At 34.7% G+C, this 61,954-nt stretch overlaps 3 protein-coding genes across 7 annotated transcripts; all 3 read left to right on the top strand.

Annotated features, from left to right (window-relative positions):
* Nucleotides 1–1,206: 1,206 nt before the first annotated feature.
* Nucleotides 1,207–12,307, top strand: LOC134247767 (uncharacterized). 2 transcript variants are annotated; one of them, XM_062730151.1, is made up of 4 exons: nt 1,207–1,327; nt 9,867–10,508; nt 11,640–11,702; nt 12,045–12,307. In XM_062730151.1, exons 1-4 carry the CDS (start codon nt 1,277–1,279, stop codon nt 12,138–12,140), a joined length of 852 nt encoding a protein of 283 aa, XP_062586135.1. In that variant the 5' UTR covers nt 1,207–1,276; the 3' UTR covers nt 12,141–12,307. The 2 variants fall into 2 exon arrangements, with proteins under 2 accessions (XP_062586135.1, XP_062586136.1); XM_062730152.1 differs by lacking the exon at nt 1,207–1,327 and adding an exon at nt 2,222–2,306.
* Nucleotides 12,308–14,134: 1,827 nt separating this feature from the next.
* On the top strand, nt 14,135–24,244 carry LOC134247768 (bridge-like lipid transfer protein family member 1). The gene is made up of 12 exons (XM_062730153.1): nt 14,135–14,707; nt 16,454–16,597; nt 16,895–17,051; nt 18,033–18,096; nt 18,451–18,641; nt 18,945–19,024; nt 22,095–22,236; nt 22,389–22,545; nt 22,752–22,922; nt 23,172–23,289; nt 23,945–24,100; nt 24,213–24,244. The coding sequence occupies exons 1-12, from the start codon at nt 14,470–14,472 to the stop codon at nt 24,242–24,244; spliced, it is 1,650 nt and encodes a 549-aa protein (XP_062586137.1). The 5' UTR covers nt 14,135–14,469.
* A 1,076-nt stretch (nt 24,245–25,320) lies between these two features.
* LOC134247770 (bridge-like lipid transfer protein family member 1) lies at nt 25,321–60,597 on the top strand. 4 transcript variants are annotated; one of them, XM_062730156.1, is made up of 53 exons: nt 25,321–25,594; nt 25,961–26,161; nt 26,412–26,549; nt 26,832–27,008; nt 27,301–27,546; nt 27,807–29,439; nt 29,538–29,652; nt 29,826–30,060; nt 30,537–31,477; nt 31,989–32,147; nt 32,413–32,593; nt 32,865–34,956; nt 35,289–35,438; nt 35,763–35,856; nt 36,586–36,798; nt 37,161–37,356; nt 37,615–37,704; nt 38,023–38,043; nt 39,061–39,300; nt 39,570–39,692; nt 39,919–40,036; nt 40,186–40,259; nt 40,471–40,554; nt 40,811–40,907; nt 41,050–41,123; nt 41,268–41,408; nt 43,321–43,450; nt 43,617–43,763; nt 43,972–44,177; nt 44,759–44,901; nt 45,177–45,303; nt 45,439–45,530; nt 45,693–45,821; nt 46,041–46,244; nt 46,567–46,773; nt 47,020–47,182; nt 47,342–47,728; nt 48,744–48,837; nt 49,135–49,377; nt 50,495–50,710; nt 50,979–51,137; nt 51,535–51,681; nt 52,457–52,672; nt 53,756–54,020; nt 54,316–54,473; nt 54,743–54,941; nt 55,859–56,076; nt 56,769–57,023; nt 57,367–57,540; nt 57,774–57,944; nt 58,167–58,295; nt 59,623–59,767; nt 60,065–60,597. In XM_062730156.1, exons 1-53 carry the CDS (start codon nt 25,385–25,387, stop codon nt 60,276–60,278), a joined length of 12,981 nt encoding a protein of 4,326 aa, XP_062586140.1. In that variant the 5' UTR covers nt 25,321–25,384; the 3' UTR covers nt 60,279–60,597. The 4 variants fall into 4 exon arrangements, with proteins under 4 accessions (XP_062586140.1, XP_062586139.1, XP_062586141.1 ...); XM_062730155.1 differs by having other exon boundaries at nt 43,972–44,180; XM_062730157.1 differs by lacking the exon at nt 38,023–38,043 and having other exon boundaries at nt 43,972–44,180.
* The last annotated feature ends 1,357 nt before the right edge of the window (nt 60,598–61,954 follow it).

Below are 61,954 nucleotides of genomic sequence, written 5' to 3'. Positions count from 1 at the left end.
TACTTCATTCCAATACACGGAGATTTTTCTAGGCTTTAATCTGTGAAAAGCTTCATGATCAGTTTACACTAACCAAGGAGGTACCCGGCCGGATGTTAATGTCATGAACAATTTTTCAATTTATCAACAGTTTGATAATTTTATTATTTGGAATTCAAGGACATGTTGGTTTTTTTTTTTTTTGCATTTCCCATTCATTTAATTATGTTACTTTTATTGTGTAATTTCATGTACATTATGATCTTTTTCACGTATTTTCCCCCTTTTTGTATTTTCTTTTCAGTCTTCACTCTTTTTATTTATAACATTTTCATCAAATTAGAAAACAAACAAATCTTGATTTCCGAATTTTTTACTGGAATTCTAGAAAATTGCCTTACAACATCACTGAAAGAACGCGTTTTAATTTTTAAAAAATCAGCTTAAATTGCTGTATATGCATGAAAATTTGTCCTATTAATTGTTTCTTCCGCAGAAGCTTCCTGGTGTTTCTTTAATCCTTGTCGACAGCCTTTGAACACTGTTCTTGTTTTGAATTCTACGAGGAAAATCATATGAACTTGATGAAGTTGTCATGTTTTCTTTTTTTCATTTTAAAACTTTCGTAAAATTCGAAATATAAAACATGATTGGTATTTAAAAGATCCTTCATTATATAGGCCCATTGTTTTCGACACTTGACATTGCAGGCCATTTCATTATCAATATATTCTCATGTTGACGTTTATAAAACAGATCGACGTTTATTTTAAAAATCCGCTAAAGGTCATACAGATTTTGGCGCGCTTTAAAAAAATAGCATTGTGACGTAAATGTGAATCTATTCGTAATAAGTAATTTACGTTAGGCCCCTATTTATTCGTTACATGTACATTTGGAATATATGATTCATAAGGAATTTTAATAAATCTGATCAGGTAAGTGAAATATTAATTATTTTTAATAAATCTTTGTAAAAAGGACTGCAGTGGTACGTCTGCAAGAAGTGAACTAGCCTAGTAAAACTACGAAGCTAATTCATTGTAAAGAAAAACACTGAGTGAAGTATTTCATTTTTGTTGTTTTCCTTAGATTTTATTAGAATTATTTTTTGTGTTCCGTCTTACTTTGGAAAAAATGTAAAATTTCTTTTTTTCTAAAAACTTTCAATGACGTTGCTAAGGGTGATGATGCAGGGTGGGTCGTTGTGTTGTGACAACGAGCTCATAGTAACGGCATCAGTCGTAGCGAACGGACGTGCAAAAAATTAAAGAGCGAAAAAAACTGAAAATTGACAATGAAACGACGACTTTCATCTGAGGATTTCTGTACCGAAGGGAACATAATGGTATAGATTACCTTTATGAATATTCTTTTTAGTTACATTATTTCCCAAATATGGAAATATTTAATGAAGTATAAATTGATGGATACTTCTTACTCTAGATCAAATTGGATAGAAATATATAGGGTTCAATTTCGTCAGAATTAAAAGGCAAGGGTTCCAAAATGACACCAATAAATAATGAATAAAAGTCAAAAATTTTCCACTTTTTATTTAATTTTTTTACGAGCGATCAAAGATCGATCATATATTTTCTGTAAAAGATACAAATGCATGTGTGCATTATTTAGTTACCTACGAAGCTAAAGTCCTGTGGAAAAAAAAAATGTTTTCTAAGATTATATTAAATCAATTTTTGAGTTCTATTTTTGTCTTAAAGACAGAAACAGCGAAAGCGGCGGTTACTTTTTTCTGTGTCTTTATGATGTAGTATTAATTTTAAATTTTACATTTTAAAGCTGCTAGACCTTCCCATCTCATTCCCCACCCACTTTTTTCCCATACGATCGAACTCGGTAAATTTCATCATTTAAAATTAATTTACCGAAAAGAAAGAGTTGGAGCCCCCGTCCCTCACCCACCCCCTTCCCCCAAGGGTTTTCGAGTTTGGACCTTTTCCTTTTTTAATTTCATTTATTTATTTTTATTTTTATTTATTTATTTTTTTTTTTATTTATTTTTATTTATTTTTTTTTTTTTTTGGCTTCTCGTATTTTTAGAAGGACAATGTTGCAATATTATGTCCTAATAAGGGTATTTAAAAAAATTTTTTCAAAAGATTTATTTTACGAAAATAATTATTGGCAATGACGTTGCTAAGGGTGATGATGCAGGGTGAGTCGTTGTGTTGTGACAACAGCTCATAGTAACGGCATCAGTCGTAGCGAACGGACGTGCAAAAACTTCAGAGCGAAAAAACTGAAAATTAACAATGAAACGACGACTTTCATCTGAGGATATCTGTACCGAAGGAAACATAATGGTATAAATTACCTTTATGAATATTCTTTTATCTAAAGTTGATTCTGAAAATGAAGATTTAAAGGCAATTCAAACTCGAAATATGTCCAGGGATCAAATTCGCCCGAAAAAAAAACACGACACCAACGGTTGCAAAATCAGAGACGTTGCATCGTTTTTGAAAGGGGGCAGCTGTACATTTTGTAGTCTCGCTCTGTTAATTGACATTTTGAAGATAAGGAACACTTCTAGTATACCGGTCCCTGTAAATTTATATGGTGTCACAATTCAATGGTATAATAATTAATATGAATAATTAATTAATTAGCAATGGCAACTGGTATCTGAAGAAATGTTCCAAAAGTTAGAGACACCCCCCCCCGAAATAGGATGAAATAGGATTTTTAGGTTAAGACAGTTTACTCAAATAAAAAAAGTAGGGTCAACTCCAATATAAGGGTATGTAGTCCCTATGCGGAAGCTTGTATTTATATAAAAGTAGTGATTCGGTTCTACTGTCAACCGGGAACAGTTGACATTTGAAATGAGTGATTAGGTTATCAATGATAATTATAAATTCTCTGACATTAATGAAATTGTCAATGCATTGACGCCATGACATTGACAGAATAAAATTGTCAATGCATTTACACGTTGACATTGACAAAATGGAATTGTCAATGCATTGAAACGTTGACATTGACAAAATGGAATTGTCAATGCATTGACACGTTGACATTGACAAAATGGAATTGTCAATGCATTGACACGTTCACATCGACAAAATACAATTGTCAATGCATTGACACGTTGACATTGACAAAATGAAATTGTCAATGCATTGACACGTTGACATTGACAAAATGCAATTCGACTGATTAGGGTTAGTCTTGCACCCTCCTGAGAGGTTAGGGTTAGTACTTGCACTAGTATTCGACTGATTAGGGTTAGTCTCGCATCCATCCGAGAGATTAGGGTTAGTCCTCGCACATTATTCGATTAGGGTTAGTTTAGCATCTGCCCGTGAGATTTTATCTGAACGTCTTAGTCCTTGCATACCATCGATGAATTAGGGTTAGTAACTCGTTGTTTTACATAAATTAAGAAAATCAGTTGTTTCTGTAATTTTTCCGACATCATATAATTCAACTTTAAAGACATTTCGTTTGTTTACATGGAAGAATGGCTAAGTTCGAAAGAAATGACACAATATTTATCAATTTAGGTCTAAAAACGAAGTTTTAAACTAAACTTTTAACCGTAGAAATCGATTATATCTGTTTAAGATTAATGCTTCGAAATTAAGAAATGTTTTGATTATAATATTATAGGTATACAAAAAATATTGTAGCATAGTTTTGATTGTTATATTAAGCAACACAATTTGACCCCCCCCCCCCTCCCATAAAAACACAAACACAGTGTTCAATACATGTATTTAAAATTCAGATACGATTGAAACAAATTTTATAATCAGTTATAATCCTTTTCTAATGGCCTTTCAAGCAATACACATTCTCTTCTTTTTTCCTTTAATTTCAGAAAAGTAGGCTTCCCCTAATCGATCTGATGCAAATTCTATTATGCTTTTGGCATCGATTTGCAAGTATACCAATGCATGAAATTAATGCCCCACCTGGATGAGAAAAAATGAAAGGAGTTCTACCATGTAGATTACCCATCTATCTTGATGAATTCATGTATCGCTATAGATTTGGCCATTCTAATGGAGATGTGTTCTTTCAGTTGATAGGAGACGTTTCCAAATTTTCAACTGTATAAAACTGTAAAATATGAATTCAAGATAAATCAAACCTTTCATTCTTAAAATTACGTTGATCGGGTACCTTTAACGACAACTTTCAAATTTGTCAATGTCAACTTGTCGATGCATTGACAATTTTTTAAATCTGTCAATGTCAACGTGTCGATGCATTGACAGTTTATTAATATGTCAATGTCAACATGTCGATGCATTGAGATTTTTTTTAAAACTGTCAATGTCAACGTGTCAATGCATTGACAGTTTTTTAATATGTCAATGTCAACGTGTCGATGCATTGACAATTATTAAATTTGTCAATGTCAACGTGTCGATGCATTGACAGCATTTCAATATGTCAATGTCAACCTGTCGATGCATTGACAATTATTAAATTTGTCAATGTCAACGTGTCGATGCATTGACAGTTTTTTAATATATCAATGTCAACGTGTCGATGCTTTGACAATTATTAAATTTGTCAATGTCGACGTGTCAATGAACTGAATTTTTTTTTAATTTGTCAATGTCGATGTGTCAATGCAATGTCAGTTCTTTAGTTATCTTCAACTACAAAATTTGTCAATGTCGACGTGTCGATGCATTAACATTTATTAAATTTGTCAATGTCGACGTGTCGATGCATTGACACTTTTTTTCAATTGATCAATGTCAACGTGTCAATGCACTGAATTTTTTTTTAATTTGTCAATGTCGACGTGTCAATGCAATGTCAGTTCTTTAGTTATCTTCAACTACAAAATTTGTCAATGTCGACGTGTCCATGCATTCATTTGACTTCTGTTTTTATGTGTGGCTATTTATAATGCGCATTGATTTTCTACAAGGGATTTACAGCCGGAACTATTTATTCCGTATACTCCATTTGATGTATGAATATTTTTATATTGTTTTAGTCAAAGAACTACTTTATCCTTATATTGGAGTTGAGGGGTCAACTCCAATATAAGGGTATGTAGTCCCTATGCGGAAGCTTGTATTTATATAAAAGTAGTGATTCGGTTCTACTGTCAACCGGGAACAGTTGACATTTGAAATGAGTGATTAGGTTATCAATGATAATTATAAATTCTCTGACATTAATGAAATTGTCAATGCATTGACGCCATGACATTGACAGAATAAAATTGTCAATGCATTTACACGTTGACATTGACAAAATGGAATTGTCAATGCATTGAAACGTTGACATTGACAAAATGGAATTGTCAATGCATTGACACGTTGACATTGACAAAATGGAATTGTCAATGCATTGACACGTTCACATCGACAAAATACAATTGTCAATGCATTGACACGTTGACATTGACAAAATGAAATTGTCAATGCATTGACACGTTGACATTGACAAAATGCAATTCGACTGATTAGGGTTAGTCTTGCACCCTCCTGAGAGGTTAGGGTTAGTACTTGCACTAGTATTCGACTGATTAGGGTTAGTCTCGCATCCATCCGAGAGATTAGGGTTAGTCCTCGCACATTATTCGATTAGGGTTAGTTTAGCATCTGCCCGTGAGATTTTATCTGAACGTCTTAGTCCTTGCATACCATCGATGAATTAGGGTTAGTAACTCGTTGTTTTACATAAATTAAGAAAATCAGTTGTTTCTGTAATTTTTCCGACATCATATAATTCAACTTTAAAGACATTTCGTTTGTTTACATGGAAGAATGGCTAAGTTCGAAAGAAATGACACAATATTTATCAATTTAGGTCTAAAAACGAAGTTTTAAACTAAACTTTTAACCGTAGAAATCGATTATATCTGTTTAAGATTAATGCTTCGAAATTAAGAAATGTTTTGATTATAATATTATAGGTATACAAAAAATATTGTAGCATAGTTTTGATTGTTATATTAAGCAACCCAATTTGACCCCCCCCCCCCCCTCCCCGCACAACACAACCACAGTGTTCAATACATGTATTTAAAATTCAGATACGATTGAAACAAATTTTATAATCAGTTATAATCCTTTTCTAATGGCCCTTCAAGCAATACACATTCTCTTCTTTTTTCCTTTAATTTCAGAAAAGTAGGCTTCCCCTAATCGATCTGATGCAAATTCTATTATGCTTTTGGCATCGATTTGCAAGTATACCAATGCATGAAATTAATGCCCCACCTGGATGAGAAAAAATGAAAGGAGTTCTACCATGTAGATTACCCATCTATCTTGATGAATTCATGTATCGCTATAGATTTGGCCATTCTAATGGAGATGTGTTCTTTCAGTTGATAGGAGACGTTTCCAAATTTTCAACTGTATAAAACTGTAAAATATGAATTCAAGATAAATCAAACCTTTCATTCTTAAAATTACGTTGATCGGGTACCTTTAACGACAACTTTCAAATTTGTCAATGTCAACTTGTCGATGCATTGACAATTTTTTAAATCTGTCAATGTCAACGTGTCGATGCATTGACAGTTTATTAATATGTCAATGTCAACATGTCGATGCATTGAGATTTTTTTTAAAACTGTCAATGTCAACGTGTCAATGCATTGACAGTTTTTTAATATGTCAATGTCAACGTGTCGATGCATTGACAATTATTAAATTTGTCAATGTCAACGTGTCGATGCATTGACAGCATTTCAATATGTCAATGTCAACCTGTCGATGCATTGACAATTATTAAATTTGTCAATGTCAACGTGTCGATGCATTGACAGTTTTTTAATATATCAATGTCAACGTGTCGATGCTTTGACAATTATTAAATTTGTCAATGTCGACGTGTCAATGAACTGAATTTTTTTTTAATTTGTCAATGTCGATGTGTCAATGCAATGTCAGTTCTTTAGTTATCTTCAACTACAAAATTTGTCAATGTCGACGTGTCGATGCATTAACATTTATTAAATTTGTCAATGTCGACGTGTCGATGCATTGACACTTTTTTCAATTGATCAATGTCAACGTGTCAATGCACTGAATTTTTTTTTAATTTGTCAATGTCGACGTGTCAATGCAATGTCAGTTCTTTAGTTATCTTCAACTACAAAATTTGTCAATGTCGACGTGTCCATGCATTCATTTGACTTCTGTTTTTATGTGTGGCTATTTATAATGCGCATTGATTTTCTACAAGGGATTTACAGCCGGAACTATTTATTCCGTATACTCCATTTGATGTATGAATATTTTTATATTGTTTTAGTCAAAGAACTACTTTATCCTTATATTGGAGTTGAGGGGTCAACTCCAATATAAGGGTATGTAGTCCCTATGCGGAAGCTTGTATTTATATAAAAGTAGTGATTCGGTTCTACTGTCAACCGGGAACAGTTGACATTTGAAATGAGTGATTAGGTTATCAATGATAATTATAAATTCTCTGACATTAATGAAATTGTCAATGCATTGACGCCATGACATTGACAGAATAAAATTGTCAATGCATTTACACGTTGACATTGACAAAATGGAATTGTCAATGCATTGAAACGTTGACATTGACAAAATGGAATTGTCAATGCATTGACACGTTGACATTGACAAAATGGAATTGTCAATGCATTGACACGTTCACATCGACAAAATACAATTGTCAATGCATTGACACGTTGACATTGACAAAATGAAATTGTCAATGCATTGACACGTTGACATTGACAAAATGCAATTCGACTGATTAGGGTTAGTCTTGCACCCACCTGAGAGATAAGGGTTAGTCCTTGCACTAGTGTTCGACTGATTAGGGTTAGTCTCGCATCCATCCGAGAGATAAGGGTTAGTCCTCGCACATTATTCGATTAGGGTTAGTTTAGCATCTGCCCGTGAGATTTTATCTGAACGTCTTAGTCCTTGCATACCATCGATGAATTAGGGTTAGTAACTCGTTGTTTTACATAAATTAAGAAAATCAGTTGTTTCTGTAATTTTTCCGACATCATATAATTCAACTTTAAAGACATTTCGTTTGTTTACATGGAAGAATGGCTAAGTTCGAAAGAAATGACACAATATTTATCAATTTAGGTCTAAAAACGAAGTTTTAAACTAAACTTTTAACCGTAGAAATCGATTATATCTGTTTAAGATTAATGCTTCGAAATTAAGAAATGTTTTGATTATAATATTATAGGTATACAAAAAATATTGTAGCATAGTTTTGATTGTTATATTAAGCAACACAATTTGACCCCCCCCCCTCCCATAAAAACACAAACACAGTGTTCAATACATGTATTTAAAATTCAGATACGATTGAAACAAATTTTATAATCAGTTATAATCCTTTTCTAATGGCCTTTCAAGCAATACACATTCTCTTCTTTTTTCCTTTAATTTCAGAAAAGTAGGCTTCCCCTAATCGATCTGATGCAAATTCTATTATGCTTTTGGCATCGATTTGCAAGTATACCAATGCATGAAATTAATGCCCCACCTGGATGAGAAAAAATGAAAGGAGTTCTACCATGTAGATTACCCATCTATCTTGATGAATTCATGTATCGCTATAGATTTGGCCATTCTAATGGAGATGTGTTCTTTCAGTTGATAGGAGACGTTTCCAAATTTTCAACTGTATAAAACTGTAAAATATGAATTCAAGATAAATCAAACCTTTCATTCTTAAAATTACGTTGATCGGGTACCTTTAACGACAACTTTCAAATTTGTCAATGTCAACTTGTCGATGCATTGACAATTTTTTAAATCTGTCAATGTCAACGTGTCGATGCATTGACAGTTTATTAATATGTCAATGTCAACATGTCGATGCATTGAGATTTTTTTTAAAACTGTCAATGTCAACGTGTCAATGCATTGACAGTTTTTTAATATGTCAATGTCAACGTGTCGATGCATTGACAATTATTAAATTTGTCAATGTCACCGTGTCGATGCATTGACAATTATTAAATTTGTCAATGTCAACGTGTCGATGCATTGACAGTTTTTTAATATATCAATGTCAACGTGTCGATGCTTTGACAATTATTAAATTTGTCAATGTCGACGTGTCAATGAACTGAATTTTTTTTTAATTTGTCAATGTCGATGTGTCAATGCAATGTCAGTTCTTTAGTTATCTTCAACTACAAAATTTGTCAATGTCGACGTGTCGATGCATTAACATTTATTAAATTTGTCAATGTCGACGTGTCGATGCATTGACACTTTTTTCAATTGGTCAATGTCAACGTGTCAATGCACTGAATTTTTTTTTAATTTGTCAATGTCGACGTGTCAATGCAATGTCAGTTCTTTAGTTATCTTCAACTACAAAATTTGTCAATGTCGACGTGTCCATGCATTCATTTGACTTCTGTTTTTATGTGTGGCTATTTATAATGCGCATTGATTTTCTACAAGGGATTTACAGCCGGAACTATTTATTCCGTATACTCCATTTGATGTATGAATATTTTTATATTGTTTTAGTCAAAGAACTACTTTATCCTTATATTGGAGTTGAGCCAAAAAGTATTGCTGGTCGGGGGGTCTTTACTTCCGGGTTTAAAATTGAAAAATGTTCGCCAGAAATAAATCCCAACGATCAAAATTATACCATAAATGAAGAATTAAAGATGAAAAGTTCCGGGTTTTTTTAAATACATAGACAATAAATAATCAAAATGTAATAAATATAATAAATAAATTAATTAATTTAAAAAAAGAGAGAGAGAAGTCATTAATAAACTTCTGGTAAATTGTGCAAATACACGTTTGCATAATTTTATGGAAAAAAAAATAACGAAGTACTGTTAAAGAAGCTTTACATTTACTGAATTTTTAGTTAATAATTCAGAAATTAAAGAATATATATATTTCTTATAGGCAAAGAAACGAAAAATCAGACGAGGAAAGAAGGACAGGAGGAAACAAAGCCCTCATTTGTCCTCTGATTCCTCCAAAATTCCCAGGACAGAGTCGTGTGCATCAGACACCTCTAGTCACAACAGTGAGACTGCAGGCAAACTATCAGCTGCTGAGGAATACGCATTAATTTCTAAGGAGATTCGTGACTTCGAAGCTGCTTGTGCATTAATTTCTAAGGAGATACATGACGTAGAAACTGCTTGTGAAGTTTCGCAGACAGACTGTGCTACAAACACTCTTGAGGTTGCGGGCGGTACAAATGTTGCAGCTGAGCTGCAACAAGACTTTCAGTCAGTTGATGGTGCAACCAACAAAAGCAACAACGCTGCGTGCGTTCTTTCACAAGCAGACATTCTTGGATTGTTACAAGGACTGAGCAGCACGTACAGTCTAGCAGAGATGTCTCCACATGAGCAACCTTTTCATGTTGTGTCAGACGGTAACTCTATGTACCTGGTGGGCCCTCAAAATCAGGTCTACATGTCACGGGTACCACCGACGGGAATTAGTAATGCTACCACAGGAGACCCTCAAATGGTGTGCACCGCTCACGACAAACCAAACCAGTATAACCAACACACAGACAACATCAACAAATCGGTAAGTTAGTCTTTCTCTATTTCGTAGTCTTGCTCTCTCTCTCTTTCCTTTCTTTTATCAATTAATAATGATAATTTCCATTCCTACGTCGACACGATATATCCTGGTGAGCTTGAGATAAAAGATACCACAGAGTCCGACACTTCTGCTTCATACTTGGATATTTTACTTGAAAAAGACACTAATGGTAATCTAACAACCAAGCTATATGATAAACGTGATGACTTTAACTTTTCTATCGTCAACTTCCCTTACTTATGCAGCAATATACCTTCATCACCTGCATACGGAGTATATATATCTCAGTTGATTCGATACGCAAGAGCATGCTCTACGTATGAACAATTTCTTAAACGAGGTAAATTATTGACAAGCAAGTTGATGAAACAAGAATATCAACAGTCTCGTTTAAAGTCATCATTTCGTAAATTCTATGGTCGATACAATGACCTTGTCAGCAAATACAATTTATCATTAAATGAAATGCTGACTGACGTTTTTCATACCAATTGTTAGTCCATTATTTATACACTGAACTGACGACGGATTTTTTCCGGTGATTTCCTGATTATGACAACGAGCACACGGCGGGTGTGACCGGTCGGCAGGGGATACTCACTCCTCCATGGCACCTGATCCCACCTCTGATGTTTCGGAGGTCCGTGTTTGCTCTGCTCTTATTTTGTATATTGTTTAATGGACGTTGAGATTGAATACTGTTCGTTATTTCCATATCCTTCTTTTATCTATTTTCTATTCTGTCTTCTTTTCTTTCCTAGCAACAGTTCATTTCCAAGTCTTTTTCTGAGAAAATCAAGGAAAGACTTGATAACTGGGTAAGAATCTTGCATTTAGAGAATGGTTTGATATAATTTACTTGACATTCTGTCCAAACCTTTGCCTTTTGCATGGGCGATTCGAATTCCAGGGTTATGGTTTTTAGGGTTAGACATTTTAAAATGTGTGTGTGTGTGGAGTGGGGGGGGGGGGAGTCCAAACTGTAGGGTGATCCCACTTGAATTGCTCTTTCAAAACTGAAAACATTTTTTGAAAATTACTTGAAAATCTTTTTTTCTTCTTAGAATCACCTACGTATAATTGAAATCTAATCTATTTTGATCCCTTTTTCAGAATGATGCGACAATGGATGTTGATCGGAGAGAGGCGGATCTCCTGAGATACCCCTCTCATCTGGTGAGGGTCTCATTTACGTCACTTTAAATTTTCATTTTTTACAAATGAATTATGAAAAGAATATCATTATTAATTTTAAATGTACAACTGTAGCATTATTACATCCAGAATGGTTCTAATATAAATTGTTCTAAAAATGGCGCATTTATTTTTATTTATTTTTCATTTATTTATTTTTTGTTTTTTTGAAAATCAGGGGTGTGATTTAAAATTGTGAATTCACAATTAAAGGGGACGAAAGGTACAACTGCCCTCTTGTAACCCTCCCTCCTTTTCAAACATTATGGTATATATCCAGTTTAACGATGGTTAATACACTATAAAATGTTTTTTTCTTTTCAGCTGGAATGGTCTGAGCGTGTAAAATTCAGTCACCAGCGCAAGTGGAAAAGGCTAACATACCATGAGCCAAAGTACAGCGAGTGGGATTTCCTCTGAGGAACAATTTCATTAATGGGACAGTTATTATGTGTTGCGGTGCTATATAAACTCTCTGAGCCACACTGTGACAATCCATGCCACCCATCGTGTGTCTTTCAGGACTTTTGAACATGCACACACATTACTTTTTATTTATTATTTGTTTGGCAAATTTTTCTGGGTAAATTATAGACACCCAGGAAGGAGAGAGAAATGACCTACCGTGAAATGGTAGGAGAGAGAAATAACCTGGGAGAGAAAATTTTTTAGAGAGAAATGACCTGACACCTAAATTATATGTTCACGATGAAACATTTTGGTAGACAGCTATAGTAAGCACTATGTGCTATCATATAAAACATCATGTTTGTCTTCATAATTATCATTTCTTGATTTTATCTTAATTTTTTTGGCGGCACCAAATGTATCTTTTATATTTTATTTTTGCTGTGAATCTACGTGGCCATTAAGATTTGGTCCTGCATGCTTTAATTACTTGTAAATTTGACATTATTTTTAATAAACTATAATTTTACATTATCTGTCTTTTGTTTTTTTTCTCATAAGAAACCTCACAAATGAAAACTTAATTCCCCTTGGCAATACGCTTTTTTGATCAATGGGTAGATAAAGAAAATTCTTTACATCCTGTCCAAAACAATATGAGTGAAAAATTCTCGAGTGAGACGTTAAACAATATATAATCAATCTATCAAAACAAAGGCACATCTTCACGTTCATACATTAACGTTAACCCTCTATGAGAGATAACTCTCAAAGACTATATACTTTATATATGGGGTATACCTCTTTTTGTTGGTTTAGCCCCCCCCTTTCAATTTGCTTCCGACGCCAATGTGATCGATATTTTTCCCCCAAAGAAATGCTAATATACCAACATCACCTGTTTTTGAGTTTATGTTACACAATTGACTTCATATGCGAAACTCTATGCACCACTTTTAACTTCCTAACTTTTGTTCAAAATACTGAACTGATTTTTGGTTTATCTAGCCAGTTGCTCAGGTGAGCGATGAAGAACCTGGGCCTCTTGTTTTGGTAGTATCTTCAATTCGCTTGTCAGCTTTTCAAGCATATTTCGGTTTGTATTTAGAGGCACTTGGGTATGGAGCTCCCTCCTTTTTTTCTTTTTAAATCCGGGGTCGACTCACCTTTTTCCTATTTTGTACATAATTCTAATGTGCACTATATGTTATCAATAATTTAACCTATTTGTCTACACACATAGTATAAGCTTTTTTTTCAATAATATCCTGATATCGTGTTCTACTGATACATGTACATCATAAAAGCTTTTTAATGTATCAGTGAAAAGGATACTAGTTAACAGATTATAATGTAGAGACAAGGGGGTTACATATGTATACGAGTATTCTCGTATAGTGCATATTAGAATACAATATAGGAAAAAGGTTCCTCGATTCCAGATTAAGAAGGAGGAAAATGGAAAGGGGTGTCGATCAATACTTCCAAGCGCCTGTGTTTGCATCCTGTAAAAATCCAATCTTTTTTCTAATCTCAAACTGAAAATTCATGATTTAGAGAAAATAAGAAAACAACAGTTACACGTGATGTTATATTGATGACAAAAATATACTATATAGAAAAAATTAATTTTCTTTTAATATATAGCTGCTAAGACTTTTGTTTTCTCTGACTTGAACCTAAGACGCTCCAAATAAATTCTGGGTCACTGTTCATGCTGTTCGAGAATCAAAATTGTTGCAAATATAAAACTTTTAAGACGACTTTTAAATAACATGTTTAACTACATTTGTTAATCATGTTTATTATTGGAACGTCGATTTATGAGTATAAGGACATACAAAGCTATATTTATTTCTCAAAAAGTTTTTTTTTCAATAAGAATGTAAATCACGCCGCGACTGATTCTAGCTGAGATACTATCTCGGAACAATTTGATCTTTCCCGTGCGGTTTTGTATCAAAGAGATTTTCATCGGTTATGCTTCCGGTTTTGAAAGGAAGGATCGATGAACGAAAAAAGTGTCAACCTTCCTGATGTCTTGCGATGGCTCAAACTAATGAAAAACGAAGATAAAAGATTTAAAAATCATTAGAAATGCAAATATTTAATAGGACATGCACAGCAAGGAATCTCTGCAATCCATTTCACCACTAAATATGGACTACCCGGCCGTCTGTTTCGCGTGAGAAGTCGAGATAAAACAAACTGCGTTGGAACAGTATGATGTGGACTACTGCGCGCGAATATTACCACATTAAGCACAATCTATGCAGAAATCAAAAGCAAAATCATTAAAAGTATGCTGTCCATTGGAATAGAAGGTTAAACAAAAAACAACATGGAGGCGGACCAACTGAATTTGCAGGAAACGCTTGTCAACAAAACAAATGACCATGATTCCTTCATCCGAGACATTCAGGACAATCTTCCATCTTCATCCATTTATGTGTTTTTCTTGTCCATATTTCTTGCCCAGGCCTGGGTTGTTTACATCACCCTCTACAATTCACGAGTGTTTGGGTTAATTATTACTGTGATCATCAACAAGTTTGTGAAATATGGGCATATTAAGTTTGGTATGTATTAAATGCAATTATTTGCATATTTCATAAGTGCCGTTTTCACCAGGTGCCATTTTGACTTGTACCCATATTACTTATAGATAAAGTCCACATTCAGTCTACCTGGTGTAAGAATGCTTTTTTTTTTTTTAAATAAAAGCAGTCTTCACGAAAACTTTTCAAACTAACTGGCCAGTCGGACCAGTGAACTTTCAAAATTTACTGGCCCACCAAAATTTTTACTGGCCCCTTAATTAAAAAATAAAATAAATACATTTTCATAACTGTAAATTTATTCATGTTTATGCACTTCAACATTTGAATGCCGCCATTTTTCGTCTTTTGTTGTGTTTCGGTAAGTTGTTTGTTGGAAATTTGCACATTTTACGTACTAGTCAATAGTTACTAGCTAGTTCCGGTTGTTACGTAATATATCCATGTTATAATAGGGTTACAATAATACGATTCAACAACACGTGCTTGTTCTTTTTACATTATATATCAATGAAATTTATGCAGGTAAGTCAGTTAAGATATATATTGACTGTGTATGATTTTTATAATCAACAAGCCCATCGGACTTCTTGAATTTTGATTTTCACTGACCCGACATCAAAATTCACTGGCCTACAGTTTTGGACCAGTGAGTTTCAATATAGACTGTACACAAGTGTATAAAATTATTTTATGTTCAAATTTAAATTGTTAAACAAATATCAGAACATGAATATCATTCCGCTGTGAGCCCAGTATGCTTTACGGTAATTGGGGATAAATGCTAAATTAGACTAACTGCACAATAAATTATATTTTCAAAAATAATTCGGGTTGACAAATACCTGTCCAATACAAATAATCTACATAAAGAAAATGATGATAAGTGAAATTCCAAGTTTTTAAAAAATAAACTACTAGTAAAGTTGTAAGATAACATTTATTTAAAGTTGGCTTTTGATAAGGCCATAATAAAAATATTCCTAGATTCTCATCCCCGCCCGCCCGATTTTATAGCCCCGCCTCATTTTTTTTATTTCTGTTTTTCTTCGTTTAATATAACTTGGCACACAAGTAGGTATTCATCTACCATTCTACTTTCGTTTTAAATCCCGTGAAAGTCGACATGATTTTGACAGCTGAAAAGATGGTAATTGGTGTAATATATGCGTATATTTTTTAAACAAGGGTCATTGGTTGAAAAAGATTGGTGATGATGTGAAGTAAGAGATAATTGAACCTTTACTATGACTTTTATTCGGGTATTGTAGATAAAATTACACCGATTGACCAGGTCAATAAAAATCTACAAAATTGAAAAAATAAAAGATAGAAAATAAAAGCTGCCCGCCCGCCTCGATGTTTAAAAAAATTCGGATGAGAATCTAGCAATTTATTTATTATGGCCTAACTTAAAGAAAAGTTCTCTAGACCTATTTTGAAACTAGCTAAGGACATTTAATTGTAATTGACAGTTGAAAGAATGATGTCTTGACTTTTTGATTGATATAGATTTTCTTAAAAATTCATTTTTGAAATTAAGAAACATTCAAGCTTTTATCCATTATATATTATTATTATAGTACAAAAACATTGAGAATGAATAGAAGAAATATCTATGCTCACATGTGATGATAACACAATCTGTATTTAAACATATATTTGTTGTTAAGTAGAAAACAATGCTATCAGATGTATGCCTTGAGCAATTATATATAATCATAAAAGTAATCAAACTTCTATCCATTCCTTTATGAAACTTTTTAGGGTCATTTTCCTTCTCTGTGTTGTCTGGGAAAATTATGCTGCGAGATTTTCATTACATAACGGAGGATTTCTCAGTACGGATACAATATGGATGGATTATTTTTAAATGGTGGCAGAAGTATATTCCAAAAGATCTTAATGAAGGTACATTAATTTACAAGTGCACGTATGTTCAGAAAATACCCAAAGCAACTAACGTGTTAGAAAGTCTTCATCTGTTCATAGCTTTTACATTTACAGTAAATGTAAACTATGCATTTTTTGTTAAACTTTTCCTGTTTTAATTTTACAAAATTTTCATATATAAGTAATTTTAACAGGTTACTATAGTGTTATATAATATTATCTACTGTATATGGGAAATTGCTATTATATAATTATATTTACTTAATTATATACTACCGGTACATGTACTTAAAGGTTTAGCTTTCTTTTTTCCAGATTTATCACATATGGAAACAAGGGTTCAAATGTTTTTGGATGGCTTTCAAGTTCATGTCTACAATAAAACAGGCACATACGACAGACTTGATAAATTATTTGGTGGGACTGCCGATTTAAGTGATCTAGTGGAGGAAGTTACTCCTGCCAAAAACAAGTGAATGATTTTATATTTCCTTACACCTATAGATAAAACCAACACTATTGATTTTTCCCAGTTTATTGAAAATACATTATTGTTCCTGTTAATGTGCATTGTACATACAGCTGTTCAGAAGTACCCTTAACAATGATTAAAAAACGATTTTATATTTACCAATACAGAATTTAATATGAGACTATATTTGCCAATTAATACAGAAAAAATAGATGATTTCATTAATTTTGTGTTTGTATATAATACTGTAACAGTAAAATTCAGTTATCATATGCAAAAGGAAGTCAAAACTTTCTTAAAGCAGTGAACCTTCATATTTCTATTTTTATGGAACATAGTTAAATGTTACCCATAGGATTCATAAAAATCCTTATAAATAATCAAGATTTCCTTTTAACTGAGTTCTTTATATCTAAGTTTTACTGTATTCAGTAACCTTTTCATTGCAATAATGTACCTTGTCTATTTATTGGGCATACCCCAAAGCTAGGTTATATATTCTTTTTTATATAATTTCAAAAATTAGCCAGAAAAATACATGCAGTACTCAGATATTCAGTTAAGGAATAACTGTCTTATTTTTCAATTTCATGATGTGATTAATCGATTAGCTTGCCGAAGGCGTTTATGCATAAAATTATCACGCAAACCAATCCATTGATCATCGTCATGAAATTGAAAAATCTGACAGTTATTCCTTATATTTACATGCTATTGATTCCACCAATCCACGTGCTACAAGCTTCTTGTCTGTCTTGCCCTGCACGTAATTTTTTTTAACCGCGCCTATCGATGAACCAGTGCATTGATGTGGAAATAAAGTACATTGACTACCGGTATTTGTAATTTTATCTCAGACAAAGACATTGGAAATGTAAATATTGATAATTTAAGATTTTTTTCAAGAAAAGAATAGGGCATAAATTAAATTTTAGATACGTGTAATATATGTTGATGATATTTGTAATTTAATTCCAGCAGCTCAGGGTTATCAAATGTAAACTGGAGAGACCTCATTCCAGTTATCAAAGTAGAAATGTCCTCGGTAAGTCTGCACATATTAAACAAGTCTTACACTTGTGCAAAACCCTTTGTTTTGGAATTTCAAAACTAATTTTTGTTGAAGATATTGAATATCTTGGAAAAAATCCTCACATCCGAAGTGCCAGTTGTGCCAATATTATGAATTTTGGTTACAATATGACATCACCGCATGAAAACATTGAAACTGTTTACACATTATATCTGAAAGTACTATAATTTCTCTTTCAAAATTGATGTCAGTATTTTTAATGATGCAGATACTATGAATAAAGTTTATGGCAAAGATGCATTAAAAAGCTAATGAAAATTTTGCAGTCAGATAAAAATGATTTTTAAAACATTTTGTACTTTCCAGGGAAGAATAATATTTGGAAATCACCTAGTCCCCCACTCCCTGATCTTCAGTTTTGAGGACGGACATTTCACCTACACGACAAAGCCAGCCTCTACACCGTTTGACCAGTTCATGCATGATGCCATCGGTAAAGCAGACAATTTTAAACTGATGTTTGTACAAAGTAACAAATACACAGGACCACTTGATGAGTAAGTCTTCTATTAAGTTTGAACTTTCTTTTGATCTTTTGAAATTCCAAGGATACATAAATCATATTATGCATGCTCTGTATTTAAAAATTTTAAAAATTAATATATTGATTTTTTTTTTTAAAAATCCCATAAAGAAGGATACATGTACTTACAACTCATGGCAATGCATTTGAGGTTCAATGATGCTTATAAATTTACAGTATCAATGAAGATGCAAATACATAGATACATGTATGTTGGAAGAGATTCTGCAGTTTCTTTCTTGTTAGCTTTCTTTTAATTCCTTCTAATTAATTGTAGAGCACCTCGGTACATGGGAGAAGGATTTATTGTTCTACAGACTAGAAAGATAGATGTACATTTTTATATGGATGAACCAGGTATTTCGTTAAAAATTATCTACATGTTGTCATGAATTTTCTACATCAACAGTTAACAATAGCTTTGCTGCTATGCATACTGGTCATAAGAAATATGTTAATATTACACTTTGAATTTTGATGTTTACTAAGCCAATCAGTTGAGTTTGAGAGGTAAAAGGATGATATTAATGTATGAATATTGTAAACTTTTTCCATGTCTTTTCCTTTTTTTAGAGAAATCACATTTTTAGCTCTTCTGAGCCTAAGGCTCAAAGAGCTAATGCTATGGCCATTTGTGTGGTGTGCGGTGTGCGTAAACTTTTTAGAATATGGGCCATAACTCAGAGAACCCCTTGGCCAATCAGTACCAAATTTGTCACAGGGTATCCTTGGCCCAAGGGCTACCATTTATACTAAAATAAGGGTTGGGACCCTTAAACAAGGGGAGATATCAGGAAAACAAAACCAAATGTACTGGTTGCTAAAAAATCTTCTTCTCCATAACCACAAGGCAGATTTTCACCAAACTTACATACAAGGATCAGGATATGTCGAAGATTAAAATTTGCACGGGGAATTACCCTGGGGCAAAGGGTGTGGTCTCAAGGTCACTTCAAAGTTGACCTAAATTTACAATTAATAAAAACGTGTATATTTTGCTTACTATCAGGACTAGGATCATCAATTCTTGTAAGTTGATGCATCTTTCGACTTCACATCATGTTAACTCAAAAGTAGGTCACGGTGACCTACTTTTTAAATTTTGCGGGGATTTGTTTTCAAATTGATTTGAAGGCATATTTTGGACAATTTAAGGCCTATGATCATCAAACTTTGTCAGTTGATGCATCTTGGGTCCTCGAACAATGTCAACTTAAAAGTAGGTCACCATGACCTACTTTTTGAACTTTATGACTTATCCTTTTAAAAACATTAAATCCCATTATTTCAGACACTGGGAGGTTTAGAATCATCAAATCTTGTACTTTGATGCATCTTGCAAAGAAAAAGACTGTTTTAAAACTAGTAAACTAATTGACCTTCAAACATATTTATGAAAAAGTAGGTCACTGTGACCTACTTTTTGAATTTTGCCGACATTTGTTTTCAAATTGTTTAAAACGCATATTTTCATTACCTTCAGACCTACTATCATCAAACTTGGTCAGTAGATGCATCTTGGGTCTTTGATAAATGTCGACCAAAATGTAGGTCACGATGACCTATTTTCAACATTTTATGGCTATATTTAAGTATCGTAGGTATTTATTGGCTGAGAATCATCAAACTTTGTGAGTCCATGCATATTTGGTTTTCGGAGAGTGACGACCTAAAAGTAGATCACGGTGACCTACTTTTGACATTTTATGGCTTTATTTAAGTATCTCCAGTACTTATTGGCTTAGAATCATCAAACTTTGTCAGTTGATGCATCTTGGGTTTTCGGAGAGTGACGACTAAAAAGTAGGTCATGGTGACCTACTTTTGACATTTTATGACTATAATTAAGTATCTCTGGTACTTATAGACCTAAAATCATCAAACTTTGTCAGTTGATGCATCTTGGGTTTTCGGAGAACATCGACCAAAAAGTAGGTCACCGTGACCTACTTTTTGAACTTTATGACTTATCCTTTTAAAATCATTAAATCCCATTATTTCAGACACTGGGAGGTTTAGAATCATCAAATCTTGTACTTTGATGCATCTTGGGACCTTCAAACATATTTATGAAAAAGTAAGTCACTGTGACCTACTTTTTGAATTTTGCCGACATTTGTTTTCAAATTGTTTAAAACGCATATTTTTATTACCTTCAGACCTACTATCATCAAACTTGGTCAGTAGATGCATCTTGGGTCTTTGAAAAATGTCGACCAAAATGTAGGTCACGATGACCTACTTTCGACATTTTATGGCTTTATTTAAGTATCGTAGGTATTTATTGGCTGAGAATCATTAAACTTTGTGAGTCCATGCATTTTGGGTTTTCGGAGAGTGATGACCAAAAAGTAGGTCATGGTGACCTACTTTTGACATTTTGTGACTATAATTAAGTATCTCTGGTACTTATTGACCTAAAATCATCAAACTTTGTCAGTTGATGCATCTTGGGTTTTCGGAGAACATCGACCAAAAAGTAGGTCACAGTGACCTACTTTTGACATTTTATGGCTATATTTGAGTATCTCAGGCACTTATTGGCTAAGAATCATCAAACTTTGTCAATTGAGGGATCTTGGGTTTTACGGAGAATGTCAACTGCGAAAATCATTTAAAAAATAGGTCACAGTGACCTACTTTTGAATATCTCAGGTACGTATAAGCTTAGAATCATCAAACTTTGTCAGTTTAGGCACCTTGGGTTTCCGGAGAACGTAGACCAAAAAGTAGGTCACTGTGACCTACTTTTGACATTTTATGGCTATATTTAATTACATCTGGTACTTATTGGCCCGGAATTATCAAACTTTGTCAGTTGAGGCATCTTAGGGTTTCATTGAATGTACAAGAAGTAGGTCACGGTGACCTAATTTTGAATATCTCAGGTACTCATTGGCTTAGAATCATCAAATTTTGTCAATTTAGGCATTATGGGTTTTTGAATAACGTCGACCAAAAAGTAGGTCAACGTGAACTACTTTTGACATTTGATGGCTATATTTAATTATCTCTGGTACTAATTGTCTTAGAATCGTCAAACTTTGTCAGATGATGCATCTTGGGTTTTCAGAGAATGTTGACCAAAAAGTAGGTCATGGTGACCTACTTTTGAATATCTCAGGTACTTATTTAATTAGAATCATCAGTCTTTGTCAATTAATGTATCTTGAGTCCTCGGAAAATTTCAATCAAAAGGTAGATCACTGTGACCTACTTATGGTATTTTATAATTATATTATAATATCTTCAGTCTTAACTGGCTAAATATTATCAAACTTTGTAAGTTGATGCATTTTGGGTCTTATGATTCTAATAGAGTTGGAGGCTTCTAAGAGAAGTGATAGATTGTACAATTTATGAGAAGAGCGATTCAAGGCCCTTGGGCCTCTTGTTTTCAAATGCATGATTTTTTTGGGGGTTACAGGAATTGTCCCTTATGAGCCAGAGAGTGTAGAGCTAGCGGATGGAGAGACAGTTGTACGGAGGACCTATCCTTGTCTGGGGATGGATGTCAAGTGTGGAAAAAATACAGACATAAACTATGGGCCGTGGGTAGATAAACAAAGGTATACAAATTCTAATAGGTTCCACATAGGAAACTTCATTTTGAAAGCAATTTTGTTTGTCATTATATATGAATTTTGACAAAGTAGAATTTACATGAAAATAAAAACAGTCGTGGGACGAATGCTTAATGTTTTGCCTTGTTTTGTGACAGGGAGTTGCTGTGGAAGTTTTTCTATCCTGCTGACTATCAGGATATGGTGCCAACAGAAGAGGCCAAACCAGGGGAATACAGGAATTATAAGAAGTTTGAGTTCATGATTAACCTAATGCAGACCTCCACCGTAGACATTCTGTTCACTAAAGACTCTGTGAGTTTAAAATTTATGAACCACAGCCATTATTTAAATTTTTTAACAAAGAATTCTTTGCAATTAAGGGAAATGGACAGATTCCTTGATTTTTTTAAAATTGAAAAATAATAATATTTATTATAATAGTATTGAATTTTGTTCAATGTTTACCATCAATACTACATGTAAAAAAAAAAAAAACTGTTGATTGGTGTGTTAACCAGGAGACCCAGGCAATTCACATGGGCACAGGTCAGGGGTCATACATAGAGGTCACAGTTCCCTGGGTCACCAGTCCCGAGGGTTACACCACCACAGTTCATGGTCAGCTTCTCCTTGTGGACGCCACTACCAGTCTACAATACAGGTCACTGGTGGAGTGTGAGACATTTGAGGTACATGTTTACAGCATTTTAATTGACTCAAGCCACAGATTTTTTTTTAGCTTTGAAAGAACAGAAATTACGTCTAATATGTTTATAATCATTAACATTTCTTTCAACAAACATGATTTTATGATGAGGATGTAGTCAATTAATTGTAGTTATTTTTATTATAATGCTAGAAAACATATAAATTAGAATTTGGTTTTTTTTTCTCTGAAATATGAGGAAAAAATTATTGTTTTTCTGTGTTTTTCTTAGTTCACAGTAAAAGCCTTTTACCCAATAACATGGAATGGTCACCAGGACTGGACCTGTGATTTCATAGCCTGTAAAACTACTGTCTGTCTGATATTTGAACACAAACATTTCTTCACAGGTGTGTATAGATTACATTTTAATAGGAATGTTAATATATAATATAAAATTTTATTCAGCTTAACATATAAATCATCATGTATGATATACAGTTGAAATTTGGTATCTTGAACTTTGTTATACATGTATTGAATAATGTATACATGGTTATTTTCGCCCTTTCACACTGGCAAACCATTTTGCCCCGTTTTAATTTCACCCAGTCATAGTTTTGTTAAAGAAATTATACTGTATTCTTTGAATTTACCCCATTTTAAATTTGCCCAAATGAGGGTGGGACGAAAGAGATGAAGATAAAACGAGGGCAAAGATTTCCTTATCGTATACAGTACCAAATATGTCCAAGTGAATTGAGTGTCTTAACCACCTTTTCTGTATTTTTGTATATATCAAGCTCAGTATCTCAAATGCTTTGATATCTCATAGTTTTTGCTCAGTCCCATTTAGTTTCAGGTAATAGTGTCTGACTGCATATACAGTACCTGTACATGTTTGCCAGTATATAGAAACAACAAAAAAAGTTACATATTACCATTTTAAATAAGAGGGGAAAAAAAGCAATTCATGTGCAGCTGTATTAAATAAACTGATTAATTTTGGGGGATTAGATTGTAAGTATTTTTCTTACATTTTGAATTTTGTTTCCACCTGTACAGACCTGATCAATGATTGGTCGGTGAAGACGGTCCCTGACATTTATCACTTCGTACCCTACACCTGGACCATTAACCTACAGATCAAGGAGTTTGAGCTGATTTTACTGACCAACGAATACAACTGGATCGACACCTCATCTCATCAACCAGAAAATGGTCAGTCACTGGTATCAACATAAAAGATCTGTGAAAACGGATAAACAGAATAATATTGATAGCAAATATTTTTATCAGTGTACATGCTAACAATTGTGTTTTGTGATTGTAGCTCACATAGCATTCTGCGGTGACCTGATATAATAATCATGTCTCTGATACTACATTTAGTGATTACCTTTTTTTTCCTTGAGTTTTGAACCAATTATACACGTACATGTTGGATTAATCTTCACGGTTGTAAGTTTATGTTGAAAGTGTGGTTCTTGTATGGTTTCTTAGTTAAAAGTTACCTCCCTTGTCTATATCTTTAATCTTTATGTAAACGACATTTGTTTTATTTCAGCAAGATTAATATAAAATATTGATTCAAAAGATTGAGATGTTTCTTACAAACATGAAAGCAAAAATATTGTGAAAATAAATTGCTTCAATTGTGCCATGAAAATGATTTCAAATACAAACGATCTTGTGAAATTCTTTTTAAAAATTTTTTTGATTTTTTAAAATCTTCAAAATGTGTTTTAATATGCATGATAATGCATTTAATGCACACACCGTGCGTGGTAACATTAGTTACGTGCCAGAAAACAACACATGGCCCACGTGTTTTGATTGGCTTTGTTGGCTATTAAAAAGCCTTTTAACAATTACAGGTTATTATCTGTTGACTTGAATTAATGTAAAGCGTGCTAATTAAAATAATTGACTGACAAGTACTACTCGTAATTACTGAAATGACCATGTACAGTGGTGCATGTAAATGTATATAAGTCTATTCTCAAATTTCCAAATAAAAAGTTTAAAAATTATTCATGTTACATGTACAATTATCATCGTGAAGTTTTATGATAAAAAGATTTAGATATACATGTATTATGAATAAAATCAAACCTCCAATATTAAATACTAAATATTTAGTTTAGCAGTAATTTAATGCGCAGTAAATTTGCAAATCTAATTCGCATTAAATTCTCTGTGTGAACACTAAGCGAAGCTAATTCGTTTAATTCAAATTAAACTCTCCGTGTGAACTGGGCATAAAATTCAAGTAATAAAATTTTTGCAATCCTTCAAAAGCAGCATTTGCACAGTAATTTAAAACCAGTTCATAGCTGAACTTAAAATATTGAGAATTCTTTCAGTCAGTCTAACAGTAATGAAAGTACTTTTATAAAGATTTGTTCTATTTTAATACTCTATTATCTGTTTGGCAGTGATGGATGGATAGACTGCTGGACCACCTCTAATGTTGCCATCAGTATAGGATACACCTACCACCCCATGCCAGTTCTACTACAACAGGTCCCTCAGTCAGGGGATGAGGAGGCCCTCCTGGCCCCCCTCCGTCCCTCCAAATACCTCCACCCTCAGGCACCGGACAATTTTGACCCTGGGGAGATGGAATCAGACTTGATTGCAGTGGAACTAGAAGTGGCACCTTCTATGCTCTGTGTTTATGGTTCTCTACTCCGAAATTTTCTTCATGTCAAGGTTTTCAATTGATTTTCCTTTATTTTTTAAAAAAATACTTTTCTCTCATGTAAGAAGATAGAAATATTTCAATGGGTAACACTATATTGTAGATCACTATTTTCGCGATTTTTTCACGATGCATTCTTGATAAGCAAGGCAAAATTTTCACGAATTGTGGTTATTGCTCTATGTAATCTTTAGGAATACTATTATACATTGTAATATGTGAAAACTTTAAATTACATAAAGTAATTGATTTACAGTATATGACATAAATAACTTAAATTGTCATCATAATTTAACTAATATTGAGATTAAACAATTTTTTTGGGAAATAAAACATTTAATTGATATCATATAATATTAGTATTTGTTGTTTTGCAGGAAAATTATTTAGGGGAGGATCAGAAATTTACAGATTTTGAGGATGGCTCCCAGACCCCAGGGAAGGAGGGACAGGGAAATGTGGGCCCCCTGTTTGTGGAGGACTGTAACTTACAGGGGCCATTTGATGAGAGATACTACCGACCCTTTGCTGTCACTGTGTCACTGGCTATTCATGATATTCATGGACACTTGGTGAAGGTACATATATATGATTTTGAAATTATTTTTGTTATCATTTTCATAATTTTTTTTTATAACAATTTCACCAAATTGAATGTTATAATTATCTCTCTTTTCTCTGTATTGCAATGGATCTTTGATGGATATATATATTTTTTATTAATATATACATATTCAAGTGAAATAAATGTTACCTTGACCCATTAAAAATTTATCAATAACATGTAAAATTTCAGAATTTAAAAAAGTGATCTTTATATCTTTGTAGAATTGTAATGTTGATGGTTTGCCTTGTCCGAGCATCTTGTTGGAGAGACTCTGTTTTGAGATGGACAAGGCTTACAAAGAGACAAAACTACAGCTTCTCCTGTCTCCAGCAATTCTTATTGCCAAGGACACATTCCAGGTAAAACATAGCCTGTCAAGTCAAGTTCTTGCTCTATAGGTCAGCAAAATGAACTTCAGTGTACATAAAAGTTATATAAAGTGCTTGGTCATAATGTAGCATTTCTATTATCCAGTTGTATTTGCAGTTGTTACCTTCTTACATTTACAGCATTACATGTGCTAAATACACTCACAATATTTGAACAAGTTGCAAAATATGGTACACATACATGTATTTTCAAAGGACTCTCTATTTACTCTGTTACCAGTTAGTAAGCTAACCTGCAACATTTTGTTTCAGAGGGAAAATGGAGCAAAGCATTTAAATGAAGGTCACCTGGGGTTATCAGGGTTACAGGTCAGAGGTCATGCTATGTTTTCCCATGAGGGCCTGCCCCTGGACAGTGAGACCCTGGAGTATGGCTGGTTAGTGGAGGCCATTATAGGAGACCTGACAGGCAAACTCACTTCTCCTCAGGTACATTTTGTCTTAGTCTTTTCATATGAAATCAATTTTTCTTTTTATCAAAACAAAAATTTTTGAATCTTTTATGAACTTTGTAACTTTTTTTCCAGCAAATATAAATTGGATAAAGTTATTTTTTGGCACTTTAAAAGTACATGACAGTTTCTTTAAGGGTAGTGAATTAAAAAAGATTTTGAATTTTATATTTTAATTTGTGGGTATGAGATGGAAGCAAACCGGTACAAAAATTGACAGAGATGCATACATGTGCTTCATTCCTTAAAATTGTCACTCTCTTTCATAGCTTCAGAACCTGATAGAGTTTATACAAACATTTATCATGCTGGTGGAAGATCCAGAGAACTGCATGGAAAGATCTGTCCCCTACAAGTTCTGTCAACACATGCTACCCCAGCCCCAGTGTCGAATGCTGCCCCAGTACAACTTCCCTTGTCCAACCTCAGAGGAGATTAAATACGAGATGGTCAGAGTGTCCCTGGACTCCATCAACTTCTGTCTGGTAGAGACTGGGACAGCTCTAAATGTCCAGGTCAGTTGTAAGGAGAGACTTCATGAATTAGTGTCCATGTTTAAGAATGATTTTTTTTTACTGTCTTAGTTAATGTGGGATTTCTTTCCAGTTTTGTGAAATTTCACAGTACTGTATGAAAAGCTTCTCTTATGAAGTGCATTTAAAAAATGATTCATATGAATACATGTACATAATATTGTACAATGTACGAGATATAAGGTGAATGAAGTAAATCTTAAATAAGTATTACATATACATACATTGCTTTTGTTTTGTAGGTCAGCACAGTGAAATTATCCACTTGTAACTTACATGGTACCAACACAAGAGCTGGCATTACTGGGAGAATAGAAAACTTCTCACTGCGACAGTTCATCTCCTCTGCTGTCCTCAAAACTGACGAATCCCACCCAGAACTTTGGCTGGAGTCAGGGAGTTTGATATTTGGACCACTAGATGCTGAGGCCGCTATGGCTCTACCTAATCCAGATTTCCATGATCTTCAGGACAAATTCCTAAGGATTCATGACAAGAAAACAAAAAGATTGTGGTTTCTGTGGCCAGTGTGTGAACTGAAAGTTCAACCGACTGTCGTGGGCAAATGTGGGTGTCATGGAGGATGTGTGTTCTTTGGAAGTAACAGAAATGGTGTGGGATTTTTCAGTCATAGAAAATCCAAAGATCCCTCTTCCAGGGCAGTCCTGCAGGTTTCTCCGCTGGGGCAGGATCCAGGTTTTGGACAGAGTTTATTAGTCAGAGACAAGCTTGTGTTTGAGGTTCTGCCCAATAATGGGGAACTTTCACCTCATAAAAATTTCACTTTCACTAGAGGTTATATGAGTGACCTTCTGACCACTCCAGAATCCCCAGGAACTAATATAACTGTGATAGAAGATCCTTCTTTGAGCCTCAGTCAAGCTGGCTCTGTACCTACTATGAGTAAGGCTGATCAGGACCATACTAGTGATACTGGGACAAAAGATCAAGTAGATTCAGTGAAAGACTTCTCTGACAAGACTGTTAGTCCTGGATCAGATACATTTCCACAAGATTCTCTCACCAGTCCCATGTCTGAAACTCGTAGCCTAGTGTCAAGGCTGAGCAGCATGGAGGAGGGATTTGGTAAACAAATGTCCAGTGTCGCAAGTTCCCCAACACTTGAAGGAAGAAGGAAATTATCTGTTGATTTTGAGGACGTCAAGTCCTCTAGAACATCAATATCTAATTTATCAAAGGCTTCACCCAGGAGTTTAAGGCAAGAGAAGGCCTATTCTGTGGTGTCTCTAGAGAGTGAGAGATACTACTCTGCTGAGGAAGATAATTTGGAGAACACCACTGTTATGTCAGGAGGTAGCATGGATAATAGCATCTTATCCACTGCAAGTCAGGATCAGACCATAACATCAGTAGACAATGATCCATCCAATGAAACTGTCATCTTCCAACCATCCAAACAATCTGTGGTGGAAAGACAGCGAAGTGGGTCCACAACCGACTCCACACTGTCTTTTGAGTCTGCTGCCACTGACCAGAGTGACTTTTCCGATGAATTAGATTCTCAAGAAATCTTGGAAAATTTCTCTATGGTTGATTTACATGGCCAAGTGAACAAACCAATCACAGAATCTCCAATACTCATGAACTGCTACTCAGGTCACCTGACTCAGTACGATTGTAAGGATTGGTCCGCTCCTCAGCCAATCCATGGCTCTGGTGAGATGAAGCACAACCATTCAGCATACTCCTTGTCATCAGTTAGTCAGTCTCAGCAGTACATACATAGCCCTGCTTGCCTTCCACATTTTAGAAGAATAAGACAAGGATTCTCCACAGGACTGATGACAACAAAAGAAAAATCAATTCCTGATGCACCTGATCCATGGACAACTACAGATGGAAATGTTCCAAATGGTAAAGAAAATTTGATATATAATTGATACAGTACGTACTATGAAATCAAGTAAATTGATATTTATGCACAAATATTTTATATTGAATGTGTTTTACAGGAGTGATGGCAGAGGAAACCCTTTTGGAGAATGCCTCTATTACAACTGGAGTGGTCAAACTTCATGGCTCAATGGACATAACTATCACACCACTATTTCTAGAATCTTTCACAAGGTACATATACGATTATCATAAAAAAATCAAATATAGTTCAGCCTTTAATAACTCTATGGACTTCTTAGAAAAGTAGAGTATAACATGTAATGGTTCATATTGTGCCATTTCTCTTTTCTGATATTAATCCGTATCCAGTTAAGTTTACAGATTTTTTTTTTCTGTGAAATCAGATATGCTGAGGCTGTAACACCAACTCTAGAATCCCTTCATCCCAACTCGCTCATTGATGGCCTACACAGCCAGTGTCTGGAGCGTCTGAAGCGACAGAATCGACTGAAGAAGGAGGAGACAGCTGAGGACGGGACAGAGAAGCAGGTCCCAGAGAGACAGTTCAGTACCGAGAGTCGCAACCAGGAGGGGCACATGAAGACATCAAGTATACAGGCTCTGCTCACTGTGTCCAAGGTACTGCAGCTACTGTATACAGGGTTATTTTCACCCCATGTAATTTTGTCCTTTTTCACCTGCTATCAATTTTCCCCCATTTTAAATTCACCAAGTCACAGTTCTGTTTAAGAATTTGTTCTGACTGTGTTCTTTGAATTCCCCCCATTTAAAATTTGCCCACTTGTGACAAGAGTGAAAGAGGCGAAAATAAAACGGGGCGAAAATTCACAGTAAATGATTAACTCTGAAAATGTCTAAGGTTATATAATCTCCAAGATATACATTGTAACTGCATTTGTTCAAGGTTAGAGGAAATCGCGTATTTGGGATTTGCCTGTATGTAAAAGTCTATTAATAGCTAGGTTAATTTTTCATTCAGTGACATATTTTTAAAGCTAATCCAGCAGTTTGTCCTTGATTTACATACATGTACATGTATTTACAGAAATTTCTTTTTTCAGTCTGTATAATTATGCATTATGTCCTTTTTTCAGATCAACATTTGTGTTTTACAAGCTGGATTAGTTGAGGAGGTCATCTCTTTCTCAGCTCTGGATAATCTCCATGATTTGACCTGTGTCTCTCTCCTGGCCCTGTGTATAGACAACGTGGAGTGTCAGTTACTGTCCAACAGTCACTCCTGTAAAACCCTGACCGATTCCATTCAGGTCAACAACCCACAGATGTCCCCCAAAAAGAGGCCAGGACGAACTTCAACAGAGATGAATTTTACAGACAGACAGGCGGACAAACAGTTAACGGAAGTTTGTCGAGAGGAGGATGTTGGGACACTGAAGATAGCAAGAATTCATCTGCAGTTACAAAGACTACTGAAGCATAGTAATTACATGGATGACATTCATTTGACAGCTATCCCTGAGCACCGGTCAAAAGTTCTGTTTAAATTTGATGAATTCCCCATCACGGGAGCTCCAGGATATATGAAGATAAGACGTAGTAGTAGTGCCAGGAAAGATTCTGTGGCCCATTCTCCAAAATCCAGGCCCAGCAGACACTCTTCATTTAGCAGACAGACAAGCAGAGACAGTGAGGGAAGAGGAGGAACACTACCCAGACTCTTCAAACAGGGCAGTTTTGAGGAAGAGAAAAGGCCTCCAAAACTCCGGAGGCAGGAAAGTAGAGAATCGTATCACATCCATGATAAAGGCATTGGGTATATTATGTTTGAATGTGGTTTAGAAGACATTAAAGCTACTGCTGTTAGGAGACTGGGCTTTAAAGACATCACTGATGCAGATTTTCAAAGGAAAATGGACAATATTTCAAAGAAATTGGAAGATATTCAGAACTCTACAAAGCAAGAAATTAATTGGCATCTAGGGGATAGAAAGGAGGGAAAATCCCCCACAAAGCGAGAGCCTCCCAAAAGGCAGGATGCCACAGACGCATCTTCTGTTCACTCATATGATTCCATGTAAGTGTTTCATAATGGCATCTTTTGAAAGACATCAATGGTGATAAAAATTGGGAAAAGTTGTACATATTTTTGTTACATGAAGTTGGGCTACTTGGATCTCTACATTGAATGTTTAATAAGTCAAATACATGTAAGTAGAATGCAAACTACTTGTTAGATTTTTTCTGATCTGATCATTTGATTTTTGACCCACATTATACTCTTGAGATGTTTTGCACCAGTCTTTAAATGCTCTAACATCATTTGTTCCAAATTTTGAAAAAAAGAAATGGTATTCTCATTATGAACAATGCAGTGTTTTACATGTAGCTGAAGTTAAACATAAAATAATCATAATTATTACAGATTTCCAATGATCCCTCTTATAAAAAAAAATTGACTTGTCCGTGTACAAAACATGATTGAGTCTACATCATTTGATTTCAAGGAAGTTGAAACTATCTTTCAGACAATTATTCACATATTTGATAATAGTTATCCTAACAATTGTGTGTTTTTTGTAATTCAGGGTATCCATTCCATCCAGTTGCTCCAGTATTGGAGACACCCATACAAATGAGGATCTGAAGGGGGATGCTTCCAGTGGGATACTAGAACTCAGTACCATCTGGCTCAACTTTGCTGCTCCACCACCCATCTCAATCAAACGCAAAGTCGACTTTACAAAGTAAGTAAAAAGATGTTCATATGAATTAGAGTTGGCAAATTTTTTCTGTAAAATTAATCCTTTGTGAATAGTTGAGAATCACATGAAAATTATTCCATTTTAATTTCATCTATATGAACACATCTGAAATTGGCAGCAAATGTTTTTGTTAAAATTGAAATTGGTCAGTTAATCTGAAACTTTTATTTTTTGAAAGTGATATGAGACCTATTTGCTGTGTACATATCTTTTAATAAAATAAAAAAAATTCCTGTACATATCCCAGACTAGACTGGAATCTGCTCAGTACTGCTACCACTGCCATTAATGCTTGGTTGAACCCAGCTGACCGCTTGATGACCGAGATCCGGTCAATGATACTGACCCTCACCCACAGGACCAGTTCTGTAGTGGCCTGTATAATGACCAACGCTCTGGAGGTGGAAGGAATCAAACTACCCAAAAAGGTATGTGATTATTATTGTGTGATTCAATTAAAGTAGGTTTATGAGGATTTTCATTCTAAGGATTTGCTAAGAATGAGATCAGTCACATTGTTATTGTTTTTCATTCTAAGGATTTGCTAAGGATGAGTTCAGTCACATTGTTATTGTTAAAGGAATACATACTTGAATTGTAGATTAAAAAAAAAAGAAATGCAGAATTTTTATGAAATTTGAGTAACTGAAGATCTCTTTGAAATCTGATTTATAACAATCCATTCTTTATGACATTTAGAGCAAATACAGTAAAGTGACAACTCTGGCCTCCACTCTCCTGGAGGAGCCTTCATGTCAGCTGCTGACCGCACTACGACGGTACCTCAACAAGGTGGGGACACAGCCCGTGGAGGAGGCAGTGGTGTCTGACACCATCCCCCAACTCATCACCATCCAGAAAGGCATCCTGGCCCTCACCAGGCAATGGAAGAACCTCCTGTACATGCCTCAGATGTCCAAAATCAACTTCAAAGACAGGAAAAGTGTCCGACCTTACACAGTGAAGTTTGCTCTGCCCGAGAATGGAGATGATGATGACATGCGAGTTGAACTAGAGAGCACCACTGAGCAGATGGATACAGTGGATGAGCGTGCTTCATTGCTTCTGTCTGAGGAGAGATCGGTTCATCATTCCACCTCTATTCCCAGCTTAAATGAGCAGGTGGAGCAGCCAGAGGCAGAGAGCAGGAATTCTTCAGTAAGGCGGAAAATCCTGGGAAAGGTTCACCAATCTGCTTCGGGGACACCTCCAACAACTAGTCTCTTTGACTCACCAGACAGAAAGCCCACCTTGTTCAGTAAGATTAGCGGTAACCTCCAGGCACCCAACATAGCTAGGAATGAAAGTACCTACAGCTTCCACTCAGCAGCAGCTAGTTTGACCAGTTTAGAAGAAACACCACCTGCTACCCCAATGAAAGCAGAATTACCAAAGGCATCTATTTTAAAGAACAGAGAGGATAAAAACAGGGACTTGTACCACTGGATGGCCATGCAAAGGGACGATGAATTCCAGCAATCTTATGATGAAAATCCTGCAATGAAGAGGCATGATTCACTGATCAATGCTTTTGGTAGTGCTTGGAGTCAAGACGATAGTAAGCTGGATCTTACAGACCAACAGTTCAATTCTTTGACATCCATCATGCAACTGGCTGATGCACAGAGCTTTTTCAAACCATTTTTACAAAGTGTTGGTCTGCATGTTGAAGGTGTCAGACCCTCAGCCATGATGAAAAAATTTGGTGGAGTTCTGTCTTTGGAGGGAAAGCTGAAATACCTTAAAATTGAGATTTCTGATTCTGGAAAAAGAAGGGGTAAAGGGAAAAGTAAGAAACATCGAACAAAATTATTGAACCTGACGGACGAGATGCCAGCCTTTATGTGTCACGACTTCTGTGTCAGTGTTGGGATGAAGGATGTGATAGATTTTGATAAAGAATCAGGAGAGACATTTGATCCAAACTGTCAGTTGAATTTTGCCATGCACAAGCTAGAAGCCAAACCAACAACTTTACAAGTGAACTTCATGATCAACTGTAACTCAGTGACTCAACATGTGGATATGCCTCTGTTGAGGCTTATCCACCAGTTTGTAACAATGGCTGAAAATGTGGAGGAAACTCGTAATGAACTAAAACAGAGCAGTTCTGCTGGTGAATGGACAAGAACTCACAGGAAGCAAGGATCTAAAGGTTCTAGCTCTAGTGCAGACACCCAGGCCTCTAACATGTCAGAGGGGCTCAGTCCAATGTCAACAGAGGTAACTCCCAGTACTCCCAGTACTTGGAAACCAGAAATAAGTGAGAAACAGCCTGTTGTTGTTAAATTTGATACTGCTAAATCTGAATCAGAAAAATCCCCAAGGGAGGAAAAGTCCTCCCAAGGAGGGACAGAAGGAGTAGGAGGAGGAATGACAGAGAGTCAGTCCACTGGAGTCCTCACTCCTCCTCAGTCCCTGAACCTCAGTGAGACAGTGACAATAGACATAGAGGAAACATCCTCACCAGCAGTGACAGAGAAAACCTTTATAGATGAGATCCATGCCACTACTCCAAAATGCTGGAAGACATTGTATCATCTGCTAGAACTGTATTCCACCATGCCAGAACCCAAAACAGTAAAAAGGAAGCCATCCTCAAAGTTACCGGTCATTGAGGAGGAATCAGAGGCTGAGGTCCATGAGGAGGGGGAGGAACCACAGGAAGTGACATCAGACGAGGGTAAAACTGGGAATAATACTAAGATTGAGGACCTAAATGATGAGGAGAAGAACATTGGTATACCAAGTAAACCCAGGCAATCTATCACTCAGGCCAGGTTCAAACAAAGTAAGTTCTATTTCATATACTGTGTGAATTATCCACTAAACAGTATTGAAGTACAGCGAAACTCGGTTATAACGAAGTCACTGGGACCTATGAAATTACTTCGCTATATTCGTAATTTGTTATAACTGTATAAGAAATTCATTAAATTTATATAGCTGGGGATCCAAGATGACTTCGCTATATCCGTAAATTTGCAATATCCGTGTTCGTACTAAACGAGTTTTGCTGTACACATTTATATGAATTTCTATTTATTCCCTCTCAGTACAAACATGCCACATTCTTACTCAATGAGAAATTATTCATACTTTTGTGATATTTCGAATTCACAGGTATTTATGTTGGGGAGACAATTCCTTTGGTAGTTTTTGGCATTGCTAAAGTAGAAGAAGTCAAAATCCTGGCTGTTCTGAGTGGACTGAAGCTGGAAGCCAAACTGAAAAATGTACATGCCAGTGGCACATACAGAGAAAAAGTGAAGGGTGGGTTTACACTGTGGATTGATAATAATAATTCTTTGTCAAAATTTAACCTAGATCAGAAATTGATTACATTCAAATTTTTTGTATAAATTACAGCACTCACTGTTTATATTTTGCAGTGCTTATGTTGAAATGTTGAATATCAAAATACTTTAAAATAAGTCTGGACCAAACCTTATCAGTATCTGAGAAATTCTAACTTTGATGTGTGGAACATGTTTAGGTGTTTTGCATGAAATGATATGCACTGAATGATTTTAAAAAGTTGAGTCATTTGAGATGAATTTGGAATTAATTTATTAATAAGTTGTATGTAAATTGTAGGTTTTGTCCAGAGGAAGTCCTCAGAATCTTCCGTCACAGCTCACATTGGACACACCCTGGTACAGCTGTTTGAGGGGATTCCCCCAGAAATGAAGTAAGTAATGACATGGGGTTGTGAAGGGAGTCAGAACTGTATTTAAAAACTACAATAAGACATAATAATGACAAATTGAAGGAAGACTTTACAAGTACTTTTCTATATAATATGATTTTTTTCTCAAGAAAACACAAATAAATATAAAAGGCATGGAATCCAAAGTTGAAACATTCTTAAATATCAATGGATAGTTGTGATTAAGTTTTATAATTTGTATATGTTGTATGTAACTTCTTTGGCGAACATTTTTGAATTCCTTGAGAACAAATTATATGTAACAGAAATATGTGTTGTTAACTACTTAGACCTCTGCACATTCCCAAATCTAAACTGTAAGTAAAACTGTTTTACAGACTAGTGTAAATGTGACTTACATACATGTAACTGTATATAATTTGTGAACTCTATTGAATTCACATGAGTTAGATTTTCAACGTACTACATTTATATCTTGTAATAAATGTATGTGTCCATTAGTTTCTTCTAACTATGAGTTTTATACTTATTGTATCCTTTTGATACATAACAAATGACCAACTACATGTATTGTTTAATATATTAAATGTAGTTAACAGAGTTATTTGGAAGAAAATTTGTGTTAACCTAAAATAAAAACTTATCATACATGTACATGTACATTCAAGTTATTTGACTTGTATGATATAATTAGAAATTTTAAAAATGAGATCAGTATATATGTTTATAGCTGTTTTAATGTCATTACAGGACGGTCGTCACTGTTAATATTGATAAGACCCAAGCTCTACATACCACCATTCTGAGGAGAGGCAAGGAGCATAACTCTGCTATGATTTCCGTCGGACTGATTGAGGTAGATATCCCACAGCACCCCGTCGTCCTCCATGGCATGATGACTAGAGGCTCCAAGCAGATCTCCAGTACACTACAAGAGTTCAGAAGACCCGTGTCTAGGTCAAGGTAATATTTTAATTGTCCGGATGGCTTTTCAGTGGTTGAAAAAATATTTAGTGTAAAAAGGCAGGTACATAATGGATAACAAAATTAGAGCATTGAAAAAGGTTAATTAAAAGGTTTGTATTAAGGGCATTTTATGCATGGTGTGAAATTGTTTTCCCATGTAATTCACAAAATGTTCTTAGCTTTTACAGTATATAATTTTCATAAAGAAATCTCATCCTATGAATTCTATTATAATTTCAGGCAAAACATAATTGAAATTACAGGTACATTATGTATAAACAAGTTCAAATTTTGTCTCCTGATGTCCTCAATGTTATTGGTATTCAATAAAAATGTTAAGGATTGGAATTTGTTTTTAGTCGTAATCTGGAGACGGTACAGGAAGTAAGCAGTGCAGAGACTTGTACCGGTGAACCTGTCCGTAAACCCAAGGCCCCGCCAAAGGAGGGGGAAAAACTCAATCGACCTAAATTCCTCCACATCCATGTCAAGGCCATATTTCAAGGACTCATCACAGGGGCCTCTCTGTTACCCTCTCTCAAGGCTCAACACAAGGTGAGTTTAGATATAAGATACAGTTTCATCTTCTTTATGCTTAAATTGTACAATTTCAACTTTATTATTTGAAAAGTCCCCTTAAGCAAAATTTCAAAGAGAAATAACAATTTTATTCATACTACAAGATGGTTTTTTATGATAAAAATATTGAAAGTTTGATGTAATTATTGAATGTGTTACCTGTTGTCAGCTTTAATTATAAGGTCACTAAAATAGTGTCATAACTATAGTAAAGTCCTAATTATTCTATCACAGACTGGCCCAGTTTCCTTGAGCGGAATGACTGGCAAAAAATCCCGATTTACAATGGATCTCCAGAAACACCAGCTCAGCTTTAAATCCAAGGTGAGGTCTTTGTGATATTTATTGTACTATCCTTGATTTATTTGGCTGAGCATTGTCTGCCAGTTCATGTTTAAAGCTACATTTGTCAGAATCATTGTTCTCTCTGTTATTGTTTCCATTATTATAATTTTTGTTTGTCATCATGGCTGCCGCCTTCCTCATCATAAACATTGTGACAGTCTTTATCTCCTTTTTCGTCTTCCATGTCTTTGTTATGATCATCAGTGATTTTGTGAAGATTATTTTTGATGATTGTTGCTTTATGTGAATTTTTCTTTGTGTTACTTTATTAATCATCCATATTAATCCTGTCTATAGCGCGTCGATCTAATCCGAGAGGTAGGTAGAGTGTACAATCACCTTGGTGACATCACATCTGGTGAAAAGTATGGCTGACACAATATTTTCAGTTCTTGAAAGACACTTTGCTGCTTCTTTGCATTTCTTGCATATACACTGTATATTCAATCTGTAATTGGTCTTTTTAAAAAAAAAAATCAGGCAGTGTGATTAAATGATTTCTAATGGGTTTAAGAGTAGAGAATGTGATAAAATCTAAACTTTATTTTAGCATATGATTAGATAAAAAACAGAGGATGAATTGAAATTTTGTTTTCCCAACCAAAAACAAAATTAGAAAATTTTTTCCAAGTTTTAGGAAATTTTAATTCAACAACAAACATATGCATTCAATCAAATTTAAAAAATAAGAAACAAAAAGAACAGAAGCTTGCTTTATACTGCTCTAGTCTAAGCATTTTAAAATTAATATGACAGTCACCATGGAAAGAGTGTTTGCGGTATAAAGCATTTCAAAATACATGAATCAATACATGTTTACACAATAATTTGCTTAAATTAGATAAAGATATAGAAAAGCCCCAATGATAAGGCACTGTAATGAAATTTTACTGTTAACTAGATTTTTGTTTAAGTGGAGTGTGATTTAGGTGTGATATAAGAATAATTATAATTTATTCTGTTGATGCAGTTGTAAATTGTAGTCGCTGTTTTCTTGTGCGCACTATGAATTGCTTTTTGATACATGACTCCCAAGTGAAACTGTTCACTTTAAACTGTACATTGTTATACATGTACATCTTCTTTGTTTGTCAAAATATATAACTCTTTCTCTACTAACCCATGACTCTTTCCTATTGCAAAGACTCATTGATGCAGTATTAATCAATAAGATAATAATTATTTGTTTAATTTATGTCATATAATCTATCCTTAGGCTAATATTTTCACATGCAAAATAGATAATTAGATCTCATGTATTAACCTTACATTAATAAAATTAGATTATGTTATTGCTAATATACAAAGTTTTATGTTGTTGATATCCTTTTTCAGGTGCAGACAACTGAGACCTCTCTTCCCTCCGAGGCAGAGATAGAGTTACCTCCCATACACATGTACGCTGACTACCGCCCCCACAAGCAGATGGAGTCCCCCTCAGATAAGCTAGGGGAGGGGCTGGTCCTTAAGGAGGGAGACTTCCTACACGCCGTGGCAGAGATTGGCATGCTGGAACACAGTCTGACCACCGATCTTCTCAATCATCTAGTCTTTGTGCAGAAAGTTTTCATGAAGGTATTGTGTAAAAAATCATGTTCTTGGAGACAACCAACTGAAAGTGAACAAATTGTTCTGAACACCTGTTGGATATAAATGTTGACAAATTTGTATAATTGTCATTTGAAATCCACAATGGTCATGTATGTTCAATGTAAAAAAAAATATAATGGATATACTAAAATTAATTTTGATGTTGGTGTAAAGTTGAAAATTATATGCATTTGCCATAATTTTTATGTGCTTCATCTTTATTGTAATTGTTATTTGTTTTCTTTCTCCTTAAGGAGGTGAATGAGTTGGTACAGAAGGTGTCGGGGTCAGATCAGCCTGTCCCCCTGTGGGAGGGGGGTGAGGAAGAGAAACCGACCACCCAGGATCTCCTCTACTCCTTCAGCTTCAGGTTCAAGGTCAGTCATATTACACTGCAATGAGACGGCATAATTTAATACTCAAATCTGAGAATTTCTTTAATGTAGTAAGTCAGTAATTTCACTGTTTCATATTTTGAGTCAAACAAGGGAAAATTCAGAGAGCTTTGATTTCTGTTTATAGAATATTTTCCAATAGTTCAACAAATATATGTTCATGTATGTCTTTGCCCTTGTATTCAGAATATTTCTCTCCTATCTCCAGGGAATTCAGATTACAGCTACCACCCCCACCTCCAGTGCTGTGAGGTTAGAGACGGGGTCTGTTGATCTGGAGGTGTCCAACCGAGTGTTAATGGCTACAGAGGACAGGACGCAGAAGGGTAAATGTCTGAGATTCAAATACATGTTCATAAAGTACATAAAAGTGCTTTAATAAAACATTACATTTACTTCAAAGATTTATTTATCATTTACAGTGTTGTCCGTGATCATATTGTTTCAGATGATTCATATGAGATACTTTTTTCAGCAAACAAAGTTAATGAAAAGATGTTCATCAAGGCTCAAGTAAACCTGAACTTAGCACTTGGACAACTTATCAAGGTCAGTCACCATCTCATACATACAGGCAAAAATGAGAATTTCAAAAATATTATCTTTTACAATTCTATGGATGTATTGTTCTAAAGACTTGCATACAATGTAAATGTGATTTTGTGCTGTATGTCACACTGTGTGTAACAGTTACCATGATTTTTAACTGAAAATGATATTGTGTGACTTGTTTTCACTTTGTATTTGTTGAATTTTGTAGAACCCAATGTTTGAAGAAGCTGAGCCTGAATTCCAGACTATGGCATTCTTCAAGACAAAAATTGGGATTAGAAATGCTTTACAGGTAGAAAGATAAAAAAAAATTAGTTTTATAATGCACATACACTGAATGCATAAACTTTATTCTCATTTAACATAGACTAAAATTTTAAAAAGGGACAAAACCCATATTATATTAAATAGAAGTTTGTCCTAGAGTTTGAAATGACTTCTTGTACATGATATTTTGTACATGTACACCAGCCAGGAATTAATAAATCTTTAGTATATACTAAGTTTTTGCAGTAGATTCTTTACAATATAGTGTACACTGATTGTAGGACGAGTTGATTCCTGGAGCGGCCCAGGACCAGGAAGCTCTCCTTATCACCCTGATGAGACCCATCATACTGGCCCAGCCACTGGCTTTTGATAAAGGTAAGCTGTCTACAACACAAGTATCAGGCTATTAAGAAGTCTCGTCATCAATAGTGATCAATTATCATTTAAAATATTCAGTACCTTTTATAACTTCATATTTGAATGGAAATAACTTGAGATTTTATTTTATTTTCCACAGCTGTTCTAGTTTGGTTGAACTATAAGAATGCATATGAATACTGGACAGAACAGAGAATGGCACTAAATACAGAGGTAATAATAGCCCTTAGTTTTCATAAAAATCCTATGTTTTAAAATTTCTAGAGAGGTAAACTATAATCCTGATAAATAACTCTTTTAAATAGAATGTTTGATACAAACCCTCCCTACACCTAAGTGTTTGTATTTCCCTGTTAGGTGTTGAATGCCACCAGACAGGTAATAGACCGGATCCCTCCTGTGAAGGCTGCTGTGTCCCCCGCCTCTCTCAGCACACTCTTCCTACAGCTGACCGTCGATGATATGGGGATCTGTGTTCCTGTTACTTCTGTCTCTCAGGTTCCTTTTTTCTTTGCTTTTGAAAATGATACTTTTCATGTCTTACTTTCACATTTAACAAAGTCTATAAAATTTATAATCAGGTTAATCTTAAAACTAAATACATGTACGAGGGGTGTTAGAAAAGTTCGCGGACACATTGAATTACGGAAAATCTATCGTGTTCTGTAAAGAATAACGTATGTTCTGTTAAATGACTATCAATTGATGATAAGTATGCAAAAAAACAGATGAATTCAATAAAAATTTCAAAATATACAACGATTTTTATTTTACATGATCTAGATCCATGGAGCACCTCTTGATATTTCTACGACGTCATGTGACGTCAAACAACTGACAGTAAACTTGTTACTCTTTTTCAAAGTAAATCCCATTCAGTTCCACGCACTTTTCATGCCTTTTAACCCATTTATGAAATGTATCTTTAAACCACGATTTGTCAAGTTTTTGTAGAATGTCTTTTGTAGCATATCGATAAGTTGTGCCTTTAGGTAAATAAAGCAAAGTCCATCGGCGCAAGGTCTGTATGGGGGGTGCTGCAAGAGCTAAAATCCAGTAAATCAATGTCCAGTGGTTGACTGTGCAGTGTGTGCGGGGGCATTGTCTTGGTGAAATATTACCGAGTTTAAATTAGCAGCAACTTCTGGGCGTCTCTTTCGTAAGGCCTGAATCAGGTCACGCCGAACAACCTTCAAATGAAATTGTGTAATGTATTTTGAAACCAATTCTTTGAAATTGTTCATAACAAATTAAAAATTGCTCAGAAATATTTAGAAAATAATTAAATTATTTGATTACGTTTCACTAAATTATCATCGACTTTTATAAAAAAAAAGATCATATCCTTTTTTCAAAGCTAATTTATCATAAACGATTAATAAATACCTTCGAATAATAATAAGCGTTGACGGTCTGCCCACTGGGTACAGCATGAGTTAAAATCACCCCCTGCATGTCCATAAACATGATAAACATGTGTTTTCCTGCGGATCTCGTCACCTTTGCTTTCTTAGGTGGCGGTGACCCTTTTCTCTTCCACATGCTGGACTGTTGCTTAGTTTCTGGATCAAAGTGGTATAACCAGGTCTCATCGGTAGTGATTATTTGCCCCAGAAATGCCTCACCTTCAGGCGTCTGTGTGCCGAAACCCGCCTCCACAGAGAGCAATCTTGGCACCCATCGTGCACAAAGTTTCTGAAAGTTCAGATTTTTTGATTATCTGGTGTATGGTTGGAATACTAAAGTCTGCAATGTCACGCACAGAGACTCTCCTGTCATTGTTCAACTCCCTAAGTACCGATTCTCTGACATTATCACTCACTTCTTGTGGTCTTCCGGTGCGATCATCGTCGAAAATATCAGTCATTAAACCTCTGATGCCATTTTGTCCTAGAAATGTGGGCCATCACCAGCAGCATCTAAGAAGATTTTGGTCTCCTTCGGCGATTTTCCTGCCTGCACACAGAATTTTATGACTGCTCATGTTGACGTTAATTTTTTTGACTTTCACATTTAAAAATCAATTTAATTGTTTTCATAAAATTTATAAAATATCGTGCATTTTTATGCGCTAAATATGTACATTAATTCAATTTGAAAAAATGCGAACAAAATGAAAACTTTCAAAAAAATGAGATGCTCCGTGAAGCGTATCTTTTCATAATAATTAGGCTGTATTTTTTTTATTGGAGTATTGAAAACAGTCAAATCTTCGCACATTTATTGCAAAATATCTCAAGTTATTATCTGCCAAGTTTCGTTGGTTTCCTGCAAATAGCGCGCTTACAATAGAACTTGTCCGCGAACTTTTCTAACACCCCTCGTATATGTACATGTTCATCATGTTCATGTTTTGATAATCTAAAACCTGTATATGTTTTCATGTGTCAACATTTATTTGTGTTTTCAGTTGTACCCTGCCACCCCACAGACAGTTTTTGTTGACAATGAGCCGGGGTCAGCCTTAGTATTGACCATCAAGGGAACTCAGATCTCAGCGTGTTCCTCAGGGTCACTGGTCAGCAAGGGCAGATTTCAAGGTCAGGAGGGATTTTATGATAAACAAATGCAGTTTAAATTGAAATGTTCTAACTTTCAGGAAAATATGCAGTCATAAACAACTAGATTAGAAATATTAAATGATTGTATAGCCTTCTAGAATGCAGTTAGGTGTCAGTGTAATGATAATACTGAGATAATTTCCAGAATTCTGCCTGAGATTTGCGGATGATTTTGAGACGTCCTGGGATGATTGGAAGCCTGACCCCTGTGAGAGCCCTGTAATGAATGCCTGTGTGGTACCAGAGGGGACGTATGAAGTATGCTCCAGGACCATCAGCAAGCAAACTACAGGTATACAATGTAGATAGTGCTCTGCTCTGGTGGTAGGCATAGCTAAGATTGAATTTATTTATTGTCACATAGCAGTTTAATTTGGAATACTGAAAATAATATTCAAAAGTGTAGATTATCATTATATTTCAAGTTTAATACATAGTTAGTTTTATATAGGTATAACAACTGTAACAATTCAACATTAATTTTAATATTTTGCCCTTAGATCCTAACAGTAATGCTAAATGGATCCTGAATGTGAGATGGGAAATGCAGGGTATAGCAGTACACCTAAACACCAACGTTGGTAAATGTCTGTCGGCGTTAGGTAAAACCCTGACCGCCCTGGCAGGCGAATCAGATGAAGAGTTGTCAGATGATGAAGTGGATGCCCGGTCAGATCACGTTTTCTCTCCAAACAGTCCTTCTGAGGTTGTGAGTCTAGCTTAATGATAAAATCATTAAGAGAAACTCTGGGGCTGTTTTACAAAAGAACTTATGACTAAGACCAAAACTTTAGTTGATTGTAGAATTTTTCGAAATTAATTATTCTCTTAAAAATTGCTAGCTTTTAAACATCTTTCTAGATTCCTTTTAAAAACATTGAAGCCATTTTCAAATTTAAGTAAATTAGAAAGTTACAAGCGGAAGTAAATGTTGGTCTTAGTCGTAAATTCTTTTGTAAAACGGGCCCCTGCTCAAGAATGTTTACATGTATTTTAGGCCAACTTTAGAATAATACTTGTTTGCCCTCTCCTAGGTCAGCTGAAAATCTGTTTTCCGAAATGAATAAAAAATAGTCTCCTGGAGGTTAAAAAAACTTTTAGTTTGGCTATTTTAACTTCTTGGTCAGGAGCGATCAATCAAGCATTTTTTTAAAGGTGGCCTCATTAGGATATTTTTGCTACATGTGAATGGTGATGAAAAAAATGAATTTAAAAAATATCTGATACCGTTAACACGTATTTATAGTTTGAATTATTTTCTGACACATGATTGGTTGTTAATTTCAGTCGATGGCGTCCATTAGAAGGCCCAGTCAGATGATGGACACACTGCCAGCTTACGTCTACGACACGACTATGGACCCCAAACTGAGATTCCGGCTCATAGAGAAGGAGATGAACGAGCAAGCCAGAGTCGTCCAGGATCTCAAGTGAGACCAATTATTTCCAGTCTCCTTTACAAGGCTAAAATATTTATCGCTAATCTCCCTGTGGTTCTAACTCAAAAATTATAAGAGACAAAGTATTGAATATACATGTGCATTGTATAATAATACCTTTAAAGTGTAGAGTATATAACTATACAATCACGTTTTCTTTATTTTGCATCTTAACCAGGGATTTTGAGATACTATACAGTCATGTGCATTACATAGAAAATCATTAAATGTTTATCATTTAATTTAATATTTTCCATTGTTTACAGTCAACTAGGAGCCAGTTTACAAACTATTGAGGTAGAGTCAAGAAAATTGGAGGAGCTGAAAGCCATAGTGTTCCAGGATTTTAAAAGGGAGATGCTGAATAAACTCAAGAAACAAAGTGAAAGTAGGGTGAGTATAGACTTTCATTTCTTGAATATGTACACTCAGATTACATTTACTTGTTGAAATCCTTAATGTGTAATGAATATGAATTCAAAATTTTTCCTCTGTTTTTGTATGCATGTACAAAATTTCATTAAACAGGCCTCAGCTCTGAAGGATCAGCTAGGTATAGGAAATAGACCAACTCACATCAGATCTAAGTCTTACGGAGGCTCCAGAATGGAAAGAAAAGGGTATAACAAATAAAACATCGTCTTCTGCGTTCAGATACTGTATTCATAGATACAATGTATATGAAGTATTGAAATACCACTGATTCAGAGATACATGTACATGTTTTTTTCACACATAAATTTGAAACCTGATACAATGATGAAATTTGGTTACCATTTTAGAGCTTTTGATTATGAGAAGATCATCTCTCAGAACCGAGACATGTACAACAGAAATAGTGCTTGGGAGGGGACCAGGACCCTCCCTAGTAAAGTCCAGTTTGGATCCTCAGTGGCATACTCACCCCCAGAGTAAGTAGGAGGGTCTTAGGAGTATTCCTGAAATAAATCTTGTATGAAAAATAAAAATCTATACATAACATGATCTTTCTTTATAGAGAAAAAGTAATAAACATTGTAATTGTACAGTCATGTACATAACAGAGAAAATTATAGTATGTACCCATGCAGATGCACCTGTGGGGAAGTCAAAGACAGTCACATAAAATAAACCAGTAATAATGATTTCAGGACTCCAGATTCCATGTTGTCTAAGTCGTCCCAGCCCTACTCCCAGTACTCTAACAGTCCTATGTTAGATGAGCGGTCACAGAAATGGGACCTCGGATACGACGACTCCTCGTCATTATCCTCAGAGTCCTCATCTCAGTCCTCCTCAGGCCAGGAGGGCAAGGGCACCCTCACTAGAGATGTCGTGTTTGAAGACGGGGAAAAGTAAGTAAAATTTGTGTATTGGCTACTTACTATGATGTTTTCACTTTTGATTACTATTTCTTCAGCGTTGAATAATTTCTTAATGACCTTGATCTAGAGCCTCTGACCTTTTCAAGTATTTGTTGAAGCCAACTTGCAAACTTTGACCTCATTTCATCTCATTTGTGAGAGATAAAGCAATAAGATTTTTAAAATGTTACACAGAACATAATAAAATAGTATACATGTAATCATGTTTAAAAGAAATGAAAATTTGCACAATTACTAAGTACATTATTTGCGCATTCTACAGCTTCTGAAATGCTTTGTTTCCTTTATTTAGGACATTGTCAAATTCTGTGGAGAGTTTGGATTTTTCCAGTAAACAGAACACCCTGACCCCCAGTCTGGGGAGTGGGGGGTCATCATCAAAGTCTAACACAGCTCCAGAACCCAATATCGACTTTGAACTGGATGTCAAAGTTTTCATTGACAATGGGAAATGTGTGCTGCATCCCAAGGAAGTCAAAGAAGAGGATAGTACTAAAAAGTAAGATTGTTGTACTGAAATCTAGAGAACAAAAAAGCAAAATAACTTCGAAGGCAGGAATTTTTTCTTTAAATATTACAAAAGTATTTGGGTTGACAAAAAGTATCATTGCTGTGACTTAGCAATATTTAGGAAGACTGAGTTTCTATAATATAATTTATTGTATTTAGCTATATTGCTATATTTAGCAAGACTGAGTTGCTATAAAATTGTATGTCTTACTTGTTTTTAAATTAAATTTCAAAGACAACAAAAGAGAGAGAAGACCCCTGACCCCATGTTGTCCCCGACATCTAAGAAGAAGATGACCTCCACCCCCATGTCAGCCCCCGGGAAGAAGCCTCAGGCCACCCAGCACGGTCAGCAGATAGAGGACACAGTCTTCTTCTTACCCAGCATCGATCTCAAAGTAAGGCTCATGGTGATCTTTAAGGGGGATGGGGGGGGCAGAATCAACACTTACAGAAAGTTTATATTTTCAGATTGGGAAGAATTTTTATATGCTTAAAAGTTCATGTAAGTTGAAGCAAGCACAGAGCTTCCTTCAATTCCAAACTTTCTTTTATAGGTACATTACAATTCCAAAACGCACAGCTGTGACTCAGACCTTAAGTCTAAATCATCTGTTGACTCGTTTGAGTCGGAGGAAGTAGGAAAGAGAAAATCACCCTCCCCTGAACCCAGCCCATTGGACCAGGACTCGCGTCAGAAATCCTGGCCCCCTCCCCACTACCCCACGGTGACCGTTACCATAGATGAGGAGCAGGAGGAGGTGATGTTGAGAAGGAGGTCCAGCCCCCCACCACCCACTGTAAAGAGCCCCTCTCGTCCTCAGCCCCATTTCACTTTGGAGTCATTCGAATCTAGAGAGAGTACATCCTCCATGTCGTCTAAGAAGTCTGGGGTGAAGAAAGCTAATCTGTACGCCTGGTTATCACTGCAGTCATTGCCAGAGGTAAGATCTGATTTTGTATTATATGTACTGCATATTGTGACCAAATGTGATTTTGTTAAAAATCACATAAATAGCTATTAGTTAAAACATAAATATGAAAAAAGTTTTTTGACTTTTTTTTATTGCTTCTGATCTCAGCATATTGAAATGTACATGTACATGTATAATTATATTCCTATATACATGTACTGTATATATCTTATTTAATGCATATTGATGCAGGTACACCTAATGCTTATTGAAAACTACATGCATGTTCAGATACAATCATTGGTATCTGATATTCAAATTTCCTGGAAGTGATCTGAAGCCCATGCAGTATTTTTCATTACTAACCATACAATAAAGAAATTCAACCTACTAATATTTCAAATATTTTTACATGAAACATTTGCTTTTTTTTTTTTTTAATTTTACTGATAATATTACAGAGAACTGATTTGAAAACGAAGGTTTGTAGAATAATTAGAGACAAAAACCAGAATTCCCTTGCTCTATACTCCAGAAATTGCTCCAATTTTTTAATTTCTTGTATGTACTATTTTATTTTTTAACCAGAGATCAGGACTATCTGTTATTTGATTGGTCATTCAGAATATTTTGAAGAAAGGACACAAATGCAATTTGAACATTATATGGAATTCCAGAACTAGTTTATTTAAATATTTAGCATTTCATGTACCAGTTTTTCAAACTTATTTCACTTTAATTTTGATTTCTTTATACATGTATATTCTTACTGAATTTCTTACTTTTATCCTGAAGTCTTGGCAACCAACAGGGAAAGTTAGTTTCACACTCAAACACTACACTGTATTTAATAGAGAAAACAATACTTTTTTTTTTTTTTATTTCCCCACTCCATTTGATAGTTTCTTTTAAAATTTTATGTATTTATTTTTCTGGTTTGCAGCCTCTTTAAAAAATAAAACAAAAAAATCATGATGTGTGATTGTCTGCCATTGAATTAATTACATGACTGTAAACTGTGTAAGTTTTGTGTATTTCTGTTCAGGAAATGGTGATCAGTCCATGTATTTTGGATTTCCTGGAACAAGCTTTGGAGCCAATTCCCATAGGCATCACCATGCTGCAACAGAATAAAAAAGGTCTGAATGTTAAACATTAAGATGTACAAGAAATGATTTTTTTCTCTTTTATATTTCAAAATGGAACAGAACATCAGTTTGACAAAAATGTAATGCTAAAAACAAACCTAGATTTGGCCAGGGAAAAAAAAAAATCTTACATGTATCTGTAAGTATAATGTCACAAAAAAAAAGTGCTGTAGTGACTTCATACTCACTTTTATATTTCCATGCTATCTAGATATCAGTGTTCTAGGTACCAAAATTAAACTCTTTACAATATTATGGAGTGTACATTAAATGTTGTTCATTCAACAGAGGATCCTGAAGACATGGAGACCTCTTACAGCTCCCTGGGTAACATGGTGACCCAGACATCGTTCCCTGTGGATGTGGTGGTTTTTATCCGCGTGGAGCCCTCAATTATCCGCTTTAACTGTCTGCCAAGTTCGCGTGTGGAGTGTCTACTGAAGGTCCCAGCTCTAGAGACTGTGTTCTCCACCAAGAGTACAGATATTGATACCTCACTGGCCGAGGGGACACCCCCTCTGAAATCTAAAGGTAACTGTCAGAGATCTGTTATTGCTATTTTCTACTGTTAGTGGTAATCTACAATTAATTCTCGATAAACTGCCACCTTTCGTAATTTAGAAATCATGGCGGTATAACGAATTTGGCGATGAATTGAATTTCCCATCTTTTAGAAAACAAGAAGTTGAGTTACCGTTCTTACAAATACTATTTAGCGTTTCTGTTCTTATTATTACCTGTACATGTATATAAAACATATTTCTGATTGAAAATACTTCAAATAAATTTTTTAATGAACAATTTCGCTACAACAAAATGTGTAGTTATGAAATAAAGACAAGTACATGTGTATGCATGTAAATCCGCACGTCCTCGATCGTCGTAATATATTGCCGATACACTGAATTCTTGAATAATTCATTGTTTATGGCATCACTGTTAATGAAACGTTCACAATTTATACCGTATAATTATTTTTTCAGCAAACTTTGCATTCTTTAATGCAGAGATCATCAAAATAATATCGTTATCGGCGTACTTTGCTTTCTTGGCGAAGCTGTGACCATGGGCATGGTGACTAAATGATTTTTATTCAACAGAAAACAAATTTATTATAACATTTCATGTTAACAGTTCATGTTAAAACTACTGTTTATTTAATTCTTGTTTAATTACTTTAATTGCATGTACCTTGTCTGCCTTGCATGCTTTTCAATTAACAGGGATAGCGTCAACCAATTAGCCACGCTTCACTTACCACATGCACCTGTGGTGTGTTAAAAATGGACGTTTGTTGTGAAAACAGGGTGGCGGATGGCAGTATGCGAATTTGGCGTTATAAAGAGAATTTTATATAGCAAGAAAAACGTTCTTGTGAAATCATGGCGGTATTGCGAAAATGGCGATGAATCGAATGGCGATAATTTGAGAATTGACTGTAGATTGGACTGAGGATATCAACCGCCAACATTTTTCCCAGCCTGTTACAGCTTGTGCCCAATGTATATATATTTTCTGTGAGGTTAAAATTTTAGGTGTTGGATGTGCACTAACTATCTTTTTCTCAAATTGGCATATAGACTTTGTAATAACCAATTTCTTTTAAACACTGCTAAATATAAACAGTCATACACATACTATACTTCAGCATCCAAACTGAGAGAGAGGAACCTGAGTGGGTCCCGTCTCCTTGGTGATACTCGCCCCCGGGCCAGCAGTACAAACTCGTCTGCTGATGGAGGCTCACTGTCAGTGGGGGGATTGAGCTTCACTGGAGCCATGTCAGATTTCTCCCTGTATATATTCCACCCTTACGGAGGAGGGGTCCAGAGGAAATTAAACACATCCACTGGATATAACCTAGGTAGGGACTGTTGAATATTCCTGAGGTCTTTACTTGTTAATATTAAAATGATTTTTTATTATGAATATGAGTAACAATGATTAATTTGGTAAAATTCTTTAAAACGGAAATGTATAACAGTTTGTTAATCATTGTCCATTTTCATGTACACATACATGTGTAACTCGGAATTTTACTTCTGCTTCTCTCAAAGAAATTCTTTTGAGATTGGCAACATTTCCATATACAAAGTAACTAATTTCTTTCTCTTCATTTTTGTCTTTAAAAGGAAGCATTCAGGAACATGAGCCGGCTTGGTCAGAACAAACGAGACGAGACATGCTCAGTCTCAATGTGGAGTTTGTAAAAATTAACATCTCGAGAAGTCGTAAAATAGAACTACGAGCCCTGGACAAAGAAGCCAAGTCTAACATAGTCAGGTTCTCAGGTGGGGAGCTGGTCATCATTGTAACATATAAAAACTGATCATCCAGTCAATTTTCACAACTGTTTGTTCTTGCATAGACTTGTTGATTTAAAAAATAATGCACCAGTGTTAACAAAACTGTTGTTCTTGACAACTTCTTTTTGCAAATATAAGTTGGAATTCATCTACAACTGTGACAATTAATTTTATATGGGAATATTCAGCATAAAATTACAATCAATAAAATTAATATAAAATGGAAGCAGCTAATTAATAAAACATGCAAGTGAAAGAAATTTGCAAAATTCTTGCATATTTTTCATTTGTGAATACAAAACAGCATTTTATGTGATTGAATTTTGCTTTTGATTATGAATCTTGGTTTTAGAAGTGTTTTAATTTAAGCTCCTTTTTGTAGCTATCTGTGATATTGGCTCTGCAGCATTTAAGTACGACATGAGACGATTGTCAGAAATTCTCTCCTTCCCTAAAGCCTGGTACAACAGAAGTCTGGCCAGGCGTATGTTTCTGGGAGATGAAAGTTACATCCATATAGCTGATGATGGTGAGTTAGGAATGTTTTGTTGTGAAGTGGGAGTTGTACGTTCCTTTTCTGTTTAATTTCATTGCCACATTAAATTATGCAAATTGGTTTTTTAATTGCTAGAATCTATAGATCATTTGCTTGTTGCATAATGTTTATTTCACATCAAACTTAATAAAATAGTATAAAATTTATTCTTTTTGTGCATGAGAAGTTGTACATTCAATTTCATTTATAAATTTAATTTCTATTTACCTCTGTGGAATTTAAGTTTTGGAAAGCAGTGTTTTCCTTTAATACATGTATGTGTACATTTCCTGGTACATGTAATAGGTATTAACATAGTAACAAATTCTAAGTGTTGAAGTGGGCTATGACTTATGCATAAATCTAATAGTTTAGATATAGTCTAGTAAATGATGTACCTCCCCTCTCCCTTTTATGTTATAAATGCTGATTTCAATCTTGATTTTAGTGTCAAGTACACCTTCTTTCGATATTTCTTTTAATGAAAGTCGAAAAATCGTAAAGTAAGAAAAAAATCAAACATAAACTGATTGCTTTAATATTCTTTTTTAAGTAAAATATGATATTGTGATGTGTAATATAGTACAGAGAAGTATTCTTAGCTTTCCTAATCTTTCATACATCAAGCTCCAAAAAAATTTTTTCAACTTTCTTGAATATATCCCTTTATTTCTGACTGCCGTCTTGTATTAGTTTAATCAAGCCTGGCCAGGAATTGTACACCTTTGAGCTTCTGTGTATAGCTTTGCTGTTGTGTGGTGCTTTACAGACTCCGATTCGGCCTCCACCGGAAGTTCCCAGGGGGACAGTCCCGTGAGGGGCCCCGTCTCTAAACTCTTTACCTCCTCCCCCTCCCTCTCCCAGTCCAACAACCTGAGTGTTGTGATCCCCGGTCACCACCGTAGCAGCTCCTCGGGGGACAAGATCAAAGTTCAGCTCAGCAACGACCTCAAACAACAGATCGACAGCAAATTTGTCAGAACAGGTTGGGTGTCATTGACATTTGGTAAAGTGAATGTTTGTTTTTAAAAAAAAAAACTGTATAATTCAATATTAATTTTATGACTGAATCAAAATTTAGATTCTCTTAAACTGGCCTAAATAAGACATCAACTTTTCAGGGATCACTAGAAAAAAAAATTATTAATAATGCCTAATTATCATCTTTATTTGAATTACAATGTAAGGGTTTGTCACTTGGTTAGATTATAAAAGATTTAGAACCTATGTTTTTTTTTTAAATTGTTCAATATTGTTAAAAAAACTTTCTTAATAGCAGCCTATATAGTTATAAGGCACATGAATTCTAGGAATTTGCAAATTTAAAGAAAATTTCTTAAAATATGCTTAAAGTTCATATTTCTTATATGAAGTTGACTTAGAAAGTTTCAAATGCATGTAGCATAATTTTTTCAAAGTATCATATGAATACAGTTGCAATAAGAATATATCAGCATCAGTCAGAGTTTCTTGTTTATAGCAAAAATAATTTATGAAATTTGGGATTTCATTTTCATTTAAACTTTTCAGGGATCACCAGAAAAAAAAATATTAATAATGCATCATTATCATCTTTAAATGCTCAAAAATTGGATTTAAGAAATGATTCTCAATGTTTATTTTTTAAATTACATGCATGTCATAATTTTTTAATTTCTTTTTTAATTAAATTTGGATACTTAAAGATATACTTTGACGTATATGTCAGTTATATTTTCATAAAATAAATTAGTTCTGATGTAAGTGGTTATTATAAATTTTATAAGGTTTACATGTTTACTGTGAAATCACCAACATTTGGGGTTCATTTTTTGTGTTTTCATAGTATGAATAATCCCTTAAACTTGTTAACTTCTTGTCCTCCTTGAAATGTTCACATTTGGCATTGTTTCTAAATTACCCATGATATTAAATTACCGGGTACCATGTACCAAGTAGATTTTTTTCCTCAAACCACACAAAGAGAACAAAAAAATAAGTGATTTTACAGGTTTGGGTACTCTTTTGCATCCTCTCGACTAATAGTTTTCAGTGTCTAAAAACAACAATCTCTTGTCTTAAATTTCAGCCTCCATGCCACAGTCCCCCACTGATTTGATGTCCCAGGATTTCTTCACTCATCCCCACACAGGAACTCCAGGCTCAACAGCAAAGACTCCTGGGAAACACAAATCTCTTCTCCACCAATCAGAAACAGGGAGACAGAAAAGTCACCATAGCAGCAGTCATGTGACTCCAAAATCTGTTTCCTGGGAAACCTTGGTGCTCTTTGCTGTCAATCTGGCCAAGTTGGATTTACATGTCAACATGAGTAATGTCATGGGAAACACTGTGTAAGACATAAAGAGGGAACTGAACTTATTTATTTAATGAATGCAAAAAATATATTGTTGTAGAAGTTAATCCATATTCTCAACAAAAGGGCAGTTATCTTGGTAGTTCTTTTTCTTAACCATATAAGGTTAGCTGTCAAATCTATGAATACTCCAGTCTGTGTTTTCTTTAATACAGATTTTTAGGAAATGTATAATTTATATCACACAATACTTTATATGAGAATATGAAGAAAAAAATACCATAAATATTCAGAACATTTGAATAAAGTTAACAATCAACCCCATCTTTCAGGTGGACCACACAGGAAATAAAGAGCCAGGGGAGTCTGTCTATTCATAGTAATGGCCATCGCGACCTGAAGATCACGGCCGGGACAGGAAACTCCCACTTTGACTCCCGGGGAGGGGTGGTGGGAGGGACCATTGACCTCAACGACCTTAACCTATTTGGTAAATCTGTAAATTATGTGTATGACATTTTATTGACAATACATGACAGTTTTTTTAAAGATATTTAGTAAGCATTTAATTGATGATTATTCAAATGGAAAGATTAAAAAATAATTGTTTTCTAATATGTTCATCTTGCATGTATTAATGTTTTCTCATTTCTGTATAATACATGTACCAGTATTTGTATGACAGTGAAGTTATTTTGAAACACCTTGCAAAATGTAAACTTTAAGATAAAAACATGTATAAAATGTTTTTCTAACCAGTGGAAGTGAATGAAGATCCAGAACAAGGGAAGCAACCCTTACACAGTATGGGGGTCTCGCTGTACACAATTGAGTGTCGTATGGATTACATGGGCTCGAGTGTGCTGATGGCTCGACTCAATGAGTTCAGGATCGCTCTGAAGGATGAATGGCTGGTCCAGGATAAACTAACAAGTGACACTCCATTGGCAACTACAAGGTACACCATTCTGCGGAATGAAATAACTAAGGGGGTAAAAACAACTCTGTATTTAGATACCTTGGATAAACTTACATTTATGAAAATATGAAAAAGATTTTATTATACAGTTATTGACTGGGTATGAGGGCAACATATGATTTGTTGGACCTGAAGGTGAAAATGTTGCCCGAGGCCGCAGGCCAAGGGCAACATTTTCACCTTCAGGTAACAAATCAATGTTGCTAATTGTTTTGTTATACCCTTCACTGCTCACTTAAAACTGATCAATTTATTCAATACACGCTATATAATCAATTATTTTTATGGAAAATTATGGCTTCTTTAGTAAATTGAAAACATCAAGCCGAGAAAGAACAAAATCAATTATATGTCTATTGTATCACAAAAATTATTCATCACAAAACATACTCTTCCCTTCTTCCTAACCGTGCTGTTAGCAATAACTCTTGTAGCTCTTAACTTCGGCTATTTTCGCGTCGCCGATATTGAACGATGATTAATATTACTTGTGACGTAACAGACGAGTGACGTTGCGGTCTAACAATTCTTATGTAAGACCGGTCCATAGTGAAATTGTTAGACCGCAGTAATTAACAGTTCTTTTGTTGGACCTTTTATTAGTAATAAATATATAGAATGATATTCATAAGGGTATAACAATTATTAATATGTAACCTGTATGGTGTATGTTTAATTTTAAGTTTACATTGTCTAGTAGAAGTTGACTAAATTGAATATTGAAATGGATTTGTACATGTATGTGCATCTTAAATGTAAAGGAAAAGTAAAGAATTTGAAAGAAATTTATGTGAACCTCTTAAAAAGAAAAAGTTCACAATTGATCATTAATATATTTGTCACAGTAGAATAAACTACATTTAAATGATTGATGACCTGTTTTGCTTTGTATTTAGGCCTGCTATCCTGTTTGCCCATGGTGACCTCCACTGGGAACAGTTCCACATGATGATTTCTCGCTCCACCACTCCAGATATCATTAAAATGGTCTCCAAAATAGAAGAGTTCTTCATGAACCAATTCACCAGTAGCAGACGGGTATTGATTGCTCTCGGCCCCAAGCCAGGAGTCAGGAGAGGAAGTGAACGCAGAAAAATGTCTGACGATGTTGATTGTAAGATCATTTATTGTATTATTTAGGCCATGTAAAATTAATTCCTTGGTTCTCAGGCCTTTTTTCAAGAAATATGATGAGGGAGGGAGGCATTTTTTTTTCACTTTTTATTGCCCCCAAAACTGATGAGGCAGCTTTTTACATTGTACAAAACCTAAGAAAATGATGAGGGAGGTGATTTGTTGTTTTTATGTTATTGATTTAGCAATAAAAAGGGTCAATGAGGCACCCTTAAAAGAGATGAGGGAGCTAGGGCCTGAGAACCAAGATAATATTTTTTTAGAGCCTTAGTAAAAAGGTTTTTGTGCTGTTTGCCAAATGGTCATATTACAGTTCTCAATGAACTTTGGTAATTCTAACACTGGTATCTCACTGGATATGTCTGCGTTATTTGGAAGTTCCAACTATTTATTCTTTATGTAATTTAACCTCAATATCTCATTCTTGGATATTCTGAAGATTTTTCTCAGCCACATAGAGTTCAAGATAGCACAAATTGAATGTACTGTATTTTGGAAAAACATTTCATCTCTTTCACAAAAAAGTATTTGCATCTTTTCTTGATTTTTTTTTTTTTTTTTTTTTTTTGTAGTTTATCAAAAAAAATTAGAATTTTTTTAAGTGTAGAACTGTTTAACTTGTCAATATTGACATACATTTTCATGTACTTTTAATGAATACCCCTCTTTCAGGTATATGGGACATTCGTCACCACAGACACTGGCAGAGGGCCCTAGAACTGGTGGTGGGCTGTCGATTTTCTATGCTGCCCAGCATGATACCAAAGGAGGGTACCATTCTTGGAGGGAACATGACCTTGAAAGGCAAAAACCTGACCTTGGCCTGTTTCCATGGGATGAATTTCAAAGCCAAGTCCTGGGCTTTATTTACAATGCATGAGCCCTATATAATATTTGCCACTGAGTCTCAACAGCTACCTGAAGGAGGTAAGTCAAAGTATCTCTTAGAGGAAGTTCAACAGAGCAAATGATTGCAAGCACTTGCAAAAGTTCCTTATACCTTCAACAGAATTGTTCATGAGCACTCACTCTGTTGAACAGGCCTCTGAAAATCAACAGGCTAAGCTTGGATTCTATTGTTTTAAAAACCGATTCAAAAAGGCAAGAAAAATGTTTCTCAAAAGTTTAGAGCACAGCAAAAAAAGGAATATTATTTAATTTTCTTTAACCACATAAATTTTACCCCATGAAACTATTTGATTTGATTTACAATACATGTATTTCACACTATGTGTATTTACTAGCATGGATATGTTAATTTTTTATTCAGGAATTCATGTAATCCAGAACCTGAACTTCTACATTGGACATGACCTGACACAGCATACCAAGGAGCAGCACATGGCCTACATCTGTATGCTGAGTCGGGGCCACTCTATGCCTCCCTCTTTCACCAGTGTCCAGGAGTGGTTCCACTACACACTGGCCACATCTGACATCAAAGGTAGGGCAAATAATTTAAAGGCTAGATCCTAGGTGGTGTTACAGTCTCATGATGTTCTTCCACAGTCGTACTTGCATTAAAAGTACATTTATATAGCAATACCCACACACATGAGTGTATATATCTAATGAAATTAAAGTCACAATTTCTTCAGTCACAATCTCTCTGGTTAAAAACTATACCTCTGTGCCAGATTTATCATTATAGTTACATGTTAATTGTGTAATTTTCAGGACTGGACTGCTTCCCTCAGATGCTTCATGAAGAAGATGCCCTGGAGTCGCGGCGGATCAGGAAGGTCCAGGCCTACAGTCACGATACAGAGATGATATTCCTTCTGCCATCCCTACAACTCCAGCTAAAAACCATCCACAACCAGTCACAGCACGAACCCAAACCTGAGGGTATACTGTCAAATTCAACCTGTCAAGTTTGCATGATCCAAAATCCAAGATGTGAAATAAAAGCTCAAATTTATATGTGATAAATTATTTTTATAACATATATGCATTAAAATTAAATGCCTGAAGCTGGATTAAAGGATTTTGATGTCAAATACAAAAAAAAATCATCATTGTTAACCTTTTTCTTTTTGTTGTAATCAAAATTTTCATTTTTGCTTCCAGACCCCCGTCCTATTGTGGAGTGCAGTTTTGTGACAGAGTTTGAGGATCATATTTTTGTTGCCATGGATGCAGAGGTCATTCTATTCCTTCACGACCTTATCCTTTCATATATCAAGGAGAAAGACAAAGGTATAGACATCAATCATAAAACATTCCAGAAAAAGACATCCCTTTTCTTTTGAATTCTTGTTTGTCATGAAAACTTTTACATTCTTTTACGAGGGTCGTTAGAAAAGTTCGCGGACACTTTGAATTACGGAAAATCTATTTTGTACTGTGAAGTATGACCTACATGTATGTCTGAATAAATTCCTACATTTTGTTTATTGGTATGTAAAAAATCAGGTTCATATAATAAAATCTTGAAAATTTACAACGATTTTTACTATGAGGTCATGGAATTCACGGAGCAATCACTTGACATAAGGCGACGTGACAACCCAACCGGTAACGTTTTGTAGCAGTGTTCTATAAATCTTTCATTTCTTCAGATTTTTCTTATCTATTTTCTACTTTAAAATTGAATATCTATATCAAGACATATTACTTTTCTTTTATATAATGTCTTTTGTACTGATTCGAATATTATTGAGATCTTTAAAAAAGTCTATGCAGTTAATCGATCAGGTATGGAAACTATGCAAAACCATACAGGCGCAACGCAACGTCCATGCGATACAGGGGTATTGAAGTATCGATGGAGGTAATCAATCAAAATGTTAATCCTTCCATTCTTATGAAGCTACAACCATTTGAAAACTTGTCCTTTGTAGGTGTAGGATATTCCTGGCAGCATCTTGAACATTTTAATCTCTTTTTAGACATTTTCCAGTCTGCATACATAATTTTTACATAGTGCAGTGCTCCATGACGCTAAATGACGTTCCGATTTTTGGCTGTGTTTTTAAGCGTTGATCAGTTAAAAACGGCTATAAAACAGTCATATACCCTCCAATTTAGTTCAAAATTTCTCCCAGTGACGTTTCATGAATACTATAGCGGCAGGTAAAATATCAGAAAACTCTTTGCGGTACAATTGTGCAATTTTTAATTTTAATGAAGAGTCTTTGTGATGTAAACGTGCCAAAATGTAGCATGCTCCGTGAAGCAAGATTTATCAAAAAGAAAAAGCTGTATATTTTTCAATAATCAGCGGAGAGCACCAAATTCTTGTATATTAATTGGAAAAAAGGTAAAGATTTTATCTGCAAAGTTTGACCGGTTTCGTGGAAATAGCGTGCTCACAATAAAACTTGTCCGCGAACTTTTCTAACACCTCTCGTATATGTAGAGAGAATTCAAAAACCTGCATGAAAATAAAGCAGAAAAATAATGCATGGCATTCCATAAGTTAAACTTGTAACGGACATTTTCCTAGCTGTGACCAAAACTATGTGTAATGTTACTTTAGACTTGGTTAATAAACAATTTTAAATTGACTACAAAACAATTTTAGGGACAAAGCCTCCTTATGGAACAAGTTCCAAGTCTCCACGAACCCCAGAAACCGAGAGGAAGCGGATCACAGACCCCACCTCAGCCCTGAAGGAGGACTGGAGGGTGTTTGAATGTAATACCTGGCATCTAGAACCCACTGTCAGGTAAAGAGTGTTGTAGAGACAACAAATTATGAACTAGGCTTTTCAAAGTTTGTGACATGGAAAGTGAATATCATTCAAACGTTGCAAAAAATATTGTTGCATTTTGACTGTGTCACTGATAATATGAAATATATTTCTTATTGCATAAATTGTAGATTTGAGGTATTTTTCTCTCCAAAAAAATTATATGCAAATTGTAATAAGCCTAAATTGCGTAATTACAATAAAAATAATTTTTTAGAGTAAAAAAAATCAACAAAAAACAGATTAAGAACTGAAGTGGCATATATTTTACAGACTTCTCCACTGGGCCAGTAAAGGTAAAGAAATTGACACGGTGGTGGTGGACTATGTCTTACAGAAGCTTGGGTTCTCTCACGCTCGTGTCACTATTCCTAAATGGATGCAGCGAGGATTCATGGACCCCCTGGACAAACTGTTGTCATTCCTGATAGAGAAGCTCATACTCGCTCTCAAAACTCAAGAAAAAGAAGTCGCCGAGGATGTGTAGATTTAGGGGGAACAGAAGAAATGTGTGTCAGCTTTAGCTTTTAACTAGTCTGACGTTTTAGGGTAAATGTACAGACAATCAGAATATAGAAAATTTCACCTTTTGGGGGAGTGTTCAAAGATTTTATTATTATTTATGAACATTTTAAATCATTTAATAGTGATTCAGAAAAAAACATTGTACAAAGTACACAGTGACTTGCAACAAATTATGGGTTAAAAAAAAAGTCATTCAATATAATTATATTTAGAACTCAACAGAAATTTAGAAAACTAAGAAAATTTTCTTTAAAATGCTTTACCTAGCTGAGTTAGTATGCAAAATTTTAATACTTTGATCAGATTTTGAGATCTTAATACATGTACATGTATTTCTATATAAATGATGTATGTAAATATTGCCAGGAATTATGTATATCCATTATCACTGTACAACAGTATCATTATAATTTTTATGAATTATATATTTTTCATGTTGTAAGTAACTCATAATCTTCACATGTACATATGATATGCTCAAGCCATATATATCTACCTAACTCAAACACTGAACTCATTTTGTAAAACAAAATGTACAAAAATTAGTCACAGTATTATTGTTTCATTATTCTTTGTTTGTCTACTTGCCTTAGTAAAGAATTTCTCTTGACTAATAATTTGTAGAAACTTGTTCTAGCTGTTGGTCAACCTTGAACTCTGCATAATGTTATATGTCTGTCATATTTGCACTGTGGTCAACTCTAATTGAACTACAGTATTTTAAGTACACTGTGCATTCATTCAGAGTTGTAATTTGACTGTGATTGTTTAAGAAAAGGCATTTATTAAATTGATGTGTGGTGTGGATTGTATAAAAATGGGGCATTTCATTGTCAGGAATTGGCTTGGGTTTCTTCTTGATTCTACATTATTTTAGGATTCCATAATTATGTATACATGTATACTATATGACTGTATTTTGTAAATTTGTTCATGCCAATCCCCCAATCAGCAGGATATTTCTGATACATTGTTATTTTAACATTCTTTTATTTAAATCTTTGTTGTTGAAATTTTTGGGAAAAAAAGGCTTCATATAATTACCGAAATGTCTTCAGGGATGATTTCTCTTTTTTTCCAGAAACATCCTGCCTCTTCATATATTAAATGCTTTATGATAAGAAATGTGAGCCAAATACTTAATAAAGTTTTGTGTATATATGATATAAGAAATGCATAATAATTTTAAAATACAGTGTATAATAATGTTATTTACAGAAAGTACTATGTATATGGAACTATAATTTATTTAAACATTTTCACTTCATTGTCTCAATAACACTGTACCTTGATACTCAAATTCCAGTATATTTTGCTCTTGTCATTTCTAAAAATAGTAGAGCAAAACTAGCCTCTACATTGTATGTATACGATGCATCAACTGATCTAATCTAAGCTATAGTGTTATGTTAGTACTATTTAGTTCATCTAGTTCTTCATATTTATCAAGGTTCAAAAGAATTGTATATGGAAATTTGATAGTGAGATTTTTATACACAATTTTTCGATAACTGTCACAACCAAAAATCATGTTTAAAACTTTCCATTATTCTAAAGGGTGTTAAGAAAGTTCATTCCAGTTTTTTCTCTAATATGATGAGAAAATATTTACAATTTATTTACAATTTATGATATTTC

Source organism: Saccostrea cucullata, unplaced genomic scaffold (genome assembly GCF_032062105.1).
Source record: "Saccostrea cucullata isolate Sc308-1 unplaced genomic scaffold, CSIRO_AGI_Scuc_v1 ctg1982, whole genome shotgun sequence".
In the NCBI taxonomy this organism is placed as follows: domain Eukaryota; kingdom Metazoa; phylum Mollusca; class Bivalvia; order Ostreida; family Ostreidae; genus Saccostrea; species Saccostrea cuccullata.
The sequence above is the reverse complement of the archived record's forward strand: the minus strand, read 5'-3'. Positions and strand labels throughout refer to the sequence as shown.

Bases quoted from the DNA above. Each gene is read 5' to 3' on its own strand.
- LOC134247767 (XM_062730151.1), top strand. From the start codon at position 1,277: ATGAAACGACGACTTTCATCTGAGGATTTCTGTACCGAAGGGAACATA. The intron at 10,509-11,639 runs GTAAGTTAGTCT...TCCCTTTTTCAG, and splicing joins CAGACAACATCAACAAATCG to AATGATGCGACAATGGATGT. The intron at 11,703-12,044 runs GTGAGGGTCTCA...TTTTCTTTTCAG, and splicing joins TGAGATACCCCTCTCATCTG to CTGGAATGGTCTGAGCGTGT.
- LOC134247768 (XM_062730153.1), top strand. From the start codon at position 14,470: ATGGAGGCGGACCAACTGAATTTGCAGGAAACGCTTGTCAACAAAACA. The intron at 14,708-16,453 runs GTATGTATTAAA...GAAACTTTTTAG, and splicing joins ATATGGGCATATTAAGTTTG to GGTCATTTTCCTTCTCTGTG. The intron at 18,097-18,450 runs GTAAGTCTGCAC...TGTACTTTCCAG, and splicing joins TCAAAGTAGAAATGTCCTCG to GGAAGAATAATATTTGGAAA.
- LOC134247770 (XM_062730155.1), top strand. From the start codon at position 25,385: ATGCCAGTTCTACTACAACAGGTCCCTCAGTCAGGGGATGAGGAGGCC. The intron at 41,409-43,320 runs GTTCCTTTTTTC...TTGTGTTTTCAG, and splicing joins CTGTTACTTCTGTCTCTCAG to TTGTACCCTGCCACCCCACA. The intron at 57,945-58,166 runs GTATACTGTCAA...TTTTGCTTCCAG, and splicing joins GCACGAACCCAAACCTGAGG to ACCCCCGTCCTATTGTGGAG.